Below are 72,089 nucleotides of genomic sequence, written 5' to 3'. Positions count from 1 at the left end.
TTATATACTGTATGCTGCATGTTATATACTGTATACTGCCATGCTCTCTTTTCCCAGTATATTAGGTCACAAGCTACCCTCCCAATAAGCCACAGACACAGTGGTGGCTGCTGCATGTTATATGCTGTATGCTGCATGTTATATACTGTATACTGCCATGCTCTCTTCTCCCAGTATATTAGGTCACAAGCTACCCTCCCAATAAACCACAGACACAGTGCTGGCTGCTGCATGTTATATACTGTATGCTGCATGTTATATACTGTATACTGCCATGCTCTCTTCTCCCAGTATATTAGGTCACAAGCTGCACTCCCAATAAGCCACAGACACACTAGTGCTGGCTGCTGCATGTTATATACTGTATGCAGCATGTTATATGCTGTATGCTGCATGTTATATACTGTATGCAGCATGTTATATGCTGTATGCTGCATGTTATATACTGTATGCAGCATGTTATATGCTGTATGCTGCATGTTATATACTGTATGCAGCATGTTATATGCTGTATGCTGCATGTTATATACTGTATGCTGCCATGCTCTCTTCTCCCAGTATATTAGGTCACAAGCTGCACTCCCAATAAGCCACAGACACAGTGATGGCTGCAGCATGTTATATACTGTATGCTGTATGTTATATACTGTATACTGCATGTTATATACTGTATACTGCCATGCTCTATTATCCCAGTATATTAGGTCACAAGCTGCACTCCCAATAAGCTACAGACACAGTGATGGCTGCAGCATGTTATATACTGTATGCTGTATGTTATATACTGTATACTGCATGTTATATACTGTATACTGCCATGCTCTCTTCTCCCAGTATATTAGGTCACAAGCTGCACTCCCAATAAGCCACAGACACAGTGCTGGCTGCTGCATGTTATATACTGTATGCTGCATGTTATATACTGTATACTGCCATGCTCTCTTCTCCCAGTATATTAGGTCACAAGCTGCACTCCCAATAAGCCACAGACACAGTGCTGGCTGCTGCATGTTATATACTGTATGCTGCATGTTATATACTGTATACTGCCATGCTCTCTTCTCCCAGTATATTAGGTCACAAGCTACCCTCCCAATAAGCCACAGACACAGTGATGGCTGCAGCATGTTATATACTGTATGCTGTATGTTATATACTGTATACTGCATGTTATATACTGTATACTGCCATGCTCTCTTCTCCCAGTATATTAGGTCACAAGCTGCACTCCCACAAAGCCACAGACACAGTGCTGGCTGCTGCATGTTATATGCTGTATGCTGCATGTTATATACTGTATACTGCCATGCTCTCTTCTCCCAGTATATTAGGTCACAAGCTACCCTCCCAATAAGCCACAGACACAGTGATGGCTGCAGCATGTTATATACTGTATGCTGTATGTTATATACTGTATACTGCATGTTATATACTGTATACTGCCATGCTCTATTCTCCCAGTATATTAGGTCACAAGCTGCACTCCCAATAAGCTACAGCATACTTGCCTACTTTCGGAAACTGGTTTCAGGGAGATTCCATACCTCACAAGTTGTACATGGTTAAAACCAGGACCTGCCACGCCAGAGGCGTGGCTAATCCGGGATGGGGGTGTGACTACAAAGAAGGTGGGTGTGGTCTCCAGTAAAGTGGGCATGGCGAAGTGCAGTGACACCCATTTTCTTCATTTTTTTCTCTGGTGGCTGGCCACTAGCAGGCTTTGCTGGCCTGGGTGGCTCTTGTGCGGACTACGGGCAGCGGTGCTTGGCAGGCCTCTTAGGCATGATTGTGCCAGGCTCCGCTGTGCTGTCCAGATTTTTAGATGGGGATTGATTATTCTGGGGTTATAGGGAGGGCTATGCGGGGCATTGGGGGACTGGTGGCTAAAAGGTGAGCCTCCTGCCAGCTACCAGCCTACACATACACACACACGCACACAAATACACAGGACAGTGTTCTCCTATACACAAACATACAATGCCAGTGTACTCACACACACTAACAGGGATCAGTACCTAACTATACACACACACACACACGGGTCACTACCAGCCTACACACACACACACACACACACACACACAGGGGTCACTATCAGCCTACACACACAACCACACAGGGGCACTGCCAGCCTACACACACACATATACACACACACACACACACACACACACACACACAGGGGTCACTGCCAGCCTACACACACACACACAGGGGTCACTACCAGCACACACACATACACACATACACACAGGGGCCACTACCAGCCTACACACACACACACACATTGGCCACTACCAGCCTACACACACACACACACACACACAGGGGTCACTACCAGCCTACACACACACAAACACACGGGTCACTACCAGCCTACACACACACACACACACACACACACGGGTCACTACCAGCCCACACACACACACACACACACACACACACACACACACACACACACACACACAGGGGTCACTACCAGCCTACACACACACAGGAGTCACTACCAGCCTACACACACACACACACACACACACACACACATATAGGGGTCACTGCCAGCCTACACACACACACAGGGGTCACTGCCAGCCTACACACACACAGGGGTCACTAGCAGCACACACACACACACACACACAGGGGTCACTGCCAGCCTACATACATACACACACACACACACACAGGGGCCACTACCAGCCTACACAGACACTCACAGGGGCCACTACCAGCCTACACACACACGGGTCACTGCCAGCTCTTATAGTTACACCGAGGTCACCTACACACATATTGGTGTCAGTGGCAAGCTACAGTACAAACAAACACACACACAGTACCAGCCAGCTTGGAGGTAGAAATACTGTCACCATGCACTAACCTGAGTACGGAGCACTCAGCACTGCACTCCTGCTCCTCCCCCAGCCTGTCCTCTGAGCTGCTTCCTGTTCTAGCTCCCGGTCACTCCCCCTGTCACTGTCTTCAGCCTGCAGCTTCCACAATGCGGGGGTGAGGTGAAGACTCCGCAGCTGCTACTGTAAAGTCTCCCTGGAGGCTCTGTCTGCTGGGCGCGCGGCAGCACTGCTTACTATGCACGCTAGTGCCAAGCTCCGCCCCCCCATTTGAAACTGGACTTTGAAATTCCGGGGGATCGGGAGGGCTTTGCGGGGGACCGGGGGACTGGGGGCTAAGGCGGGAGGCTCCCGCAAAATGCGGGAGCATCGGCAAGTATGCTACAGACACAGTGATGGCTGCAGCATGTTATATACTGTATGCTGTATGTTATATACTGTATACTGCATGTTATATACTGTATACTGCCATGCTCTCTTCTCCCAGTATATTAGGTCACAAGCTGCACTCCCAATAAGCCACAGACACAGTGCTGGCTGCTGCATGTTATATACTGTATGCTGCATGTTATATACTGTATACTGCCATGCTCTCTTCTCCCAGTATATTAGGTCACAAGCTACCCTCCCAATAAGCCACAGACACAGTGATGGCTGCTGCATGTTATATACTGTATGCTGTATGTTATATACTGTATGCTGCATGTTATACACTGTATACTGCCATGCTCTCTTCTCCCAGTATATTAGGTCACAAGCTACCCTCCCAATAAACCACAGACACAGTGCTGGCTGCTGCATGTTATATACTGTATGCTGCATGTTATATACTGTATACTGCCATGCTCTCTTCTCCCAGTATATTAGGTCACAAGCTGCACTCCCAATAAGCCACAGACACAGTGATGGCTGCAGCATGTTATATACTGTATGCAGCATGTTATATGCTGTATGCTGCATGTTATATACTGTATACTGCCATGCTCTCTTCTCCCAGTATATTAGGTCACAAGCTACCCTCCCGATAAGCCACAGACACAGTGATGGCTGCTGCATGTTATATGCTGTATGCTGCATGTTATATACTGTATACTGCCATGCTCTATTCTCCCAGTATATTAGGTCACAAGCTGCACTCCCACAAAGCCACAGACACAGTGATGGCTGCAGCATGTTATATGCTGTATGCTGCATGTTATATACTGTATACTGCCATGCTCTCTTCTCCCAGTATATTAGGTCACAAGCTGCACTCCCAATAAGCCACAGACACAGTGCTGGCTGCTGCATGTTATATACTGTATGCTGCATGTTATATACTGTATACTGCCATGCTCTCTTCTCCCAGTATATTAGGTCACAAGCTGCACTCCCAATAAGCCACAGACACACTAGTGCTGGCTGCTGCATGTTATATACTGTATGCAGCATGTTATATGCTGTATGCTGCATGTTATATACTGTATGCAGCATGTTATATGCTGTATGCTGCATGTTATATACTGTATGCAGCATGTTATATGCTGTATGCTGCATGTTATATACTGTATGCAGCATGTTATATGCTGTATGCTGCATGTTATATACTGTATGCTGCCATGCTCTCTTCTCCCAGTATATTAGGTCACAAGCTGCACTCCCAATAAGCCACAGACACAGTGATGGCTGCAGCATGTTATATACTGTATGCTGTATGTTATATACTGTATACTGCATGTTATATACTGTATACTGCCATGCTCTATTATCCCAGTATATTAGGTCACAAGCTGCACTCCCAATAAGCTACAGACACAGTGATGGCTGCAGCATGTTATATACTGTATGCTGTATGTTATATACTGTATACTGCATGTTATATACTGTATACTGCCATGCTCTCTTCTCCCAGTATATTAGGTCACAAGCTGCACTCCCAATAAGCCACAGACACAGTGCTGGCTGCTGCATGTTATATACTGTATGCTGCATGTTATATACTGTATACTGCCATGCTCTCTTCTCCCAGTATATTAGGTCACAAGCTGCACTCCCAATAAGCCACAGACACAGTGCTGGCTGCTGCATGTTATATACTGTATGCTGCATGTTATATACTGTATACTGCCATGCTCTCTTCTCCCAGTATATTAGGTCACAAGCTACCCTCCCAATAAGCCACAGACACAGTGATGGCTGCAGCATGTTATATACTGTATGCTGTATGTTATATACTGTATACTGCATGTTATATACTGTATACTGCCATGCTCTATTCTCCCAGTATATTAGGTCACAAGCTGCACTCCCAATAAGCTACAGACACAGGCCCTTATTCTGGTTGGTGCGGTCAGAGCCGCACACGGGGCTCCGACCGCACAAACCAAGGGCCGCCCACCCGACGGATCGCCACTGCCGTCCGTACACGGACGGCTGGCGATCCGCATCAAAATGGTGGAGGCGTACGCCTCCACCATGGTGGGAGCTGCCCCCTGCCTTCGATGGTCGTCGACCATCGAAGGCAGGGCCGCACGCCGCGGCAGCCCCGCAAGCTGAGACCACACGGACAATCGTCCGTGTGGTAGCTTGTATGGGGGCTGAAAGCTGACATCCGGCGACGTCAGCTTTCCGCCCCCATGTCATGGTAATGAGGGCGTCATGCCCTCATTACCATGCATACGCCCCGCGTTTGCATGGGAACGCCCATGAAACGCGGGGCGTACACATAGGGAAATGAGGGGATGAAGCCCCTCACGCCCCTATACGCCCCCTTTGCGGCGGACGAAATCCGTCTGCGGCGAAGGGGGCTGCACATGCGCAGAATGACCTCTGCGCATGTGCAGTGGCAAAACATCGGCGGTACGGCCGCACGCGGGCCGTACCGTGCCGATTAGAATAAGGGCCACAGTGATGGCTGCAGCATGTTATATACTGTATGCTGTATGTTATATACTGTATACTGCATGTTATATACTGTATACTGCCATGCTCTCTTCTCCCAGTATATTAGGTCACAAGCTGCACTCCCAATAAGCCACAGACACAGTGCTGGCTGCTGCATGTTATATACTGTATGCAGCATGTTATATACTGTATGCTGCATGTTATATACTGTATACTGCCATGCTCTCTTCTCCCAGTATATTAGGTCACAAGCTGCACTCCCACAAAGCCACAGACACAGTGATGGCTGCAGCATGTTATATGCTGTATGCTGCATGTTATATACTGTATACTGCCATGCTCTCTTCTCCCAGTATATTAGGTCACAAGCTGCACTCCCAATAAGCCACAGACACAGTGCTGGCTGCTGCATGTTATATACTGTATGCAGCATGTTATATACTGTATGCTGCATGTTATATACTGTATACTGCCATGCTCTCTTCTCCCAGTATATTAGGTCACAAGCTGCACTCCCAATAAGCCACAGACACAGTGCTGGCTGCTGCATGTTATATACTGTATGCTGTATGTTATATACTGTATACTGCATGTTATATACTGTATACTGCCATGCTCTCTTCTCCCAGTATATTAGGTCACAAGCTGCACTCCCAATAAGCCACAGACACAGTGATGGCTGCAGCATGTTATATACTGTATGCAGCATGTTATATGCTGTAGGCTGCATGTTATATACTGTATACTGCCATGCTCTCTTCTCCCAGTATATTAGGTCACAAGCTGCACTCCCACAAAGCCACAGACACAGTGATGGCTGCAGCATGTTATATGCTGTATGCTGCATGTTATATACTGTATACTGCATACTTGCCTACTTTTGAAAACCAGTTTCAGGGAGATTCCTATATCATACCTCCCAACTTTCCCGACGCAGCCCCCCCCCCAACCCCCCACACGGGAAAGAGCGGAGCTACAGGTCATGTGGGCATGGCCTCTATAATCAGGACAGTTCGGAGGTATGCTATAGTACTAAAAGCAGCAAAAAGAAAAAAATAGTGTAAGTATTGTACTGCATCCATACATAGCTCGCATAAAACACTGGGCGTTCCTCTGTTCCAGCCCCCTGCCCACCCCCTTCCCTCCCCTGAGAGTGCGAACACCTCGGCGAGAGTGATACTGGATGTGAATCAGCCCCAAAGTGCATTATACACTGCCACCCCATATTACACACAGAGACATATTACATTATACACAGCCCCCATATTACATTATACACAGCCCCCCATATTACACTATACACAGTCCCCCATATTACACTATACACCACCCCCCATATTACATTATACACAGCCGCCATATTACATTATACACAGCCCCCATATTACATTATACACAGCCCCCCATATTACACTATACACAGTCCCCCATATTACACTATACACCACCACCCATATTACATTATACACCAACCCCTCATATTACATTATGCACAGCCCCCATATTACATTATACACCCCCCCCATATTACACACAGCCATATTACATTATACACAGCCCCCCACACACACATTGCAGTTACTCCCCCATATGACATTATATACAACTCCCTGATACTATAGTACATTATATACATTCACCCCATAATACATTATAAACAGCCTCCCCTATATTACATTATAAACACCCCCCCCCCCCCACACACACACACACACACACACAGTTTCTCTCCCACACAGCACTCACCTAGCTGTGTTGATCCTTGTAGGGGAGTGCAGGGACCCTGTGTGTGGTGGGAGCAGGCAGTGTGGTGAGGGGAAAGCATTGGGCAGCCGGTGACATGAGGAGCAGGCAGGGCTGAGGCACGGAGTGTGGGGGGCGGAGCCAACTCCGGAAGCTCTGGCTGCTGCTTATGCTGACACTCCTGCAGTCACAGTGCTCTTCCCGACTTCCTGGCAGCAGCAGCTCGGCCACCCATATCCCCGCGGTGGCCGGCAGTGATGTTTCCGCACAAGCCCCGCCCCCTACGTTTCCGGATGCGCACATGCGCAGTCCGGATTTTATTGAGAGACCCAAAAACCGGGAGGTGCCGGTATGTTTGCGGGGCAGCGGGAGGGTAATGCAAATAGCGGGAGCCTCCCGCTAAATGCGGGAGGGTAGGCATGTATGGTATACTGCCATGCTCTCTTCTCCCAGTATATTAGGTCACAAGCTGCACTCCCAATAAGCCACAGACACAGTGCTGGCTGCTGCATGTTATATACTGTATGCTGCATGTTATATACTGTATACTGCCATGCTCTCTTCTCCCAGTATATTAGGTCACAAGCTACCCTCCCAATAAGCCACAGACACAGTGATGGCTGCAGCATGTTATATACTGTATGCTGTATGTTATATACTGTATACTGCATGTTATATACTGTATACTGCCATGCTCTATTCTCCCAGTATATTAGGTCACAAGCTGCACTCCCAATAAGCTACAGACACAGTGATGGCTGCAGCATGTTATATACTGTATGCTGTATGTTATATACTGTATACTGCATGTTATATACTGTATACTGCCATGCTCTCTTCTCCCAGTATATTAGGTCACAAGCTGCACTCCCAATAAGCCACAGACACAGTGCTGGATGCTGCATGTTATATACTGTAGCTCTGTTTACTCCACAAAACTAAGATGTATGAAACTCATTATAAATAAAGTGGAGCAGTTGCCCCTAGCAACCAATCAGCCTATGTCACATCCCAGACTGTGCAAGATAAATTACAGGAGCAGACCTGATACCCCTCAAATTCTACACCCCATCTCTCTCTCTAAGGTCAGTTACATTGGGGCAAAGGGGACATGTTTTCCTTCTAATTACTGTATTTGAAAAGCAGAAAAAAAAAAATAGAATTTGGGTATTTTACTTGCATATTATGGGAGTAAAAATAGTAACCACAATGGGATTAATAGTGCAGAGCAGAACAGGTCACTATAAGGGTGCTGTATATCCTTTTGCATTTCTAAAATAGAAAATAATCTGATTTATTAAACCTGTCTGATCATTCTAACAAGGCTGTAACTGCTGCCATGAGCTGGTATTATAAATGCCTGCTCTGTGTGTAATAATCTAGTCTAGTTCATACACTTCCATGTGCTCCTCTCCGTCTCTAAACCAGTGATGGAATAATGAACCAAATGAACTAGACAAACTAATCTTCTGAACTTATCCTTTGGTTGAACTAGTCACCAACATGAACTAGATTTTCCAACAACAACAGACAGTGCACTCAGCTACAGTAAGGCTGGTCTGGAGACTGGAGCTGCTGTACTTCTGCCAGGGAGCTGAAATATTTCTGCAAGAGGAAGTACTTCCTGAAAGGACCTGCCTATATACCCCTCTCCTAAGCTCACGCCCCTAAGTTCTCCCATGGGCTAACCACAAAACTGAAACTAACTTAGTCAACTAGCAGTCATTAACTCTTTCCTGCCAACCCAAAAAATGTAAGCCTCTTAAGTACGCTCTGGCTTAGGCAGCCCTCGCTTAATCTAATTGGGGTCATTCAGGTGAGGTGGCAAGGGGATTCATTGCGCTCCCCCCGCTGTGCAGTCGGGATTCCGACGTCTGAGTAATGACTGTCGGAATCCCGACTGTTGGTCAATTATACCACACCCGTAGCAGGTATGGTGCTGGATGCTGCAGTAGTGATTTCACCTGTGTCCTAGGAAACAGCATCGGATCTCGCTCTTACCATTGGGCGGCTTACAGCACACAAGCTGCCTGTCACAGTGGCCAGGAAATCGCTATCCTATGATGGAGATCATTCACTCATCCCACCCACTAAAAGGTGGGGACACTCCTCTATTTTCACAAACGGAGGCTGTCATTGCCTCCTCCCCACCCCCCAAACAGCGGCAGACTGTTAATCACTGACAGTCTGCTGCGTTCCTGCTTCCGACACCGCATGACCTATTTGCACATGCGCAGGACAGATCCTGCACATGTACGGACCGAACATCAATACTTTGCTCATGATATCGCAGGCGCACCCTGAATGACCCCCCTAGTTTGCACCTAAGGTACATTCTGGGTAAAAGTGTAATGTACAGTTAGAGTATATTACCACTAGCTTGTTGGCAGAGTATATAGCGGTGCTTGTGGTGTTGTTATACTACACACGTTTTTGTAAGCTTAACCAGGAATGTAGGTTTATTAATAGTAATGAGCACATAACATGCACCAAAGGGTTAACTTGCAGATATGCAGAATAACAGATATATCTAACAGGCAGGTGTACACAGGTGTATGGTACAGGTGTATGGTGCAGGTACTTATTGGTGTCCTGTAGCTTGCAGCAGATGAAAGAGGTAATGGAGGTATCTTTTGCAGTAGGCTTGAAGAAGTCTGCACAGCAGGCAGACTTGTAGCTGGAGTCTGTCAGTGCTGCGGCGCTACATAGCAACTCTGTGGTGGTGATTGACAGCTCCACTACAGTATATCCCAGGGCTGGGCAACACCGGCCCTCCAGATATTAATGAACTACACATCCCAGGATGCTTTGCATTAGTTTTGCTATGTGGTCATGCTGAAACTGATTCAAGGCATGCTGGGATGTGTAGTTCATCAACATCTGGAGGGCCGGTGTTGCCCAGCCCTGGTATATCCCCTCCAGCAGGTTGGTAAGCCAGGGCTCAGGAGGCACTGTTGCACAAAGGTGCCATCCTGTCAGCACATTGGGCACACAGTGCTGGCTTCTCCTCACACAGGACAGCGCGGGACACTACTGGAAGGCACGCTGTCAGCTTCTGTAAAGGCGCGCTGATGGACACACTCTCAGCAGGCGCGCTGTCTAGGAAACGGAAGGGCGCACTGTCAATAAGGGTGCAGCGCACAGGGAAATGCTGGGGACCGCCCACTGCTGAATGGGGAGCGCAAGAGACCAGCTTCAAGTACTGCCACGGAGACAGGTTGCTGTGCGCACCTTGCCAACATAGCTCAATGTCTTCTCCTTCCAGCATTCCACTCCAGCATTATTTAAAACGAGTTAAAAAGCCTGTCAAAATGACGCCTTCTGCAATGTTCTTTAACTTTAAGCTGTGACAGTTTTAACTTTCATTTTGAGCTGTGATTGTGTTTTTAGCCCACACACTCTCCTCCCCACCCCCAGTCCCTATCTGCTCTGACCTCCAATCTCTGGGCGAGATGTACTAAGCCTTGAAAGTGATAAAATGAAGAGTGATAACCCACCAACCAATCAGCTCGTACCTGTCATTTTTCAAACACAGCTTGTGATGTGGCAGTTAGGAGCTGATTGGCTGGTGGTTTATCACTCTCCATTTTATCACTTTTCAAGTTTAGTACATCTTGCCCTATGTCTTCACAGTTCCCTCTCTCCATATCCAGCAATATAACACAGATCAGTGTCTCAGCAAACATTGCTTTCACTTTCTGTTATGACATCTTTTAGCACACAAAGAAGTAATTTGGTCCGTTTAGTGGCCTCTGGTCAATGGCGGTACTTCACCTTATAAAAGGTGAGAAGTAGTTAGCCTTTTATATACTCAGATAACAGTGAGTGTGGGTCCCATGCATGTTGAAGGTGCCATGACACTAGTTTCAGACCTCTGGGCCTGTGTTGAAAGCTGGCATATTTGCTAAAGTTTGATGATGCCACAGAATGTTTCTCAGGAGCATGGGTCTGAGCAAAAACGTGAACCACCACTCAGCGATGTGTGTGCAAAACACTGGAGTGGAACTTATAATAAAACAATGCAAGATCTTCCAAAGTCACATGACAAACGCTCTTCTACAGAACTTGACTTGCATTCCAATGAGATGATCGATCTTGCAGATGGCAGGAGAATTACCACGGAAAGGTATGGGCACCTGCCACCGCCTGCTCATGTCCTCCAAATGTGAACAATCCTGCTCTACAGATAGAACCAGAGCTCTATATTCCTACTCAAAAGTTAGACTCTGGTCTTTAAGGTGCATGGTGGCTGAAACTCTCACCATTAAATCCCAATTCGGCAATTGCATGATCCTGGGAGAAAGTTGATAGAGCATAAGCAGGTGAATACCTAAAGTAACAGCTGATGTCATGCACACATGTTTGATGGATTCTTGCATGTATCATGAGCAGTGGCGGCTCCTACCTCTGTAGAGGAGGGGGCTGCTGTGATGCGGGGCCCCCCTCCGATGCCGCCGTGCTCTTGGTCCCCGCAACTGGTGCTCCCAACCGCCGGTCTTGATCCATGCTGCGGTGTTAGCGCATGCGCAGTAGCTTCTTCGGTACTGCGCTGGCCCCCAGCCTCTATGAGCTGCATTTACAGCAACCCAAAGAGGCAAATTCAGGGTCCTGGGTCCGGCACATGTATCGGCACATGTATCGTGTGTATCGTCCTCGTACTGTGCATGGGCAGAACCTGGCTTTTATGGGCTGCTGCTCAGCAGAGCATATAGAGGTGTCCCAATGGTCTCATGACTAATGGTGTAACAATAGCTTGGAGGCGCTAGGTAAGTTTGGGCACTGCGAGGTCTACGTAAGCTATTGCTGGGGGATTAATGGGGCCATCACTGAATCTGTCACCCTCCCCTCCACACCGCTGCTGCCTAGTCCATTGCTGCCCACCGGGATCAGTAGATCCTCCTGTCAGCAGTCCCGGCGCTCCTTCTGTTAGATTGTCACTTGCAAAATGGCCGCCCTCTCACAGAAGATGGTTATTAAGGATTAAGGCAGCAACCTCCTCTTGCATTCTAAATAACAGTCTGCTTTAAGGCGCACAAATTTTATTTGCGGGCGGGGGAGGGCAAATCGTAGGTATGCCACTGCTCTGGATACTCTGAGCCTGCGGTAAAAATAATTAGATGGTAAGCCGCTTATGAATGGTTTTTAACACATATATATATATATATATATATATATATATATATATATAGTGAGCCGGTCTGAATGAGGCCCTTCATATGCATCCATGTTTTGCAAGAAACCTGTCATTGACAATTTAATAAACATGGAGGAATAAGCAGCTCTGTGGCTCATTCTGCAGAGTGCGGCTAGTACCCGCAGACCGCTGTCTTTTACACACTTCTTCCATATTAAGTTTATTTTATGCTTTTGACAAAGCTATGATATGTGCACTGAGAAATTAATGAATCGTAACAGTAAATTACACTGCTGCCATCCGTCTTCAGCTGCCAGTGTCCTGTTTCACTCACATAAATTAAAGTGACGGGTCTTCAGCTATGTGGCAGATTATGCCAGCGGAGGAGGGATAGGAGGCATTGCTCTGTCACATAGCTGGGAGATCGCTGGGTCTCCCCCCACACAGATCCATGTGTTGACTCCCACACTGGCATGGCTGAGTCAGGTGACAGAAGTGGCCAGTGATGGCATGCAGAGTGGCTGTAAGGCACAGAAACAGTAAATGGCTGACTGGTGAGAAAGCTGGCATAGACAAGCAGGGATGTAGGTAGGGTGGCTCCTGTGGAGTATTAGCGCCAGGAACCGAGGAGGAGAGAGGGCATGTTGCGTCTGAGTGAGGAAGGAGCAAGGACAGGTGGAGGGGGGGGGACGCGCCACAGGGGAGTAGAGTCTCTGTCTAAATAAAGAGCCCCTGCACCCCTCCAAAAGTGTCAGCTGCCTTGCAGGAGACAGACCCTAGAGGTCCCCTTGCACCTTTAGCATCTTTCAGGGCAACACCATGTGCCGAAGTACAGATTCCATGAGCGCTGGTGTGCTGTGCACCTGCAGCCCCCTGGCAAAGAACATGAAACCCAGCCTGGCAATGAGCAGGAAACCCCTGGCAATAAACATGAAACCCGTGGCAAGGAGCAAGTAACCCCTGGCAAAGAGCATGTAACTCCTAGGAGCGAGCATGTAGGTAAGCAGCACTTCAGGTGGAATTATGAGTGTAGGCAGCACTTCAGGGGGCATTATGTGTAGTATTGGCACTAGTGAGGGTATTATCTGTGTAAATGACACTACTGGGGGCATTTCGTGTGGAAGCGGCACTAGTGAGGGCATTATATATGTAAGCAGCACTAGTGGGGGCATTATGTGTAATATTGGCACAAGTGAGGGTATTCATATATATATATCTGTGGAAATGACACTAGTGAGGGCGTTATGTGTGTAAGTGGCATTAGTGGGGTCAGTATTTGTGAAAGCGGCAATTGTGGGGACATTATGTGTGGAGGCAGCACTAGTGGGGGGCATTATGTGTGGAACCAGGACTAGTGGGGGCATTATGTATGAATACAACACTAATGAGAGCATTATGTGTGTAAAGTAGCACTGTGAGGGCATTATGTGTGTAAGTGGCACTTGTGTGGGCATTATGTGTGGAAGCTGCACTAGTTGGGGCATTATGTGCGTATGTGACACGAGTGAGGGCATTATGTGTGTAAGTGGCGCTACAGGGGGCATTAAGTGAGATAGCAGCACTAGTGGAGGCATTATTTGTGGAAGCAGCCTTAATGGGGCCATTATGTAACCTAATAGTACCGTGTACATAGAAATTAATGTACTAAAGGTGCCCATACACGTGCCAATTCCGGCGGTGCGATGTGTGCTTTGAGATGCGCGCTCCCGCGGCATCTCATCGCACAGTACAAAAATTATGTGCTGCACATACTTTTTGTACTGTCTTTTTGTAATGCGATGCGATGCTATTTTAGCACAAAACGCATGCCGGAATCGGCATGTGTATCGGCACCTTTAGTCTATAGTATTTTTTGACTGATTTTGTGATGGGCCCCTGGCACCTGGTGGCCCATAGACATTGCCAGTCTAGACATCCTGTAGTTACACCACTGGCCTTGAATTACAATTACGTGAACACGCCTTTACCATACTTGCAATTTTACAGTCACTTCCCTCTCCTGTTGGAAGTATAAAGGCAGAGTTATATGTATTCTGTTATGCTATATATTTGTTTTGCGTGAGCAGTATTGGATGTGTGATTTAGGCAAATTAACCCCTAAGCGGGTTATCCAATCATCTGCGCAAATTTACCAAGGACCAAGGATAATTGATTAGCTGGGGGTATTCAATTAGCCCCCAATGCTGGTATTTTTCATGGATTATGCATAATTTACAACAACAGTCCCGTTTTCTGTAATAGCACATTGGTCTGGAAATGAGATGCGGTCAGGATGCCAACGCTCAAAATATTGACACCGCCATACCAACTGTCGTAAGAAGACTGAAACTTCGAACAGGATCAATATGCTGACATGCTGGAATGCCAACAGCCGGCATCCCGATCGGTAAGAATGCGGGACTCGATAGTTTGCGGTCAGATGTATCAAGTTTCAAAAGGTGATAAAGTGGAGAGCAGGGTTCCTGGTCTCCTCGGCAGCTCACTACCTCCCTCCAGTGGCTGGCGCCCCTGGCAAATGCCTAAAGCTTCCTAGTGGTGGCGCCGGTCCTGTTGGAGAGTGATAAACAACCAGTCAATCATCTCCTCCCTGTAACTTTTCAAACTCAGCCTGTAACATGGCAGGTAGGAGCTGGTTGGCTGGTGCTTTATCACTCTCCATTTTATCACTTTTTGAAGCTTGATACATCTGGCCCTTAGTGGGAGACTTAGGGTTAGGCTAGAAACATAGAAACATAGAATTTGACGGCAGATAAGAACCATTTGGCCAATCTAGTCTGCCCCTTTTTTACCCTTCAGGTAAACTCAACCCTTTTTAATCCTTATTTCTTTGTAAGGATATTCATATGCCTATCCCAAGCATGTTTAAATTGTTCTACTGTCTTAGCCTCTACCACCTCTGATGGGAGGCTATTCCACTTATCCACTACCCTTTCTGTGAAGTAATTCTTTCTAACATTTCCCCTGAACCTACCTCCCTCCAGTTTCAGTGCATGTCCTCGTGTTTTATTACTTGTTTTCCTTTGAAGAAAATTTCCCACCTGTACTATGTTAAAACCCTTGATATATTTGAAGATTTCTATCATGTCCCCCCTTTCCCTTCTCTGCTCCAAACTATACATGTTAAGATCTTTTAGTCTATCCAGGTAAGTTTTGTGATGTAGGCCATGCACCATTTTAGTTGCCCTTCTTTGTACACTCTCCAATGTATTTATATCCTTCTGAAGATATGGCCTCCAGAACTGGACACAGTATTCCAGATGAGGTCGTACCAATGACCTATAAAGTGGCATTATTACGTCTTTTTTTCTGCTACTGATTCCTCTCCCTATGCAACCAAGCATCTGACTAGCCTTCCTCATTGCTTTGTTACATTGCCTCCCTGCCTTTAAGTCACTTGAAATAGTGACTCCTAGATCTCTTTCCTCCTCAGTAGTTTCCATTATAGTACCCTTGATACTATATTGAGCCTTTGGGTTTTTGAGTCCCAAGTGCATAATTTTGCATTTTTTAGCATTAAACTGTAGTTGCCATTCTCTTGACCAATTCTCAAGTTTACTTAGATCATCAGTCATTTGATTTACCCCTCCTGGTGTGTCTACTCTGTTGCATATCTTTGTATCATCTGCAAAAAGGCATACTTTCCCTTCAATACCATTTGCAATGTCACTAACAAAGATATTAAAGAGCACTGGTCCAAGTACAGATCCCTGGGGTACTCCACTGGTAACATGTCCCTCCATAGAATGCACTCCATTTACGACAACTGTCTGTTTCCTATCCTGCAACCAGGTTCTTATCCATTTAATTGTTTTATAATCCAATCCCACACTTTCAAGTTTATTTAGCAGCCTGCGATGTGGGACAGTGTCAAATGCCTTACTAAAGTCTAGATATGCCACATCTACAGCCCCCCCTTCATCTAGTATTTTGGTCACGGAGTCAAAAAAGTCAATGAGACTTGTTTGGCATGATCTCCCTGCAGTAAAACCATGCTGTTTTGGATCCTGTAAGTTGTTTAATTTAAGATATTCCACTATTCTTTCTTTTAATAGTGTTTCCATTATTTTCCCTACTACTGATGTAAGGCTTACTGGTCTGTAGTTACTTGCTTCTTCTTTGCTTCCGCTTTTGTGCAGTGGAACTACATTTGCTTTTCTCCAGTCCTCTGGAACTGCACCTGTATCTAGTGACTGATTGAATAAATCTGTTAATGGTGCTACCAACACATCTTTTAGTTCTTTTAGTATCCTTGGATGCACTCCGTCTGGCCCCATTGATTTATCCACTTTCAGTCTTGAAAGTTCTGTTAGGACTTTCTCCCTAGTAAATGTACCTCCATCTACCTTATTTTTATGAATGTCCTTGCAACTTAACTGTGGTCCCTTCCCTTCTCCTTCTATAGTGAATACAGAGCAAAAGTAATTATTTAGATGATCTGCAATTGCCTTGTCTCCCTCCACCAAATTCTCAGTGTCTGTCCGCAGTCTTATTATTCCTCCATTTGATTTTCTCCTTTCATTTATATACTTAAAAAAAGTTTTGTTTCCTTTATCTACCGACTGAGCCATTTTCTCCTCAGCTTGTGCCTTGGCACGCCTGATCACTTTCTTAGCCTCTTTGCGTCTGGCAAGATACACTTCTTTGTCATTATTATTTTGAGTCTGCTTGTATGTCCTAAAGGCCATCTTTTTTGCTTTTACACTAGTTGATACCTCTTTTGTAAACCACACTGGCTTCCTTTTCCTGGTACTTTTCTTAACCCTTTTGATACAAAGGTCCGTTGCCTTTAGTATTGCACTTTTTAATTTTCTCCACCTCTCCTGCACTCCTTTCAAGTTCGTCCAATCCGCTAATGAGTCGCTTAAACATCTCCCCATTTTTGCAAAGTCAGCCTTCCTAAAATCCAACACCTTAGTTTTTGTGTGACTGGAGTTGGACCCTGCCTTGATACTAAACCATACTGCTTGATGATCACTGGATCCCAGGTTCTCACCCACATATATGTCTGATATCCTGTCACCATTTGTGAGTATTAAATCTAATATTGAGTCTTTGCGAGTAGGCTCCCTCACCAATTGCTTGAGAGAGGCTCCCTGTAGGGAATTTAGAAATTTGCCACTTGTAGATGATCTTGCAAAAGACTCCTCCCAATTCACATCAGGTAGATTAAAGTCTCCCATGATTATGACTTCCCCCTTTAAAGCCATTTTAGTGACATCAAGCAATAGGCTCCTGTCCAAATCCTGCCCCTGGCCTGGTGGCCTATAGATGACCCCAGTACGAATAATGTCCTTCTCCCCCATTTCTATGGTCACCCAAAGGGCCTCAGTTTTTTCTTCAATGTTTTGTATTAAAGTAGCATTTATGCTTTTCTTTACATACATTGCTACCCCTCCTCCGATTCTTCCCATTCTGTCCTTCCTAAATAAATTGTATCCTGGTATAGCTACGTCCCAGCCATGGTTCTCATTCCACCATGTCTCTGTGATAGCCACAATGTCTAGGTCATCCCTTGTCATTATTGCGATTAGATCAGGAATTTTGTCTCCTAGGCTTCTAGCGTTTGCACATATAGTTTTAAAAATTTTGCCTGTGCCTCTGTTATTCCTAGCCATGTTCATACAGTACAAAATCAAAATCTAAAGTTGAAATTACCTGTTTGATGATGTTGTTCAATGTCTGTTTTTATTTTTTTTACTGTTCAGAAAAGCTGCAGGTCACTAATTCTAAGAATATAGTGAGTCTGTTCAGGTCAGGCTACACCTGAACACTAATGGCCAAATGGTCAAAGGAGATAATTTGCACTGTGAAGGAGATAATTTGCACTGTGTTTGAGTAGACATCAGGCAGAATGCAACACTAAACTATACTTCACTGAACAACTTCACCAAACAAGTAATAACAATTACAAACAATTCATTAAATCAGAACTTTTCAAATCATACAAGAGTTTGCATAACACAGAAATAAAGAGAGCATATTGGAGATGAATTACATACTCTTGAGGTATCAATGCAGTCCATGTGTGTTTTTGTTGAATTGTAGTAGTTTGCCTTCAGTTTTCCTTCGGTGTAACGCAGGTATAACGCTCGTAGTTATGACTCTGTTTTCCCACTTTAAAACGGTCCACTTCAATACAGGGCCACAGCTAAACTATGGCCACAGCCTATCCGGCCACAGCCGTATGCAATGAGAACTAATATACTCTAACAATGCCTTCTTCCCAATTTCCAATAATTGGAAGAATCTACACCCTCAGTCCCCACCCCCTGCTATACAGAGCAATAAAAGTGGCTTACAAAAACAGTTCTGGCATTCCAGGATACTATATCTCTTTTAGAATAAAAAATACATGCCTCACTACACACAGGCAAGGTACTGTTGTTATTTACACAGATCAGATATTTGGTTGAATTTACCTATAAGACAATCCCACACACAAGGGATGCAATGTTCTGCAGTGAAGACACTTGCTTGCAAATGTACCCAATAGAGTTCAAAAGCATGTGGATGTTACAGCAGAGAGAGATAGTCTGCACGTATGCCTGTGACAAAGTTGAATTTACCTATAAGACAATCCCACACACAAGGGATGCAATGTTCTGCAGTGAAGACACTTGCTTGCAAATGTACCCAATAGAGTTCAAAAGCATGTGGATGTTACAGCAGAGAGAGATAGTCTGCACGTATGCCTGTGACAAAGTTGAATTTACCTATAAGACAATCCCACACACAAGGGATGCAATGTTCTGCAGTGAAGACACTTGCTTGCAAATGTACCCAATAGAGTTCAAAAGCATGTGGATGTTACAGCAGAGAGAGATAGTCTGCACGTATGCCTGTGACAAAGTTGAATTTACCTGTTGGAGACAAGGATAGAGGAGGGGTCAGATGAATCAACGCAGGTATAACGCTCGTAGTTATGACTCTGTTTTCCCACTTTAAAACGGTCCACTTCAATACAGGGCCACAGCTAAACTATGGCCACAGCCTATCCGGCCACAGCCGTATGCAATGAGAACTAATATACTCTAACCAATGCTACAGTGGGGATGTTAGAGTTAGGCTACGGGGAGGGTAGGTTAGTCACTTAAAAGGTGAGAGTTAGGTTTAGGTGGCGAGATGCAGGTGTTAGGTTTAGGCATTAGCATTGGGGCAAGGGTCAGACTGAGGAGGGGCGGAGGGTTGGGATTGACTGCTGGAAGGTAAAGTTGGGGTTGCAGGAAGAGGGTAATTATACTTACCACTTTGGATTCCCGGCATCGGCATTTTGACCGCTGGTCATCCATACAGTATGTATCCCTTGGATATTTATCCTGGATCCCAGATGTTATCGCCCAAAAACAGAAAATTTTTGGGCAGATAAAAAAGGCTACTATTGGATAACTTGATAATGATCATCTGTCAAAAAAAGTAGCACATGTTGGGGCTAATTCAGCATGGATTATTAATTAGAGAACTGCGAGCAGGAAGCCACAGCCCAGACAGAAACAAAAACCAACAATTTTTTAAATTGCCAATGCATTGCAAATAGCAATGTTATCGCAGATCCATTCGCAAAAACCGAACCATGATCATCGAACCGTTTTTTCCATCTTCCCGATTCCAGCAGTCTAGTCCTTCCATTAATCTGCTCAATAATCAAGAATTATTTAATACCTCCCTTAAAATCTACATTATGCAATGGCTGCCAAAGTAAGGCTCCCGGGTTACTCTGTATATAGACAAATATGTGCGCTCTGATCTAATAAATGTACTGCCAGGCTCTTGTGTGAGAACGGAATTATCTTCTAACTACACAATCTTGCTGCCACAGTCTATAAAGAGTCATTTTACTCTGTAGCAAATGCAAGTCACATTTTTGTATAATTTGTTCACCCTAAAACTTTATAGGTCTCTAGTCTGTAGACTACCATCTGTGGAGAGCCCATGGCACATTCTGTGACCTCAGAGGTGTAATGAACTGAATGATAATGAAGCTTTTTTATAGACTGCAGAGGTAGCAATCAAGGATAAGCAGCGCAGGAAGTTACTGCCACCGTAATGTGTTAAGGAACAATAAGGTCTCCCAGACTGCAACTGTCAGAAACTTCAGTTCAAAGTTACTCAGTGTGAAGAATTAATTAGGGATTCACAGTCTAAACACTGCAAAATTTCTAAAACATATATTTATTTATTTATATCTATCTATCTATCTATCTATCTATCTATCTATCTATCTATCTATCTATCTATTATGAGCCTCATTCTGTGGCTCACAGGTTAGCGTAACAGTATGAGCACATTACAATACTGATCTATTTCTATGTGATAAGATGCATGTATCTTGAGAAACTGTAAATATGTCAAATTAAAGATCACAGAGGGCACCTTGTGTTAGGGATCGTCATCGACCATCGATGATTTGAAAGTGGGTGTCTAATACTTTTGTCATTGATGGGTGAGGTGTCCCGAAATTGGAGGTATGAAGCAAAGAATTGCGGTGTTCCTATGTCATACTGGCAGTATGTTATTACTAATTTCGATTCTGGGGCATTTTGAGGTAGACCCTGTTGTAGTAATGGTTGTAAGGTGTCCCCATGGCTGTCCTACATATTTGCAGAAAGAATTGATTATTATGCCAAAAACAATTGTGTGTCAATATGAATTCAATGTTTGCCATGATAAAGTTGACCTGATCATTTGTTAATGTTGTATTGTAGATGAAGATAGGAAATGACGTGGCCTTATTTTGGTTCACTCCTTCTTGCAAATTCCTTCTTAGATGGACAGAACCATGTGCACTGCAGGTGGGGCAGATGTAACTTGTGCAGAGAGAGTTAGATTTGGGTGGGGTTTTTCTTCAAAGTGAGATCTATATTGCAGTGTACAAATAATGCAGTCAGTATTTACCCTGCACAGAAACAAAATAACTCACCCAAATCTAATTCTCTCTGCACATGTTACATCTGCCCCACCTGCAGTGCACAGTTTTGTCCATCTAAGAAGGAAATTGCCAGAAAGAGTGAATCAGAATAAGGCCCTAGGTTTTGTAAAAAGTAGTCAATGTATTTTGATAAATGAGATGATAACGAATTTATTCCAGATATTATAGGTCGGCCAGGTGGTTGTGTCAAGTGTTTATAGATTTTTGGAAGAAAATAAATCATCAGTATTTGGGGATTTTTTTGCTAGATGAAATCATATTCTTTTTTGTTGATAATGCCCAGTTCTAGGCTTTCTTCCAGATGTTCCAACAGTTCTTTGTTGAACCTTTCTGTTGGGTCTTCTCTTAATAATTCATATGTGTCTTTATCTTGAAGTAGGTGGTTTGCTTCTTGTTCATACAGTTCTTTCGTCATGATGACGACCCTGCCTCCTTTGTCCGCTGGTTTTATGACAACAGTTTTGTCAGTTCTGAGTTCTTTTAAGGCTTTCTTTTCTAAAAAAAGAAGCTCATTTTCATCTTCTGAATCTTCAGTGTCGATGTTGTCTTTTATTTGGGTGTGGGATATCCATTCATTTTCTTCTGTTATTCTGTTCTTCTTCTAAGGCCACATGGTCTCCTCTTATAAAAGAGTATTTTATAATTTTTTCATTGTATAAAAAGTTTGTTGGTTGTATGGTGGATACTTTCTTTGTGGGTTATGTGTTGTTTTTTATATCAATGGTTGTTTGTTGTATCTGGCATATGGTCTGTTTTCTTTGAAGGAAGGGTTTTGCTGTCTTGTGTTTGTTCTTTTGTTTGTTGGTTGTCCGGTATTATTTATTGATGTTTTAAACAGGCACCAAACAAAGTTGGGGCTGGCTCTGCTAGGTCCACAACGTCTTATAAACTCATGAAAGGATTCGATTCAACTGAACCAGCCAATTGCTCCACGGAACACACGCTGTCAGCGCTGCCCGCATCCCGTAGACAGCATGCGAGGGGATGTGTCTAAGAACACATCCCCTCGCATGCGGCTGAAGGAGGAAGAAATAATTTGATGGTCGCCTTCAGGTGACGTAAGCTGCCCGCTCCGAGCAGGGAATGCCACGCCTGCGTTCCCAGGGAAACGTCCAGCGTTTTCTTGGGGATTCCCATATTATGCTGTGCGTTTCCCTGTTGCCGCCCCCTGGCCCCCTCCCCTACCCGTGTGAATGCATCAGCGAGTGTGATATTCACGGAAGGCATTCACACAGGGGTCTGCACATTTGCAGACCCCCCACTATGGGAACGGAGACAAATTCGGCCTTGAGTAAGGCTCTTTTTCTTTCCTAAAAGAAGAGGTGCATAAAATGTCCCTATGGGAAGAACACATCATTAAAATGAATGTTCCTTTTTAGCAAAATTTTCGGTACTTATGTAGTATCTGGGCGTCCGATTTTGTGATTGTATGCCTTACCTTAAGGCATACAATCAGATGCGATGCGATGCGATTCGATGCGATTTTGCATAGGATTCAATGTTAAGAAGGTCCTATTCATTTCCCCACTATCCAAGTGGGCATAGAGTTGATTTTATATAGCGTGGCGAGCGCAGCGAGCCACCGAGCCCGAAGCGTGACGAGCGAAGCGAGCCCCGCGAGGGGACGCATATTTCTTAAAAAGTATTCTGTGTCCCCTCGCGGGGCTCACTACGCTCGCCACGCTTCGGGCTCGGTGGCTCGCTACGCTCGCCACAGGTTTATATCCAACTCCATGCCCACTTGGATAGTGGGGAAAGGAAAAGGACCCCTTTTTCCCATTGAATTCTATGTTAAAATGGACTCAGACCATTTTAACATTGAATCCTATGGAAAAATCTTGACTATCGCATCGCATACGATTTGGTCGCATTCGATGCGATGCGATGCGATCCGATTTCTAAATCGGACGCCCAGATACTACATAAGTACCAAATTTTCTTTTTACTAAGAAATAATAAATAGCTCCATATTCCACCAATCTAGTGACAGGTGTATACTGACATACAGAATTTAGCTGTGTAGCTCATACTCAGAAAGCATTAATAGCCCCAAGAGTCAATTCACTCTAGTCTCTTACTTCCTAAACATCTGCATTTTCTTAGCAAGCTGTGCAGAGGGTGGACACATTAAGCATTCAGCTAACAGCCTCTACTGTGGGAAGAGCTGCTTATGTCCTGTATAAAATTCACACTGCCAAATCCTCCAAGCAAACTATCTGGCTGTAACAGAGATTTGCAGATATAAACTCTAAAGGCCCATACACACAGGGACATTTTCTAAGCGATCTGTCCAGATAGCTTAGATTAAACAAGGGCTGCATAGGCATGAGTGAGCCTGTGAATTTTGTGATTTGTTAATAAAGTTTTGTTACTAGGTAAATTACCCAAGAGCCTTTGGTAGTTGTTGTTTGGTGGATTAGCCAATTAGGTAGCTTAGGAGTGGTAGTTTTGTCAGGGGTATATAAGGGCAGTCATATGATGCTACTTCCTCTTTGAGTCCTGGAATCCCACTCTCCATTTCCCTTGCTCTTTCAATTACACCAAATTGGCTCTTCAAAATATTTAATTAAAATCAATGGTAAGGCGCTCTCGACCAGCGGTCATTTTGAGGTACAGGTGGTCGCTGTGCAATATTGCCCCCCTTTGACAGGATGGCTGATCAGTTGTGCCTCTGCGGGGGGACGTTGGTCACTTCCTGGAAGTCTCCTTGCCATGCCATAGAAGGGGCGGTGAGATCATACCTTTAGATAGGTGGGGCATTCATCGCCCATGTTATAAGTTGGGGCGTTTTAGTCACCGACATCATTAACACCCATTGACCGGAGCTGGTCTCCAAGCGCTCTTCCTAGCCATCCCTTTACAAATAAGGTCATACCATTTAATAAATGCCCGTGACCTTTTAACTTATGCAGTGGTTGTTCTTGTCTTTATTTTTAGTGATAAGATGTGTCCGTGTGATTTATTTCTAGGTGTAATATAGAGTTAAGCTAGTGTTAAAGGTCAATCGCTATAATTCAATAGGCGCCTTAGAAAGCAAGCACAGATCCCTCCATGTGTACAGGCCATGCTACTGTACAGGCAACATCTCCTCTCTTCATTTTTACAAGTTTTTACTAAAGTGAGAGATATTGCCCATAGCAACAAATCAAATTGTACTTATCAGTTGTCGGGCACCTTCTAGAGGATAATAGCTAGAATATGGGTGGTTGCTATGGGCAACATCTCTCACTTCTAAACTTTCACCTTAGTCAATTTACCCTTATTGTTTGTAAGTCAGCTCTCCTGGACAAAGCCCTTCTTTCTGGTGATTAGCCCACTACCCCTGCCACCTTTGCTATTTCACTCTTTTCTCCTTGCCCCATTCAGAGACTTGGATACTGTATGCCTTCTCTTCATTGGGTAGAGGCTCATTAAGTGCTGCATTCCCTTCCCTTGGACTCACTTCCGCTTACCTGTGTAAGATGAAGTGAGAGATCCCACACTCTGCCCTTGGCCCCATCTACATAGTCTAGTTTATAGCTCTGTGTTGTTCCTTAGATGTCATCCTACATTTACTGTACCTATTGTCACAGTATGGGAGCAGGGGTCCGCTCCCATACTTACCTGTCCCGATTCTCTGGTCCCTCTGCTGTTTCAGCGGGCGGCTGTGAGTCCTTGGCGGGTAGCAGGTGGCTGATGTGTCTCCCCTCGGCTGGCTCTGGGTATGGGTGCCCCCATCTTGCCTGAGCCCATGCAGGGAGCTCAACTCCCTGCTCTCTTATGACCTCTGGTGGTCAATGGAGCTAATTGCAGCCCTGCAGAAGGTATAAAACTCCTGGACCAGGAGCTTCCTGTTGCTGGAACAACTTCCCAGAACCCTTTGTGTGTCTTCACAGCAGGTTCACGTCAGTCTTGCTCCTTGGGTTTCTGCCCCGTTTTCAGCAACCGGTTCTGAGCCTCAGGTTACGCCAAGTGGGCCGTCTTCAGTTTTGCAGAGAAGTGCTTCCTTTTGTATCCATTGTTATGCCAAGTGGGCCATTTTCAATTTTGCCAAGAAGTGCTAGCTTTGTTGCCGTTATTCCACCCAGTGGGTCATCTTCACTTTACAACTCCACGTGAACTGCTCTACTCACCAGTTGGGCCCCTACAGTTTCTCTTTATATGACAATTGTGCTGTTCAAGTGTGCTATACAGCCAAAGCCACAGCAGTTTCTGTTGCCCGGAATCCCTAAGGTACTTCCGTCGAAGGGCTGCGACCTGCCGGGCATACACCGCAAAGACCAAACCCCCTTGCGGGGGTCCCTGGCTAAGACCGCTGCTCGGTTAGACTCCGATTGGAAGTTGAGCCAACACCTTTAGGGTTCCATCATAGGCAAATCTAAGGGGTGGTCCGGGGCTCCTATTGGCTTATGAGCTACACAGCTAATAGAGAGCTCCTATTGGCTTGTGGTGCAACTCCCTCTCTCCCCTTGGCAAATAGCAATTTCACTCCCCCTTTGCAATGAGCATTTAACTCCCTCTTGGCAACAAGCATGTATTCCCCCTTGGTATCGAGCATGAAGCCTCCTTGGCTTCGAGCATGAAGCCCCCGGCATCAAGCAAGAACCCCCTAGCAAAGAGCACATAGGTAAGCGGTGTCAAATATGTAATGGGCATTACGGTTTGTTATATACTGTAGTATGTAATGGGCATCATGATGTGTGGCACAATGTGTAATGGGCATTATGGTGTGTGGCCTTATGTGTAATTGGCATTATGGCGTGTGGCTTTATGCATAATGGTTATTATGGAGTTTTATGGAGTTTGCTGCAATGTGTAATGGGCATTATGGTGTGTGGTCTAAAGTGTAATACCATGCCCCTTTTTGTGATGCCACACCTCCTTCCCATGAGGCCATGCCCCCTTTTTGCTGAGTGGCTTTGCAGTGCAAAGGTCCGCCCTGCTTATGTATTTGGATCTGGGACCACTCATTACCATAATTCTAGATTCGCCTATGGGTTCCATCTATGAGTAGGCAATACATTCGCCCAGCTACATTTATACCAGTCAACCCACCAGTACCTGATCAGTCACCCAGAGCGGATCCACAAGCCCAGTCTGTGACAGGTATATTTCAATTTCCACTGTTACCTTGTACAGTATATTCCCTCTGTGTATTTTGCATATAGCACCAAATGTGAATTTGTGAATCTCTGTCCAGGGCCCAATTAAGGTCTGTGGGGGCCTTGGACAATAAACTTGTGGGGGACCCTATCAATAAAAATAATAATAAATAATAATAATAAAATATATATATATATATATATATATTTATATATATATATTTATTGAAGATGTCGGCAGACGAAACGCGTTGGCCAAACCTCCTACTTACCTCTTGCAATTAAGTTAAACCATTTTTAATTATCTATTAATCAAAAACATGTCCAGTCACATTGAGTTACAGCAACAGCATTTACATGATGTGACAGGCCATGCAGTTCCCTTCTTACAGTGCTGCAGGAAGAGTGTAGAGGCCGATGGAAGCCGAGCATGGGCAGCAGCACTCACTTGGCCATCTTATCTCCTGGCCATGCTGTGTATATATATGTGTGTGTGTGTGTGTGCATAAGCTGACTGCTGCAACTGTGGTAGTTGCTGCTCGCAGCCTATGCAGCAGCAGCGCAGCACTAGTAAGTGTCAGTGGCCTGGCCGATTCTTCATGTGGGGTCCCCTAATGTATGGAGGCCCAGGAAAGGCCCCCCTGTATCACCCCTCCTTTAATCCGGCTCTGTCTCTGTCCTATACTTGGATGGATGGAACTAAAGATTTGTCTTTCTTCAAATTGGACTGTAACTGGGCATCAACAATGTGAGCACATGGGACTGCCCTGACTTGTGGGCTTGTCATCGGAGTGACATGAGTGTATAATGGGAATAACATGGGCGTGTCATGGGTGTGCATCTAAAGTTCTGTTCTTTCTGTGGAAAGGGAAGCCTGTGGATGTATTGGACCTACAGTAGTATAGGACCGGTGCCAGTACTGGTTCTACTGATGGCAGTTATGCGGCAGGAACAAAATCAGTGTGCGCCTTGGGTTTCTGCTTACAAACACATGGAACCCCACAGTAGCTGTTCTGCTCAGTTTCACACACGCATAAAGTAATGTATCAGCAATGGCAGACACTCTGGAGGAGACTCATAATTAGCCCCACTATGTGGTGACTTACACATAATAATAATAATAATAATAATAATAATAATAATAATAATAATAATAACTAGCTCACGTGCCCCTGGCAAAGGTTGCTGGAGTTAAGTTTTGGAGTTAAGTCTATCAACCTTTGTTTGCCTACTGATAGCAAGGGAGAGTAGTCTAAGGCACCAACTCACCATTAAACTCTAAAAAAGGTCATTTGAACATTTTGGTGCCCAATATGCAGGTCACTGTCTCTAGTCCTGACTACAGTCGGGGTCTTCTACACTTTAGGTCTTGTATAAAAGGTACTGTATGGGTGCTATTCAGACCTGAATGAGGTGCAATTTTGTAGGGCGGATGATTTTCAACCGAATGCCATTCATTGGAGGATAGGGAGAGAGAGGGAATGTGGGTAGGGATAGAGACTAGATAGGGAGAGTGCGTAGGGACTAGAGAGAGAGATGAGGTAGGGGTGAGAGAGATAATAAATACTGTAGGAATAGATAGGAAGAGAGAGAGAGAGAAAGACAGCTGCCTCCCAAATTTAGTAATATGCAAATCAGGACCCCTGCGTGTGCCGCAGATGTGCGCCCAAAATTTGGGGGCATGGCCTAGCAGCCAAGGGACGTGACCTATAAATAGCATCCCTCCTGCAAGGCCATGCTCCCCTTTTTACCGCTGTGAGGGCATAGCTAGCAGCTCTGAGCTGCTGGCAATGCCCCCATGTCTCCGGCAATAGACGCTGTGCACATGCCTATCAGAGCAGCATCTGGCAGGGGGATTAACAACTGCCACCCACCGCGGGACACTGGCGGTCCTGGGTGGAACACGCAGGAGCATCCAAAAAACCCGGACACACACACAGGGGAAGTATGTAGGGGAGAGAGAGAGAGAGACCAGATAGGGAGAAAGGGGTTGATAGAAGGGAAGGTAGAAGGGAAAACCCATTTAAGAATGAGTTTAACACTTTAGCACGCATTTCTGAGGCTAAAAGGGGTTAGTACTGCAATACTATATTTACCTGGTGGGTAGCACCATCTTTGTGCGACGTTACCCAACAGAAGCCTATAGCCTTCTTTTCACATTATACCAGAGAGGAATGCAATCGGATCCCTCGCAGCAATCCCACCCCTATGGTAGCACACATGGGCAGAAGAGCTCCCAGACCCTAAACCATACTCTCCGGGAGAGTATGGCCAGCTCAGTGAGGCAGAGGGCAGGGCTTACTCCGGGAGTGGAAAGGGGCTGGTGAGGGCGGAGCCACGGACGGGCTCACCTGTTTGGGGGCGTGCCTAGAGTGATCGCAACATTTTAGCCATGCCCCTCGCCATGCAATGCTAGTATTTCAGGCATTTCACTGCGGGGGCGGGGCTAAAATGACACGGTTGCATCATTTGACCCACGGACTCCCCCGCCGAGGGACAGCTCTCATTCTTCAATGAATGAAGACAATGTTGCAAATTTCCGTCTTATGTACAAGTGCCAAATCTTCTTTTGAAATCTAATAACTGATATCCCATGACTTCTCTTTTTTCAAACTTCCCTCAGCAAACCCTCTGCACAGCGTGAATAATTATACAAAGTGTGCCGGTGACAGTTTGACCAATGTTGTACGGAGAGAATACAGTGCGTGTCGCACTTCTTGTTCTTCGCCATGATTATAATAGCCACACGCAGGCAAACTGAACACATCAGGCTCTAATTGCCTGATAAAGAGCCCCAAAGGCGCTTTAGTCCCCCTATTTATAGTTCATCCAGCTCACCTTTGTCTTCTAGTCATAAATCAGGTGCCGTGAAATTTATATTGTTCAGACTTTGCAAGTAACTAAGGATCCATAAACCTGGATATTGTTCTTGGCATATAATCATATTATTTCCCTTGAAAATCACACATTTTCCCCTCGTTACATGTTGGTGTCTACTCTTTTAATATAGCGATAAAAATATATGCGGTGTTTCGTAACATATACGCGAATGAGGATGCTCCAGGGACTTCTGCAGACAGAAGGGGGAGTTATTTTTAGAGAACAAAGGAAAGAATTAGTTTCTTATTGAGGTTACTGTACAGGTTTCTGTGTTACATATTCTACTGGGTACCCTAGGTTCTAATAACTGGTACACAGCAACCCTAGGGCTACGTAGAAGAACTACATTAGCCTAACTCTCAGCGCGCTGAGCATAAAGTGAAACAAAACTTACATGATATTATTGTATAATAGTTTTAAGAAAGAGGAATCTGAAAAACAGATATAAAGTTAGGATTCAGGGCCTTACATAAAGATGAGCATGGCTTCTTACATATGCCCTTTGCGTCTGTTTCATCTGTGAGACGTTCCGGTCTTCTGAGACTTGTTTGTGTCCTTTCTCGTTACTGTGCATTTTCTATGTGTTTATTTCCGTCCATGACCCTGTACTGTGAGTATGAACCACTAGCTATGACTAATAATGCTGGCCTCTCAAAGATCCAATAGTTCTTCGCAAGGGCGCAACTACCATAGGTGCTGGGGGTGCAGCTGCTAGGGGCCCAGAGCTGAGAGGGGCCCACTTTGCCTGTCAAAGTATCATGTGCTATATACATTTTTCAGCATTAGTTGATGAATAGGGGCCCTTACAAATTTTTTGTAAGGGCCCCTATTCGTATCTAGTTATGCCACTATTTAGCCATCTATACAATCTCTTTATCTCATGTCTTGTTTCAAATCAAATCAAATCAAATCCTCATTCTTTCATTTGGGGAACATAGGGAGTCATTCAGGCCGGATCGCTGCAGTGCGATTTAGCTGCACCCTGTGAGTAGATAGCCTCTGCCAAGTCTGGGTTTTTCCATACAGGTGCATACATACAGCAGCTTACTAATCACCAGGGGCGGAGCTACTGCTTCAGGGCCCCTATTCCCACAGAGGGCCGGACAGAGCCGGCCCTAGCCTAAATGACACCCTAGGCAAGATTTTGGCTGGTGCCCCCTAGCACCACCACTAGTTTCGCCTCTGACCCTGCTCCCCTTTCCCAGCACAATCAACCCTCATCATAGCAGTCATAATTTTGGTGCTCCTACCTGCAATATTTTAAATAGAAACAGCGCACACGTTCGGTGTGCAGCCCAGACAGGGTGTGTTCTTGCTGGGAAGGGGCATGGCCACACAATAGTACCCCCAATTCAAATTATGCCACACAATAGTGCAACTTTATTCACATTATATCATGCGATGGTGTCCCTTATTCATGTTACATCACACAGTAGTACCACTTTACCTTATGTACCCTACTCCTCACATTATTCACATTATCCCCTTAGAAAAAAATCCTGAGAAAATATTGTATTTTAAGCACCTCCATGGCCACACTCCAACCCGGCACAAAGCAGTGTGTGCTAGGCAGAGGAGAAGAGCTGCAGCTGCTGCTTTCAATTAAGGGGAGGGGGCCGGGGCCCCCACTGGATCTTTCATCAGACTTTGGCCTGGGTAATTTGTACCCCCTACCCCTTTATCTCAGCACCCCTGATAATACCACACAGTAATGCCCCATACACATGACACACATTATTAATGTCCTTATAACCATAATGCCCCTTACACATTATGCCAACCTTTATTAATGCCTTTCATACACATAATGACACACATAATGCCCCTTACACATATCTTGCATATTATTAATGCCTTTATACACATGACACACATAATGCCCATTACACATATTTTGCACATTATTAATGCCCTTATACACATGACACACATAATGCCCCTTACACATATGTTGCACATTATTAATGCCCTTATACACATGACACACATAATGCCCCTTACACATATGTTGCACATTATTAATGCCCTTATACACATGACACACATAATGCATGTTACACATGTCGCACATTATTAATGCATTTATACATGACACACATAATGCCCCTTACACATATGCCGAACACTATTGCACAACCAACCCACCCGCCGAAAGCACTCGCACAGCCGCTAACACTGTGACCTCTGCCTCTGCTTGGATATAGATTTCCTCATACATCTTGACTCAATAGGCCATGCAGCTCCTGGCCAGTTCTGCTAACGTTGGGTGCCTTTTTTGCTGAAAATTCATATTATTTGCATTGTTATGTGACCAGGACACACAAGGAGCTTCCGATGATTAAAATGATATGCGGCATGCCTATATTCTGTATGCCACTGCGGCTGTACCTGCATACGGAATGCTATGTTACAGTGATTTCCATGAATACACTATTTCATATGCAGATACAGCCTCACTCACACACAGAATATAGGCATGCTGCATATCATTTTAATCAGCAGAAGCTGCTGGTGCCCCTAGGCATTACAGATGCCCTAGGCAATTGCCTAGTTTGCCTATGCCTAAGGCCGGCTCTGGGGCCGGAAACCAACTTTATGTTTAACAAGTGAATTTTTCAACTGAATATGACACTGTCACTAGACAGACAAACATTAGGTTGATAAGCATCAGGTCGACACTACAAGGTCAACATGCCTCAAGGTCGACGTGGGGTTAGGTCGACAGGGTCATTAGGTCGACAGAGTCATTAGGTCGATATGGGGAAGATTGACAGTCAAAAAGGTCGACATGGTGGTTTTTCACTTTTTCTTTTGAGCCGACATGTGCTGACAGGTGGTATTTCATGCCCTACCATCAACTAGGGCGTGGTGGGAGAATAAAATAGTGTGCAGAGCGTAGCAAGCCATGCAAGGGGATGCGGTTCTACGTGTCCATGTCGACTGTGTCGAAATTCGGGACAAAAAAAGTGAAAAACCCCATGTCAACCTTTTGACTGTCAACCTTCCCCATGTCGACATAATGACATTGTCAACCTAATGACCCGGTCGACCTAACCCCATGTCGACCTTCAGTCATGTCGACCTTGAGGCATGTCGACCTAATGCTTGTCTGTCCAATGATCCCATTCCTTTTCAACATTATCAATGAAGTTTTTAAATGTGTGTTATTAAAATAAAAGGGTATTTTAGTGATAGAATCACTCACCTCACTGTATTATAACACCAAAAATCACCTCATTGGGAGTAGCAGTCTACCTCTGTGATTTGCGCTCTGTAAATAGCATGAAATTTGTATCTGTTTTACACTTCCCGGCAGCCTGCAGAACATCTCTCTGTTCTCTGTGGGAACACATGGTGGAGACTGAGAGGGCCCATCCTAGGAGGAAGCCTGGCAGCAATGACAGGTGAGAAGACATCTAGTAAGGTCATTTTCCTGGCTTTGAGCAAGGCCCTTCGGATCATGTTGGATTTTGCCCAATTATTCCAGCTTCAGTGACCAAAATTGTAGGTGTGCCACTTCTTATCACATGTACTGTACACACACACGATGGATACATCAAGAAGATCTTCCCATTAGAGCTGAAGATTAACAACTCCTATCTTTAAGATTGTCTTGAATTCCACTATTCCAGAATCGCTGTGATACTTTGCTGATGATGTTGTTTTTTTCCCCCAAGATTTCAGATGACTCATTTGTTTGGTTTCACTTCAGAATGTTGAGCAGACTTTTGCAACCTTAACGAGTAGATTAGTTTCTTCCATTGAAACAAAAGGCAGCCTCAAAAGATTATTGTATTCTAATAGACGAATCAAAAAAGAAAAAATGACAGAGCGCTGTTCTAAATTATTCTTTTTCTCAAAAAAGCTGCTGTTTTTACTAAGGGAGTACTCCCCCCCCCCCCCCCCCCCCCTTATTTTAAACACAACAGAACAAGAAAGAAAAACAGCGCTGATTCGGAAATATATTTTAAAATATTTTACTTTTATATCAAATTATTTCTTTTTTTATAATCATGAATACAATATTTAAAATTTAAAATTTCTTCCTAAAATGTATATATTTAAGAACTACACATATACATTTCCCAATGATTATTGTTTTTAGTATTTGGTTAGTAAGCAGACAGCACGTTAGTACTCTTTAGATATAACTGTTAGTATGTCCATAAATTGAAGAAATGAATAAACAGTCCTTCTTAGCTCTCTCACAGCTACTTATACAGTTTTGAATGTGATTAATGAACCAATCATCAGTCGAGGTGGACAGTCAATGGGTTAGTGCACTGATATAGATCACACTTGCCAATCTAGGTATATGCTGCAATGTCTGGTTCTGTCCAAACCACGGTGTCCCGGCTGCTGGCTCCCAGTGATATACTTCCAGCCAAAGATTTTTTGCAGCCCTTCAGGGTTCTTCCATGGGCCGATTTAAGTGCAGCAGAGATCTGGCAGGTGAATTGGAAAGGGGCGGGGGGTTCCTTTTACGCGTTTCTCCACCTTGTAGATCGGCGGCTTCCTCAGAAAGGTACCCGATATGGAGTGAACGGCTTAGGCGAGTTTCACACTCGCTGAGCCCCGGCCATCGGGACGTGGACGAATTTGGCCCTGTAAGGAATGGGTCTGAGTTGGCCCCAGTATTACATATAGGCCCTGATTCTGGTTGACTTGGTAATCTGCGACGCACGCAGCTTACCGAGTCCCAGAGTGCCCATCTCACCGCCACACCAAAAAAATGACTGCCCCCCCACCGCCGCTGCCCTATCCCCTCGCAACTATGCAAGGGGATGTGTTTTAAATAATTTATCCCCTCACATGTCCCGTAGCAGGAGAAATCATTCATTGGTCGGTGACCATCAAGTGATTTCTCCCGGGCTCGCACATATAAGTCAGTGGAGACTGACCTATATTACCGGGCTCCTGACAGAAGACAGGGTGGGAGGCTGACATCATGTGACGTCAGCTGTCCGCCCCCTGCACTCCACATCACGGCCAGATTTACATGGGAACGTCCAACGCCCATGTAACGCCCACGTCCGCCCACGTCCCGCCACGCCGACGGTTCAGGTGGGCGAGGTGCTCGCACAGAAGCCCTGCACATGTGCTTTATGGACTATGCGCATGCGCAGGGCACAAACCGATGTAATTAGAATGAGGGCCATAGTGTTTTAGCTTCTAATAATTTATTGATTTTACTGTCAATTATTTCTAGAGTGGGGTCAGATATAATGTTCCTGGGGATGACGCCTACCCCTGCGCATGTGACAAATCTACATTCAGCTATAGGGGCATAGTCTTGATCTTATGTTCATTGATGCTGCACCACGTTACAGCCATCTCCTATATATTTGGCTACATCTGTCACTCAAAGTGGGTGTCTGTGTCTATAACGCTCTGTTCCTGGACTTTCCTCTTAATGTGTGATTGCCTTCATCTGTGCTGAACACCTTTCTGAGAAATTAACCTGTTTAAAACAGGTGATGGCAATCATTCATTAAGGGGAAGTCTAGAAACAGAGCATTGTGTCCCTCCTGGAGAGGGTCATGTTGGGAGGTATGTGACAGAGAACCAGCCCAGTGAGCCCACAGACAGTGCCAGACACCCACTGCCTTCCCATGTTGCCCAGCACTGCTACTCCACAACCACCAGGTGAGCGCCCCCCTCCCGCGATTTGCGGCAAAACCTCCCCCCCCTCCCGCGATTCGCGGCAAAAACACCCGCTCCCCCGCGACCCCCCCTACCGCGATTCGCAGCAAAAACACCCCCGCGACCCCCCCTCCCACGATTCGCTGCAAAAAGAACCCCCCCCACGACCCCTCCCGCAATTCGCGGCATAACCACCACCCCGTGACCCCCCCCTCCCGCGAATCGCGGCAAACCCTCCCCCGTGACCCCCCCCCGATTTGTGGAAAAAACACCCCCCCCCCCGCGACCTCCCTCCCGCGATTCGCGGCAAAAAGAACCCCCCTGCGACCCCCCCTTGCACGATTGGCGGCACCCCCCCTGCGACCCCCCCCCCCGCAATTCGCAGCAGCCCCAGGATTAAATGGCACATGCAAAACACTGACATGGCTATGGTCGACAATGAAAAAGGTTGACATGAGTTTTTGAAGATTTATTTTTAATTTTTTTAATTTTTTCATATTCATTGTCATGTGTCGACATGGACACCAATGAAGTGGCACACTTATGTCAACATTTACATGTGTTGACCTTTCTGTGTTGATTTTTTCTTGTGGCGATTCGCGTCACACCCCCCCGCAACCCCCCCTCCCGCGATTCGCGGCACCCCCCGTGACCCCCCACCTGCCGCAATTCGCGGCAACCCCCCACCGGAACCCCTGTGAACCCCGCCCTCCCACGATTCGCGGCACCCACCCCCGCGACCCCCCCTCCCGCAATTCGCGGCACCCCCCCGTGATTCGCGGCAGCTCCAGAATTAAATTGCACATGGAAAACACTGACATGGCTATGGTCGACAATGAAAAAGGTTGACATGAGTTTTTGAAGTTTTTTTGTAATTTTTTGAATATTTTCATATTCATTCTCATGTGTCGACATGGACACCAATGAAGTGCCACACTTATGTCAACATTTACATGTGTTGACCTTTCTGTGTTGATTTTTTTCTTGTGGCGATTCGCGTCACACCCCCCGCAACCCCCCCTCCCGCAATTCGCGGCAACCCCCCACCGGAACCCCCATGAACCCCGCTCTCCCGCGATTCGCGGCACCCACCCCCCGCAACCCCCCCCCCTCCCGCAAATCGCGGCACCCCCCGCGATTCGTGGCAGCCCCAGGATTAAATGGCACATGCAAAACACTGGCACGGCTATGGTCGACAATGAAAAAGGTTGACATGAGTTTTTGAAGATTTATTTCATTTTTTGAATGTTTTCATATTCATTGTCATGTGTCAACATGGACACCAATGAAGTGGCACACTTATGTCAACATTTACATGTGTTGACCTTTCTGTCTTGATTTTTTCTTGTGGCGATTCGCGTCACACCCCCCCCCCCCCGCAACCCCCACTCCCGCGAATCACGGCACACACACACCCCCCCGCGATTCTCGGCACCCCACCCCGTGACCCCCCCTCCCGTGATTCACGGCACACCCCCCCGCGACCCCCCCTACCATGATTCGCCGCAACCCCCGCCCCCGTAACCCCCCTCCCGCGATTTGCGGCAACCCACCCCGCGACCCTCCTCCCGCGATTCTCTGCAATCCCTCCCCTCCCGCGATTCGCAGCATCCACCCCCCCACAACCCCCCCTCCTGCAATTCGCGGCACCCCCCGCGACCCCCCCTCCTGCAATTCGCGGCACCCTCCGCGACCCCCCCTCCCGCGATTCGCGGACACCTAAGTTGCAATACAGGGCATCTTTCATACAATTCTAACCATATTTCTCATATACAAACGTTCACAAATTAAGGGGGCGCAGCCCCTTACGACGGTGTGAAGAGCGCCCGTAGGGCGCGATGAATCACCTAGTAGTAATAATATTTATATTATCTAGCACATAGTTGCCTATTAGCGGGAGTCTCTCGGTTTTTGCCACGGAAATACCCAGGATCCCCCCGGGTATTCAGCCTGCAAGCTGAAAAGTTGGACTGCGCAAGTCATGAATCGCTGGGTCCTACAAGCACGATGTCATGACCTAATATGTAAATGAAAGCCCCACGGGGCTCTGTGAGTAGCGCTGGACGCAGCGTACAGCAGCTACTCATTACACAGTGGCCTGAAGTGTGGAGAGCAGGAGCAGCGCCAGCGGGAGAAGTAGCACAAGCAGCGGTGAGCGTATTCTGCTGAAATGATGTTTTTTAGATCCGCCTCTGACTCCGCCCTTTTTTAATCACAGTGGTCAGCCCCGCCCCTACCTCCTGGTGCTGGCTGCCCTCTCCCGGAGAGGGCAGCCCAAAAGTCGGCAACCCTGATCTAGCACTATCATTTAGCTTTTATGTTGTTTTTTGTTCACTTTTTCATTGCAATGAAAATGGACCTTAATCTAAACCCCACTGCATGTTCTGTAGATGGGAAAGGGGTCATTTTTACTTATAAATATCATTTATTGTTCTAAATAACTTCTTTCATGAACAGCAAGTAACACACGCAGAGCTAATCAGGCACGGTCTTCAGTTTTTACCAGTACTTTCAAAATTATAGAAAATTTCATTTTTTTTTTACTGAATAGTAACCCAACATTAATAACCTTGTCCGACCTTGAGGACTAATGGCGTTCTAAAAGGCCCTCTTGATCTTTCTGCTGCCATCAAACATCCATTTTCACAGTCAGTATTTCTACTAAAATGAACCATGACTTTAAAGAGCTTTTGTCCTTCCACAGATGCACATGCTGTACAGCGGTTTATGTTTTTTCCAATAAAAAGGGAAAAAAAAGACAAAACATCTATAAGTGTGCACATGTTCGGTTTACTGGGATTATTTGCCAGGAATAATAATACACTTTAAAGCACCATAGCCTCTTATAAAGTTTAAGCAATAACATTTTATAATGTCAAACTTATTGTTGAGAAGAGATATGAGCTGAAAATACAGAGCAAATAAATGTCTTGTGCATTTGATCAACAGGATGAAAAACATACTAGAAAAAAATTCATCATGGAGAATTGTGTGATGCGCAGGACAAACTCCACTGCAGAAAATGCATTCATTAACTTCTACACTTGTGTAGCAACTTCACTGTGTACAGCGCAGGGGCTAAACCTGCTATCCGGACAATGTATTTATGGGCAGGATGACTGGTAGCCATCAGCACTGGTTTTTGCCTGTTGTCCTGGCCAGGCAGCTTCTAGTGGCGGGGTCCGGCCAGCTGATGGTTGCAGGGGGCGGGCAGCTTGTAGTGGCGGGCGGCTGCTGAATATTTTGAAATGACTGGCCTGACTTTGATTGGCTGAGAGAATTCCACCCCACCGCCCGACGCACCCTTTTGCCCACCACTATGAGCTGCCTGCCCCGCATTACCACCAGCTGGCTGTACGCCGCTGCCCGCCCCTGCCACCACAGCAGTTTCCCAGGATTACATGCAATAAATCACATGCGATTTATTGCATGTAAAAATGGCACATCATGTGCAAAGTCGCATGTGAAACCTCCCAGAGGGCTCTCAAGGGCATATTTAGGACAAATCGACCTAGTGTATGGGGGCCTTTAGTGAAGCGTAGAAGGCAGGATGCTCTGGGCAGCACTGAGGCAGCACTACTGGTTGCAGGCTGCTGCTCCAGTCATGTTACCTGCCAGATGCAGGGACCATAAATTTTGCTGATTTAAAATAATTCTTCTGAAAAATCAGGGTTTTTTGTTGTTGTTGTTCTTTTTCAATTAGCGATTTAATAGCACTAAGGGATTGCTACTATTTTTACAACTGATTTATCAATTGGAAGACAATTCTAAAAATCCCTGATTGAAAATAACTGCCACAGTTTCCGTATCACTCAGCAGGTCACATGTTCCAGGTCATCCAGCAGGTGGAGAGTTCACCAACTGTCACATTTTCCAGAGCACAATGGTGATGCATTGAATATGGCAGGTGGAAGTTTTCTCACACACTGTAGCTCTGAAGCGAAGCAACCAATAACAACACTAATATTTTTCTGCAAATTCACAGACCTTACATTTGGTATACGATGTGCCCTGCTCAGACAACGGCATCATAAAAAAACTCAATCATAGAAGTCGTCCTTCTGCTTGCAATATACAGATCAGGCAATATCATTACTGAACAGGGCTGACTTTTAATCATATACATTTACCATTAGGATTCGGTATGGAATCCCGGCGGCCGGAATCCCGGCGTTCAAAATCCCGACGCCGGAATCCCCACTGCCGAAATCCCGAGAAGGGGGGGACGTGGATCGCTCCCCCGGAGCGGGCCCGGTGCCTCGCTCGGCACGCTAATTTATTCTCCCTCTATGGGTGTCGTGGACACCCATGGAGGCAGAACGTTTCAGGATTTCGGCGGTCGGGATTTCGGCGTCGGTATTTTGAACGCCGGGATTCCAACCGCCGGGAAATTGACCGCATCCCCACCATTATACTGTATGCAGTTGTTGTGCATGGTGATCCTGAATGATCGTCTTGATTCTGATGGTAATCAGAAAAATCAGGATGATTCTAGTTTTTCGAAGCAAAATGTCCCAGTATTTTATGTGACTCATTAAATCAGTATTGAACTAAAATCTCTTGTTGTTTTTTTTTTTGTAATCTCTTTGCAAATTTAAATTAGCATCTGAATATAATATCTTAATTCCTCCCAAGAGTCTCCAGGGACACCAACCACAATATTCTTCATTGCAAGTTCTTGATCTGCAATGTTATGTGTGATGCTTATTACTTTCAGATGACACTAAATATTTTCATGGCTAAACTTTTATAATTAGATTTTTGTTTATTTTGTGTGTAACTTTTGGGAAATGTAGAAAAAAAACCACTTCCAAACAAAAAGAAATGACATATTTTACAGAGGAATTGTAACTAGATTTTCTGCTTAGCTGATAGATCGAGAAATAATTTCTTCTACCCCTGGGAGAAAGGAGAAGAAATCTCTGGCAGAGTGAATACAAGGAACTATTCCTAGTTGTTTTCAGGCAGGATTGTAAGCTCCATCTTATTCCAATGTGCTGGTGTTTTGTAATAAATAGGATCCCTATGGACCAAACAGGAAAGGACAGCATTACACATGAACAGAGTCGCCGAGAGGGGGGTGCTGTGGGTACAGCTCTCCGGGGCCCCGGCCTCAGGAAGGGCCCGGCAGCTCATTTTGGTATGTGGGTGGGGGGCGTTCGGTGGGGCGGCGGGGTGGTGCTGACCTGTTCGCTAGGCTGCAAGTATAAGTAGCCTACAGAATAGGTCTGAATCAGGGCCACAGTTGGCCCCAAAATTTGTGACAGTAGATAGAAGGTCTCTTTGGTGCAGGTAAGCTGAGAAAGACAAACACAAACTTGATTGTATGTGGGGCCTCATTCAGGTCCAGACACTAGTATGGCGCATGCTATAAAGTACTTTGTATATGCCATCCACACTGCATATATATGCAGTATGGGTCTGGGACGTTGGTCGCAATATGACATTAGACTGTCAGACTTCCCTCGCTGTCCACATATGAATCAGGCCCATTGCATATAGTTAAGAACAACGTAAGGTCTGAATAGACATGGAGTGAGTGACATACCAGGCTGGGTGTGTTCCTTGGGCAGCATGTGACTCGGAGAGCCAATAAGGAATTTAGGAATGGCTCTGTTAGCTGGGATATTGGGGCAGGAAAGGGAGGACTCTTCCTCTCTTTCCTGATAAAGTTTTCCCTCCCTCCCCTTTTAAGTGGCTAGAGGGTGGTGGTTAATCGTGTTAGCTGATGGGCGAGAATGAACGGCAAATTGATAGATTTTAAGTCTTCATTAAGTTATGTTTGTAGCGTATCTGGTGTGTTTTCAGTCCGCTCGCCTTTCATTGACTTAGGTCTTCGATAGATCACCCGCTCGGGGACAGCGAACCCACCCAGCTGGCTGGGTAGTCAATGCAGTAGGTGGAGCCGATACCAATTATTAAATTAGGCTGGATTAAGTATGCTAGTTTTTGGGTGGAGCTTAGTTAAGATACGTTCTTTCTGGGTCACCATTAATTAATCAATCAAATAAATTAGCTTAAATTATTCAAATAAATTCAGCTAACAATTTTTGCCAAACCTATGTCTCCGAGTCGTTATTTCAGGTTTAGTGTGATAAGATAATTAAGCTGTTATGTTTTACATGCTAGAGGTCACACATCTGCTGTTAGGATATTTAACATTTTTAGTTCCGGATGTATAATGAAACTTACCTGTTTGGGTTATTTTTATCTGATTGGACAACATACATCAGCTTATCCTAGTTACTGTGGACAGACTGTAACCATACAGATGTGACTTATCATATAACATTCAGTAACACTTGGGGCCAAGCTTCAAAAGTGATAAAATGGAGAGTGGGGTGATAAAAAAAACAGGTAATCACTTTAGTGGAAGCTGTAGACTGACGCAGATGGGACTGCCCACTGCCACAGAGTCCGTCATTCAGCGCCACTAAATCCGGCTGCCCTAATCTTACCTCTATATGCGCCACATCACTGTTGTCATCCATGTCAGATTAGTGACTCCATGGAGCTTTGCAGTCCAACCTTACTCCCATTGATGGTGGTCTGATGGTTGGAGTTCCTCCTTATCTGTTGACTGGGTGCCGATATTCCAAGTTTTACCTGAGACTGCTGGGTGGCTGTGGGTTATTTTCCACAGCTGTTATTTTTCGCAGAAGAGTGTGACTCCTGGGCAGAGCCCAATTTAGTCCTCATGGGGACCATAACACCAGCAAAAGTTTGTAAGGGCTCCTATTTACCAACTGATGGTGATAAATGGGGTGTGGTATAGGGGTCAGACAGTCGGGATCCCGACAGTCATTATCCCGACGTCGGGATCCTGACTGGCTGGACCCAGACAGCATGGTGAGCACAACTAAGCTGCGAGCCACCTATTCTATTCTCCCTCTATGGGGGTCGTGGACCCCCACGAGGGAAAATAGTGGGTGGCCATCGGGAATCTGGCTGTCGGTGTTTTGACATTCGGGATCCCAACGTCAGGTGAATGCCTGTCGGGATCCTGACTGTCGGGACCCTGACTGGCACCCGATAAATGTATGTAAAATATATTACTTAGACAGTAAAGATGGGCCCCCTTCAGCTGCACTCCTTGCACCTTCGGTAGTTACGCCCTTGCATAACACTATATTTTTGCTCCATATTCACGCCCTTTACATTATATTGTCATTTTTCCTTCTTATAGTAAAACCCTTTACACATGCCACACACTGTAATACCCCTTACACATTATGTTGCACATTGTAATGACCCTTATTTATTATACCACAAACCATAATGCCCATTACACATTATACCACACAAAGTAATGCCCCTTAAACATTATGACACCCACTGTAATGCCTCTTATACATTATACCACACACCGTAATGCCCATTACACATTATGCCACACACCATAATGCCCTTTACACATTTTGCCACACACTGTAGTGCCCATTACACATTATGCCACACACTGTAATGTCCCCTACACAATATGTCTCACACACACTGAAGAAATCCCCTGCCACCTGACATGCTCCACTTCCAATACAGTGATATCTTTTGATAACTGCCACTCACCCAGCACAGTGATGCATCTTACATTTTGTACCTCTCAACCCTTGATCCAGTGAAGGCTGTCTGAGTATCAATTTCTTTGTTTTTGATTTTTCACATTGTTGTTATAGTTAAGTTGCTGGAATTAACCCAGTCTATTATGTGAGGATACAATGTATGGACCAATCTCTTATGTTAAAACATATACATTGTAGCGACTGACTATACTATACTTGTGGTGAGGATGCATTATAGCAATTAAGAGCAATTTTTACTCAATCAGTGCTTAAGTGAGGGACATATTCTACTGCTGTATGTTACCGATAATAAGCAGGTGTAAGATATATCTTTCCTATTTGGGACTGTCACCTTTTCTATCTCATGCTGCTTTCCCACTGCCTACACGGGTAAAGACCCGTTTTTTTTAAACGGGTCTTTAAACGGGTAAGAGCCATAAAGACTCTTTCCCACTGCAGCTTTTAAACGGTAAATTACCGTTTAAAAGCTGTTTTTGTCACATTCACACTTACCCGTTTAAAAACCCGTTTAAGCAGTGTAAAGATAGGGGGGGGGGGAGAATTTAAAAAAAAAAAAACGGCGTGGGGTCCCCCCCACTGCCGAAACCAGCACCAGGCTGAAGGAGCCGGGGCTGGTAATAAAAAATCAGGAAACCCGACAAATAGGGGTTCCCTGATTTTTTACAACCAGCCCCAGGCTCCAGGTCCGGGGCTGGTTCCCAAAATACGGGGGACAAAATGACTAGGGGTCCCCCGTATTTTAAGAACCAGCCCCAGGCACAACCAGCCAGCAGGGTAATGCCACAGCCGGGGGACACTTATGATATAAGTTCCCGCGGCCAAAGCATTAACCCTACCGACCAGTCAGCCTGGCCAGGGGCCCTGGGGGAGTGGGGACCCCCCCAATAAAGGGGTCCCCCCCCTCCAGGACTTACCTGACCAGGCTGAAGCCTGGTGCTGTCCCCGGTGACCCTGGAGCGGTGGTCACCGGGCTGATGGTATTGTGTAAAAAATAGAATAAAAACCATTGTCTTTTACTGGTGAACTATGAGTCCCAGCAAGCCTCCCCCGCAAGCTGGGACTTGGAGAACCACAAGTCCCAGCCTGCGGGGCATTAAAGGGCCCGCTGGGTCTTGTAGTTCCACAGTAAAAGAAAGAGTTAAATAAACACACTGACACACGTGAAAAATAAAAGTTTAATACATACATAACACATACATACTGATACTTACCTATCTTGAGCCCGTAGGTAGCCCTGGTCCTGATGTCCTGGTCCGTGTCGGCGTCTGTATCCAGTCGGCATCCCTGTCGGCGACGGCGTCGGCGGTCCGGAGTCCGAAGAAATCCATTTGGGAAGCTGTGGAAGGAAATCCTACTCACCTGTCCCAGCGCGACGTAGTCCAGGTAAGGTCTTTGCAAAAAAAACAAACCGACACCCGAACCAAGCGAACAGGCAGAGAGCCACACGGTGTGTTTACATCGTGCGGCTCCGCCCCCGAATGCCGCTATTGGCCGCCTTGCGGCCTAGCGGCCAATCAGGAGCCGCTAGGCCGCAAGGCGGCCAATAGCGGCATTCGGGAGGCGGAGCCGCACGATGTAAACAAACACACGTGCGTCTCCGTCAGTCCGGTCTGGTTCGGGTGTCGGTTTGTTTTTTTTGCAAAGACCTTACCTGGACTACGTCGCGCTGGGACAGGTGAGTAGGATTTCCTTCCACAGCTTCCCAAATGGATTTCTTCGGACTCCGGACCGCCGACGCCGTCGCCGACAGGGATGCCGACTGGATACAGACGCCGACACGGACCAGGACATCAGGACCAGGGCTACCTACGGGCTCAAGATAGGTAAGTATCAGTATGTATGTGTTATGTATGTATTAAACTTTTATTTTTCACGTGTGTCAGTGTGTTTATTTAACTCTTTCTTTTACTGTGGAACTACAAGACCCAGCGGGCCCTTTAATGCCCCGCAGGCTGGGACTTGTGGTTCTCCAAGTCCCAGCTTGCGGGGGAGGCTTGCTGGGACTCATAGTTCACCAGTAAAAGACAATGGTTTTTATTCTATTTTTTACACAATACCATCAGCCCGGTGACCACCGCTCCAGGGTCACCGGGGACAGCACCAGGCTTCAGCCTGGTCAGGTAAGTCCTGGAGGGGGGGGACCCCTTTATTGGGGGGGTCCCCACTCCCCCAGGGCCCCTGGCCAGGCTGACTGGTCGGTAGGGTTAATGCTTTGGCCGCGGGAACTTATATCATAAGTGTCCCCCGGCTGTGGCATTACCCTGCTGGCTGGTTGTGCCTGGGGCTGGTTCTTAAAATACGGGGGACCCCTAGTCATTTTGTCCCCCGTATTTTGGGAACCAGCCCCGGACCTGGAGCCTGGGGCTGGTTGTAAAAAATCAGGGAACCCCTATTTGTCGGGTTTCCTGATTTTTTATTACCAGCCCCGGCTCCTTCAGCCTGGTGCTGGTTTCGGCAGTGGGGGGGGACCCCATGCCGGTTTTTTTTTTAACGGGTAAAGGGCTACCCCTTTCCCACTGCCGAAAAAACGGCTATTACACGGTAAAAACACTGCTTTTTACACGGGTAACAAAAACCGGTATTTGTTACCCGTGTAAAGCAACCTGGAGCTTTCCCACTGCAGCTCTAGCCGTTTAAAAAGGCTAAAAAAACGGCATTTACACGTGTAAAGCCTGCAGTGGGAAAGGGGTATCAGGGACTCTCATTGGTCCCGGTACCAGGGTGATCCTCTGCACTGGTTAAACTATCAGGGGTGAAACTGGATCCGGTTTCCAACAGCAGATCCCTATTTCCTTCCTTCCACTGATCCGACCACAGGTCTCCACTATAATCATCCCCTCATCTGGTCCGTCCACTGTCTTTGAGACACACGGCCAGAAAGTAGGAAAGATTGGAGACTAAGGGAAATCAGCTAAAAATCCTTTATCTATCGATACTTATCTTTGCATTAATCCTCAAGAATTAAAACACCAGTAGATTTAGGTATTTACCTTCACATACCACAGAACCATATGCTGTGGTAATCCCCCTGTGACAAAGCACCTGATAAACAGATATTTCGCCGTTTTAACTTTTAAACTCACTACAATCAATTATTGATTGCACAATTTCTTTAATTTCACTTATACCAATTTTAGTATTGTCACTCCATTAAAATATCAGCCAGGCCAATTGATGCCTCATGGGAGAATATCCCTATATTGAGATCATGAAGTGATCACGGCTGATACATTCACATTAATTTGTGATTCTGTGATAAACAATACTAGTAAAATCGTTATACACTTACTTACACTAACACTGCATATATATAAAAAAACAAAAAATTATTTTCTGTAATAGTTTCTCCCCAACGAATATGGTATAGGGTCAAGTCAGTAAAAAATATATACAATCATATATTAATTTTTTAAGTCGTGCCCCGACAAAAAGAGTCACCCTTTTTCTTCTTCTTAGTGATACATAGCAATTGTGACTCATGGGAGCACCACCAACGAGGAAATTCTTAGGGACATCAGGTCCTATGATATACAAAATGTTGGTTTTGAATACTGTAATGTGAAATATCCTGCTGAGAGTCTGTGCTAGTCCTCCCTATCTCCTTCTGACCTCTCAACCCTTGCCAGAAGGAGAATGTCGGCCACCTTGACACACAGCCTAATCCCCCCTCTGCTCTCCGCATTGCATGCCACCCAGTCAGCAGAACAGCACAGGATTGACAGACGCAATAAGCCATTTCTTTACTTATTTGTCGTGCCAGAGCTTTCTCACAATCTATGTCCTGGCAACCCAATATTGCAATATTAACATATTCCTGCAATATTTTATAATATCGCAATGCAGGCAAATTTATCTCATGAGAACCACATCTGAAATGCGAATTGTGAGAATTTGGCCCCAGAAACTTTTCGTTTTTCCCAGACTTTAGGGTCACTTGTCAATTTATTAGGAAACAGGTCAAAGCATAGAACAACACTATCTCATACTGTATGTCCTTATCATATGCTTTTTGTGAGAATACCTCCCACTTACAAGCACTCTTCTAATACCATTGTTCATTATTCCTTAATATGACAAACGTCATTTATGTCAATTACACAATTTGTTAGCCCATTATTGCGTAGTTTCTAGAAAAACTTTTGATAGCTTGAAATAACGTACACTTGCTTGTTTACAATATATGCAAATGATTTGCGGTTGCTAGCTTGTAAAGCTCCAAGGAATTGTAATGCCGAAAATAAAAGTGCATAAAAGTATGAACAAGCCACTTATAAATGAAAAAACGGAATAAAAGTGATTACCGTAAAACGTTTATAAATGAGATCATACTGTAGTTTTAAAATGTTTTTATAATGCATACAGTACATTTGAAAAAAAAGTATTTTTCTCTAAAATTCAAGTTGTTGCAAAATAGTTTAGATTATGTATACCCTTTTAACATCGCACAAATAACCTCGGTCCGACCCGGGTCTCTTTGCAGTGTGAAAGTGCCAAAAGGGAAAACATGATCCAGGAACCCAGCATTCCGACCTGAGTTAATAGAAGACCCTGGTTGGAATTTACACTATAGTGAGGAGGCAGCGTCAGCTCCAAGTGCTGACGCCTCCTCTGCCCCACAATGATGCGGCGCGGCTCCGCCCCACCCCTGTGTGATGCTAGCAACCTGGAAGGTCCCGGGTGGCTCAAGGGGAATTGTCTGCTATTTCTCCAGGGAAGAAGTCTATCTATTGGGGAAGAGGGGAGAAACATATGAAGTGGGAGGTGAGAAGAGAACAGAGCTGGTCCCAGAGGAGGAACCAGCCCACATTAACTAGCCGTACACTGTAGGGGCTGGAGCTGGGTGCAGGGGGAGGAGGGATCAGGAAGCGGGCAGAAAAGGGCTGTGGGGGGGGAGGTGTTGTAGCCAGAAAAGGGATTATGTGGTTTATTCTGATTGACACGCAAAGCTGCAAAATTCACAGCTTTGCGTGTCATAAATACGCCGCCTGCACGAATGGCCGCCCCCCCGCCCGCCGAGGACAAAACCATTGAATGATTTTGCAGACGCTCGCAGATGGAAGACACCTCTCTGGTGTCTTCAATCTGCGGGTGCCCTGTACGGGAAGCAGGTGGGCAGCTGACATCCGCTGACGTCCGCTGCCCACCTCGCGCACCTGCGTCACTGGCCCATTTACATGGGAATGGCCAGGGTTTTTATGGGAATGCCCATGAAACACTGGGCGTTCCCACACTGAACATTTCCAACACATTTCAGACAATGTACTCCAGAATTGCAACGCTACGTTACCAATCCGGAACCCATGCTCGGCGTGACTCAGATGTACACTCCACTGCTGTACATCCATTGGTTACAGTATAGATAATAGACTGTGGGCGGTATTCAATGAGAATACCTGCGAGGTGCAGCGAATCCTTTTTAGGATTCGCTGCACATTCGCCACGTTCCGGATCCGGCGGGCTCCGGTATTCAACGTGTCAGGGGCTCGCTGCCCCTGACTGGCGAATATGAGCTCCTGCAGCGATTGCCGCAGGGAGCCTGAGGACGGTGCCAGGCAGAGAGATGGAAGTCTCTCTGCCTGCCCCAGAACTTTGTGGGGGGTAGGTGGGCTCCCCGGGTGCCAGGCAGCACAGGCTGCCCCCCGGGGGTGCCAGCAGGGGACCTATATTTACTATACCCGATCGTAACGATCGGGTGCAGTGAATATATGAATATGTAATGAGCGGCTCGGCTCCGGCGCCCCCTGCTGGCTGCTGTGTAAAAAAAAATTTAAAAAATAAAATATTTTTTTTTAAATTAAATATATATTCATGTGCTTACAGCACATGAATAAAAATAGCATGCCCCTCCTCAGAATAAAATTCCTGATTTTTTGACACCAAATGTAAAAAACAAAACACTTTATTTTAAAAGTTCACATTCCACTTCACCATAAAAAGATAGCGATTGCTACTCGGTGAATCATGGTGAAAAAAACCTTGAAATGTATTCGCCATGTGGTCATTGAATAGGGTGATTCACCGTTTTAGTCAGAAATTCGCCAAACAGCACAAATTCGCCATAAAAAAATGTCGAATCAGGCTCATTGAATACCGCCCAATGTCTAGGTCAATAGTCACTAGGTCGAATATTAATGGTCGACAGTGAATAGATCAACACCTAAGAATGGTCGACATACACTAGGTCGACACTGGCAGGTCGACACAAGTTTCAGGTCGACATGGACATGCTCAGCAGGAATAAGGTCGACATAAGTTGGCATGGACACCGTATAAGTGTACCGCGTTCCCTCGCATGGCTTACTGCACTCACCATGCTTCGGGCACTGTGCCTCGCTGCTCTCGTCATACTGTTATATTCTCACTCTATGCCCACTTGGATAGTAAAGTAGGAACCTTTAAAAAAAAAATGGGAAAAACTCATGTTGACCTGTTAATGTCAACCTAGGGTATTTTGACCATTCTTAGGTACCAACCTAGTCACTGTCGACCTTTAGTGGTTGATCTACTGTTGACCTTGACATTGTGGACCCAGGAACTGTATACCACATCCATTATCGGCAGTGTCTGCAACTCAGAATCAGGCCCAAAGACATCAAACTGCAAAGGTTTTGTCAGCTATCATAAACTGGAAGTTAATGCAGAGGCTGTGGATTAAATCATGGATATCATTCCCATTTGATCCACCTACATGGATTTTGCAAGTTGAAAAGGAGGACAGGAGTGAAAAAGAGAGTAGTAAGTAAATAGACCTAAGCTACTTCAAGCAGGGTGTCATCAAATGGATGTGGTATGGCGGTCCGACAGGGGGGATGCCAACAGTCAGTATACCGACATCGGAATCCCGACTGCCGGTGATCTGACAGAGGGACAAGCACAAAGAAGCCCATTTCGGGATCACTGCACTCGCCACAGGTTCTATTCTTCCTCTATGGGGGTCGTGGACCCCCACAAGGGAGAATAGCCCCTGTGAGTCTGGATCCCCCCTGTCGGAGAACCGGCAGTCGGGATTCAAACGTTGGATCTCTACTGTCGAGCAGTCATCTGGAACCCGTCATCAAATAGTGGTGTACACATAAACACTTTATCCAGGGCGGCCATGCCGTCCGTCCGCACTGGTTACAGCTGCTGACAAGTAACACCAGCATCTGTGATAAGGGACTATTTTACATTAATGTTTTAATTTTGAAAACATTAAAATCATTCAACAAGAGTTGTCCACACCCCAGTAACCAACCTTTAAACCACTCATTATTAGACTATTTTATTTTAAGCTATTTTTCAGCTCTTTGTCTCTTTTTTATACTTTTTTCTACTGTGCCAATTTTCTTTTTTGATAGTTTTCTGGTTGACCTTGCTGCAGTTTGTACTATAGGCCTGATCCGCTCAGTAAAAACTTATTGAAACATGAAGCTATTCAGGTTAGCAGAACGAAGTGTAGCTATACATTACCATATGTACATTAGGACTATTTTACTTATATAATGTCATCCACAATGTTCCATTAATAATGTAAATTGAAACACTTGTCACCCAGCGTCATTTGGAAATAACGGTTCTCTGATTATGCGTTAATAAAAAGAGCCTTTCTATCCTATAACTATGGGGAAATTCTGCAACATTTACCTATTCTAAACCTAAATACAAAGTTACTATAAACTCAATCTAAATGACAATAAACTACAATACAATGAAAAATATATAAATAAGAAAAAACTATAATACATTTATTAATGCCAACATATTATTTTGGAGCAGAAACTATTCTCTGAATGTGTTTCTTACTTTTGTCAACCCTGCAATTTTGGGGCAGCTGTAATCTTTGCTCAGGTCCGAACTCACCCCCAATCCTGATGGTGGGGGTTAGGGCCGCCATCAGCGGGGTGCTATGGGACAACTGTTCTGGGCCCCGCCGCTCTGACAGAGGGTAGGGCCTGGTCAACTCTGTCCCCGTAGCCCGCATGGCCGCCAGCACCTCCCATCACTACACAGCCGAACCCGCAGTGCGTGTTGCATCAGCATGTGCCCGCCCTTCCATCCGCCCTCCTATGCTGCTAATGTTAAAAGGTACAGTAAATTATTATAATACACCAGGGATGGGGTGGGGGGGGGGGGATATCTCTATGTTGTCAGTTCCAGGCACCACAATTTCTGATAGCAGTCCTGGTGGGGGTTTGCGTATGCGTGATTATGCACATGTGCAAACCCTCGGACCAAACGCCTTCTGCGAGTTTCACACTTGTCGGGGCATTCGCAACAGGTTGCGCAGGAAGGAGGCGGGGATGGGGTGGAGGCAGGGGACCTCCCAGCAAAAACAGTGGGCGCGCCCATGAAAATGCTGGGCGTACCCCTGAGAATGCAGGCGTGCTCATGCATCCTTGGGGTTGGCAGCTGATGTCACATGACATCAGCGCGTGCCCCCAATTTGGCGGATAATGGACATCTAAAAAGTAAGTGAAAGCTGGAAAAAATCATTCGATGGTGAGCTAACATCAAATGATTTCCCCTACGTACGTCCGCATGCGAGTGGATGTGTAAGCAATAGCATACAAATCCGCTCGCATTGCTCGCAGCCTAGCGAGCAGGTCTGAATTAGGCCCTTAGGGCTGGACTGTCAGACTAAACCTATTCTAAGATTCATGGGAGATGCAGCGAACCTTCTGAAGAGTACAAATCAGATTGTGGCTGTCATTTATAAAATGTATGTTACAAATATTAGCTAGAATCGGATATGGGCAACTGCCTGACCTGCTCTTTAGAAGATTTCATCTGACAGCAGATTAGGTATATAATATATTATTTATTTATCAACAGTTACTTATATAGTGCAGCATATTCCATTGCGCTTTACAATAGGAGACAGTGATACAACAAACTGGGTATTTACAGACAGTCACAGGTATGAGGGCCCTGCTCGCAAGCTTACAATATATGCACAGGCCTCCCTTATCCAACCAGGTTCCACAACCACTACACACTTGTAGCCTTGCCAGTGAAACCTACTTTCTCATCTTGTATTTTCATTAGGGTTACCACCTATTCATTTTCAAATTCTCAGACAGCAGATATAACAGAAGGGTGGGTAAAGGGTCATGGTAAAAAAAAACCTGCAGTACATTTAAAACCATTTTAGGTCTCAAATTTCAAGCCCCCATATGACTGTATATACCATTCCAATCCACATTCCCCTCTACATGCCATCGGACCTACCACATGCCCCTTGTTTGTTATCAAACCCCTCCGCAGGGCCTCTTATTTCCAACTCCATTTGTAAAAAATAATAATAATAATAATCCATGCATCCCCAGCAAAACACCTAAATAAAATTAAATAAAGAAATAACAGTTTAGGGCAGTGGTTCCCAACTGTGTGCCGTGGCTCCCTGGGGTGCCTCAAGACACTTGCGGGGGTGCCACGAGTTGGTGGTCTAGGACTAATTCAATTTATTTATGATGAGTTATTTATGGACAAAACCAGTGCTGGTGGCTGCCAATCATAAAATATGTGTACAATCAGAAGCAAATCCTGCCCCTTACCACATAACTGACCCTAAGTAGCACATGTAAACACAATCTACTTAAGTTTATATTTTTTGGGGGGGCGCCTAGGGGTGCTGTGGAAAAATTCTGATACTCTAGGGTGCCGTGATTCGAAAAAGACTGGGAACCCCTGGTTTAGGGTATGATTGAACAGCAAGCAGTCTCATTAACTAAGCAATGTGTTCCTTCAAATTTCCCTAGTGCAGGTAAATCCAAATTTTTTTCTAAGACTTGTTGGGGGGGGGGGGGGGGGGGTAAATATTTACACGCAATATATTGCAGTATTTGCAGAAGACGAGAATAGTGTTTTTGTTAACATGCATAAGAAATGTTATAGTTTATTTATTTTTCATGAAAATAGTTTTACTTTTCAACCGAGGAGCCGCGTCTGGAGTGCTGACATTATTATCTGAAAGTTCAAGCTTGGTCTACCGTATGATGTTGCACAGTGGCTCACCGACATTGGGAAGTTAGAGCAGTCTTCGTGTTTGCTTGTTCTATGATCATTATGATGTCTTAATGGTTTATTTATCTAAGTACATCCAGTGTGTTAGCAACAGACAGGGAGCAAATCTTTAAACTGTATGTTACTTGGAACAGCCAATGGGGTTTTCTCCTGTCCACTGTCTTCTAGAAAGAAACAGAGCATTGATTTATTTTGCAGTTATTTCTACAATGTGGATCTGTTAACTGCCAAGTTGCTTAACAAACAATACAAGTTGTCAAATTAGTTGGTAAATTAAAATAAAGTGGAAAGGTATCTCAGCAGAGGCAGAACTCTGGGAGGCAATGGAGTCATTTCCCGCAGGGCATATTCTGTTACGCTTTACAATAGGAGACAGTGATACAACAAACTGGGTATTTACAGACAGTCACAGGTAGGAGGGCCCTGCTCGCAAGCTTACAATATATGCACAGCCTTCCCTTATCCAACCAGGTTCCACAACCACTACACACTTGTAGCCTAGCCAGTGAAACCTACTTTCTTGTTTTCCTTTGTATCTCCTCTTCCAGGTGACAGTATCCCTATGGCAATAGTGTATTTTCACTATTCACTGTCATAGTAAACAAAAACAAAAATTGCAGTACATTTAAAACCATTTTATGTCTCAAATTTCAAGCCCCCATATGACTCTGTATACCATTCCAATCCACATTCCCCTCTACATGCCATCGGACCTACAACATGCCCCTTGTTTGTTATCAAACCCCTCCACAGGGTCTCTTATTTCCCACTCCATTTGTAAATAAAAAATAATAATAATAATCCATGCATCCCCAGCAAAACACCTAAATAAAAGTAAATAAATAACAGTTTAGGGTATGATTGGACAGCATGCAGTCTCATGTAATCTAAGCAATGTGGGGGAAACTTACTAAAGGAAATTTGTAAAAAAAATAGGTGTATTTGTATCCAGAAATACACTTATTTTTGACATTTACTATCCCGAAAATATGGCAATTCGTATTCGTATTAATAGCACATCAATACGACTACGAATTGCCGTATTTTTGGGATAGTAAATATCAAAAATAAGTGTATTTCTGGATACAAATACACCTATTTTTTTTTACAAATTACCTTTAGTAAATTTCCCCTGTGTTCCTTTAAACTTCCCCAATGCAGGTGAAAATTTTTTTCTAGGACTTGTTGGGGGGATAAGGATTTACACGCAATATGATATTACAGTATTTGCAGAAGACGAGAATAGTGTTTTTGTTAACATGCATAAGAAATGTTATAGTTTATTTATTTTTCATGAAATAAATGAAAATAGTTTTACTTTTCTACTGAGGAGCCGCGTCTGGATTGCTGACATTATTATCTTAAAGTTCAAGCTTGGTCTACCGTATGATGTTGCACAGTGGCTCACCGACATTGGAATGTTAGAGCAGTCTTCGTGTTTGCTTGTTCTATGATCATTATGATGTCTTAATGGTTTATTTATCTAAGTACATCCAGTGTGTTAGCAACAGACAGGGAGCAAATCTTTAAACTGTATGTTACTTGGAACAGCCAATGGGGTTTTCTCCTGTCCACTGTCTCCTAGAAAGAGACAGAACATTGATTTATTTTGCAGTTATTTCTACAATGTGGATCTGTTAACTGCCAAGAAGCAATGCTGCTTAACAAATAATACAAGTTGTCAAATTAATTGGTAAATTAAAATAAAGTGGAAAGGTATCTCAGCAGAGGCAGAATTCTGGGAGGCAATGGAGTCATCTCCTGCAGGGCTCCAGCTCCCAAAGGGGCACCTCTCCTCCCCTGCGAGTTTAATTAAAACAGTTAATTGAAAGCCGTTGATATCGCTTCTGTGGCTGAGTTCTGAAATAAATATGTGTTCTGTCTTTCTAGATAGATAGATAGATAGATAGATAGATAGATAGATAGATAGAAGGAGGGGCAACTATATATATCTTGACTCCGGGTCACTTGGATAAACTTACGCCATTGGATCTCAGCTTACCATCCCCACTGCCACTGCGAACCCCCCGATGGCGGAGGTTTGTGAATGGGCAAATATACACATGTGCAAACCCTAGGACCAAATGCCTTCGGCAAGTTTCACATTTGCTGGTGCATTCACAACAGGTTGGACAGGAAGGAGGCGGGGATGAGCCGGATGCAGGGGACCTCCCAGCATTTTGTGGGACTGCCCACAAAAACTGTGGGCTTGCCCATGGAAATGCTGGGTGTACCCCTGCGAACATAGCTGTACTCATGCATTCTTGGGGTGGGCGGGTGGCATCACATGACATCAGCACCCACCCCCAATTTGGCGGATAATATACATCTAAAAAGTACAGACTTATTTTTCAGAGCGAAGGCTGGAAAAAAATCATTTGATGGTGAACTAACATCAAATGATTTTTCCTACGTGCGTCCCCCATGCGATCGGTTGTGTAAGGGTACACATCGGCTCGCATTGCTTGCAGCCCAGTGAGCAGGTCTGAATTAGACCCTTAGTGCTGGACTGTCAGACTATCACTAAACCTATTCTAGGATTCATGGGAGATGCAGCGAACCTTCTAAAGCATGGGTCCTCAAACTGCGGCCCTCCAGATGTGGTGAAACTACAATTCCCAGCATGCCTTGCCACAGTTTTAACACTCCCTTATAGGAAAACTGTGGCAAGGCATGCTGGGATTTGTAGTTTCACCACATCTGGAGGGCCGCAGTTTGAGGACCCATGTTCTAAAGAGTACAAATCAGATTGTGGCTGTCATTTATCAAATGTATGTTACAAATATTAGCTAGAATCGGATATGGGCAACTGCCTGACCTGCTCTTTAGAAAATTTCATCTGACAGCATAATAGGTATATAATATTTATTTATTTACAGTTTCTTATATAGCGCAGCATATTCTGTTACGCTTTACAATAGGAGACAGTGATACAACAAACTGGGTATTTACAGACAGTCACAGGTAGGAGGGCCCTGCTCGCAAGCTTACAATATATGCACAGCCTTCCCTTATCCAACCAGGTTCCACAACCCCTACACACTTCTAGCCTAGCCAGTGAAACCTACTTTCTCGTCTTCCTTTGTATCTCCTCTTCCAGGTGACAGTATCCCTATGGCAATAGTGTATTTTCATTAGGTGAAGGGTCATAGTAAACAAAAACAAAACCTGCAGTACATTTAAAACCATTTTATGTCTCAAATTTCAAGCCCCCATATGACTCTGTATGCCATTCCAATCCACATTCCCCTCTACATGCCATCGGACCTACAGCATGCCCCTTATTTGTTATCAAACCCCTCCACAGGGTCTCTTATTTCCCACTCCATTTGTAAAAAAAATAATAATAATCCATGCATCCCCAGCAAAACACCTAAATAAAAGTAAATAAATAAATAAATAACAGTTTAGGGTATGATTGGATAGCATGCAGTCTCATGTAATCTAAGCAATGTGGGGGAAACTTACTAAAGGAAATTTGTAAAAAAATAGGTGTATTTGTATCCAGAAATACACTTATTTTTGACATTTAAATACGAATACGAATGCCGTATTTTTGGGATAGTAAATGTAAAAAATAAGTGTATTTCTGGATACAAATGCACCTGTATTTTTTTACAAATTACCTTTAGTAAATTTCCCCCTGTGTTCCTTTAAACTTCCCCAATGCAGGTGAAAATTCTTTTCTAGGACTTGTTGGGGGGATAAATATTTACACGCAATATGATATTACAGTATTTGCAGAAGACGAGAATAGTGTTTTTGTTAACATGCATAAGAAATGTTATAGTTTATTTATTTTTAAATAAATGAAAATAGTTTTACTTTTCAACTTAGGAGCCGCGTCTGGAGTGCTGACATTCTTATCTTAAAGTTCAAGCTTGGTCTACCATATGATGTTGCACAGTGGCTCACCGACATTGGGAAGTTAGAGCAGTCTTTGTGCTTGCTTGTTCTATGATGTCTTAATGGTTTATTTATCCAGTGTGTTAGCAACAGACAGGGAGCAAATCTTTGAACTGTATGTTCCATGTAACAGCCAATGGGGTTTCTTCTGTCCACTGTCTCAGTGACGTGCGGTGAGGTTAGAGGTTGGTGAGGCATTAGCTTGGTGGAGTCAACGCCAACCGGCTCTGTGGGGAGCGCTGGGTCTGGGTTGCTTATGCGCTGACAGGCAGGTGTGGGAGCTGCCACCTTCATAAGCAGCAGAGACCCTCAGAGCAGCTCTTGCCTGTCAAGGCAGAAGCAACCAGGACCCAGCGCTCCCCACAGGGCCTGTTGGTGCTGGCTCCACGAAGCCGCAACCTATGCTGCTGAGCGGCTCATACAAACGCTGATGGTCATTTGAAATATGGCACAGGGTAGTGAGCCAATTGGAGCTGATGGTCCGGCAGAGGTCCGCTAACTGCGGCTTCCGGTCCGTGAGCTCTGATAGGCTGGTGGGCAGGAGCCATTTTTCAAATGTCTGTCGGTGCTGGCTTGAGCCCCTCAGCAGCATAGGAGCTGAGAGTACACCACACAGAGCTCTAGGCTGCAGCCTGCCTGTTCATCCTATTGGTATATCAGGCCCTGGTCCCCTCACTGTAGTTTAATTATTATATATCAGCCCCCTCCCTGTAGTATACTCAACAGCCCCCACCTTTTAGTTGTATTAATATTAACAGCCCCCTCACCCATACTATTATTAATAATAACAGACCCCATGTCCTCTAATTAAAATGTCTGCCCCCCCCCTATTAATATAAACAGCCCCCTCCCCCATAGTATTATTAATACCAATAGCCCCCATGTCTGCACCCACCCCCCCCCCCCCTTATATATAGCATACTTACAGGCTATACTTACAGGATACATAGACCCTGCTGAACCACGCAGCTGGCGGAGCAGGGAGGATGCAGCATGGGACCACAGAGCTCGGACTCGTCTCCTAGCATCAGCAGGCACCAGCAGTAGTGTGAAGACACACAGGGCTCCCTTCCTCTGACATGTAACCGCACAGCAATCCGCGGCAGCAGCTCCAGATCCCCGTGCGCACCCACTTCAGCATCTGCGACAATCAGCCTCTGGAGATCTGGAGCTGCTGCCGCGGATTGCTGAAGTGGGTGCGCACGGGGATCTGGAGCTGCTGCCACGGATTGCTGTCCTGAGAGCCGCCCGATCCCCGCTGTTATATATCAGAGGAAGGGAGCCCTGTGTGCTGGCGCCTGCTGATGCTGATGCATACCCCACCCTGTCAACGGGCTTGGTGCTGCGGATCGGATCCACAACAGAGATCCGATCCGTCACACCTCCTCTGCCCGCACAGCAGTCCGTCCGCCGCCGCGTTTCCCCCTGCAGGCCCCCGCACCCACGCTGCCGCACTTTAAGTAAAAAAAAAAAATGAAATGACAACATACGGTGAGGAGCAAGCAGCTTGAACTGGTGCCCGGCCGACAGGAGCAAATAGCAGACCACCGCCTGTAGAAACGGCACATGTAGAGGTGCCTCAGTGACAGCCAGGGACGTGCTTTCTGCCTATATGAAAGCACGCCCTTGTCACTGAGGCAGATGTGATTGCCCAATCACATCTGCCTCAGCGACAGGGGCGTACTTTCATATACGCAGAAAGCACGTCCCTGTCACTGAGGCACCTCTACAGGTGCCGTATCTACAGCTTTTTTGAATGGGCTTTTACAGCCCGGTGATCAGACCCGCCCGCTGCCCGCCTCCTGTTTCAGGACCCTTAACATTGTCGGCGGGAGGCACCGCTCTTGGTGCCTCCTAAGTCAGTAAAAAAATAAAAGGGGTTGAAAATGTTAATAATAAAAAAAATACACTTATGACATAATAAATGAATAAAAAGTTTTTGCTTTGTATTATTTGATTATTTTGCTCATTAATGACAGGGGAGGCACTGCCTCCCCTGCCTCCCCTGACTGCACGTCCCTGCACTGTCTACTAGAAAGAGACAGAACATTGATTTATTTTGCAGTTATTTCTACAATGTGGATCTGTTAACTGCCAAGCAATGCTGCTTAACAAACAATACAAGTTGTCAAATTAGTTGGTAAATTAAAATAAAGTGGAAAGGTATCTCAGCAGAGGCAGAACTCTGGGAGGCAATGGAGTCATTTCCCGCAGGGCTCCAGCTCCCAAAGGGGCACCTCTCCTCCCCTGCGAGTTTAATTAAAACAGTTAATTGAAAGCCGTTGATATCGCTTCTGTGGCTGAGTTCTGAAATAAATATGTGTTCTGTCTGTCTCTCTTTCTAGATCGATAGATAGATAGATAGATAGATAGAAGGGGAGGGCAACTATATATATATATATATAAACATATAGCAGGCGGCGGCACTCGTGTGATATTTGAATATCACACTGCGTCTTTGCTTCTTTTTTATCCGAGTTTATGGAGTGCCAACAACCACCTCCCGTCTACATTTTATATATATATATATATATATATATATATATATATATATATATATATATGTATATATATATATATATATCACAGAAACACTGGTGCGCAAGTCCTTTCTTCTTATGAGGAACTAACAAGTCCCAATGAAAACGTAAATGCAATTATCTTGAACCGGCAGCTCCCGCAATCACCCTCACAGAGCACCTGGATGCACAGGTCACAATTTCTAGAAAAACACAAAAGCGGAGCGCTCCATTGTGCAAGTATTGTTTTAATGTTTAAAAGTAGTAATAAAAATCCAATGTAAGTAGTAATAAAATCCAATGTAAAATACAGGTGGATCACGTACCACAGACGGCGGTTTCACCACTGCTGATGTATAGCGCATAGATGAGCCTCAGGCGGCACGTAGGAGAGGTTACACTCTTTCAGAGGGCTCTGAGGAAGTCTGTGTGACGAAACGCGTTGAGGCGTGGCCTGGCATTGATCTTTCCTGAAAGAGTGTAACCGCTCTGACCGTGCCGCCTGAGGATCATCTATGCTATATACATCAGCGGTGTGTGAAACCGCCGTCTGTGGTACGTGATCCACCTGTATTTTACATTGGATTTTATTACTACTTTTAAACATTAAAACAATACTTGCACTATAGAGCGCTCTGCTTTTGTGTTTTTCTAGATTATATATATATATATAATACAATATCTCTAAAATTGCGCTTCTATAACCTTATGGTCGCTAGTTAGACACTTAGATTCCCTACCAGCAGGAACCAACACATTTTTACAACTAACAGTAGTGTCCTCAGCGCCCTATATATAATATGTAATGTCCATTTTTAAAAATATAATTTATAATAAATGAAGAAAGAAAACGCTTGTAGCTCCTGATTTTCTGGAATGACTCTCCTTTTATTTTGATCAACACCCAACGCGTTTTGTTCCGGTTAGGAACTTCATCAGGTTTTTTTTTGATCTATGAAATAACATAAATCAATATAAACATTGACATTACATACATTAACAAATATTGACAATTTACATACATAGAATAATCTTTAAAGTACATAAAAATAAATCTGTTAAAAAATAATAATATATGTGGATAATTATATATATAAAATATATTGAATAAATATCAATTTCATATTAAATATGTAAAAAAAACTTGAACAGAGTTTGATGGAGGGAATGTAACTCTTCAGGTTTGAGAACACTTATTAAGGGGATGTGAATATGTATTCCTAGGTTTACATACCTTGAGGATATTAGTGTCTCCTATCACAAGAGATATATCAATGTTGTTGTTCGATAGTAAAAGGAGAGACTCCTTAAAGAGACAGAATTTTTGTCTATAATAGAGTTTTTGCCACACGAGTGGTCTTGAATAGGTCCTCTAGTGCAAAAGGAGATAATTGATCTTAATTCTAATAAATTCGTTAGGGCAATGTTAATTAATTATTCATGTAATTTGATGGTAACATACCTATAAATCAGGCATGGGTTAAGACTTTCACGTCAAATAATCCAATTTGTACCCGTACACAGTCAGGATAAAATTCCTAAGAGAGAACATTTGCCGGTAATTGTGTATTTTGGCGGCGCCCGATTTGTGCATCGTACGATGATCGTATCGCATCGCATGCCATGTACCCGATGGCATGCGATGCGACGCGATTTTTACACCCTATACGATGAAAAATCGTATAAGCACCCTAAAGGGTGCTTTTGAGCACCCTAATGGGTGCTTACAATGTTAAATGCACCCCCACGCCACCCCCCCCACTGTAAACGTGAACCCGAAGCGTGGCGAGCGCAGCGAGCCTGCGAGGGGCAGCGGTACACGTCCTACGACCTTTTCATACCCCCACTATCCACGTCGGCGTGGAGTTGAGAATAGATTAGTGTGGCGAGCGCAGCGAGCCACCGAGCCCGAAGCGTGGCGAGCGCAGCGAGCCCCGCGTGGGGACGCGGATACCTTCACAGGTAAACGCGTCCCTTCGCGGGCTTCACAGGTATACGCGTCCCCTCGCGGGGCTCGCTGCGCTCGCCACGCTTCGGGCTCGGTGGCTCGCTGCGCTCGCCACACTAATCTATTCTCAACTCCACGCCGACGTGGATAGTGGGGGTATGAAAAGGTCGTAGGACGCGTACCGCCGCCCCTCGCGGCCTCGCTGCGCTCGCCACGCTTCGGGTTCACGTTTATAGTGGGGGGGTGGAGTGGGGGTGCATTTAACATTGTAAGCACCCATTAGGGTGCTTAACATTGTATAAGCACCCATTAGGGTGCTTATACAATGTTTAATCGCATCGCATCGTATGGCATTGTATGCCATGTACAATGGCATACAATTTGAAAATTGTATGCCATCGTACACTAACCACCGAAATTGCGTCGCATCGCATACCATCGCATGCGTTATGGTATGCGATGCGATGGGCGCCGCCAAAATACACAAGTACCCATTTGCCAATAGTTACAATCATTATTACCATAATTGAGGTCATCTTAAAAAACCTTTTCAAAAAGACCTTTTCAAAAATAGGTACTCACCACCACTATGTGTGTATGTGTTAGCTCCTTGGAGTCCAGTCAGCAAGTGAAGTCCTGCTGTGCTGGGTGGCCACATATATAGGGCTTATGTGATGACACCACTTCCTGTGTCAATAATTATTTTATATGCTTCTTAAAGTGTTAATAATTGTTAAATACCCAGTGACACATAGTAAAATGATGTAGAATATACGTGTTTTCTAAACATTACCTTGGGATGGTATAATATGTGATATTTGAGACAATTGCCCCATAATGCATTGCGTTAATTTTTACGTTTTTAGCAGAAACGAGGGGGTATTTACACATTTATTTATATATATATATATATATATATATATATATATATATATATATCTTGCCTCAGGGTCACTTGAATGAACGTACACCACTGGATATCAGCTTACCATCCCCACTGCCACTGGCAAGCAAAGGACACAGGAGAGGGTGGAAAAGACAGTCAATGATCAGGCTTTGAAAAGGCAAAGTCAACATGGGCAGTGGTCCTGGGGAAGTGGGGACCCCCCCCAAAGAAGGGGTCCCCCTCCCTCCAGAACTTAGCTGCCCATGTAGAACCCCGGGGCTGTCCTTGATGCCCCTGGGTGTTTGTTTTCCGGTCAGAGGGATGAATGCTTTGGCCCCCCCCGGCTTGAATGCTTTGGCCCCCCCGACTTGTATAAAAAGTCTCCCCCCTGGCTGTGGCATTACCCTGCTGGCTGGTTGGGCCCGGTGCTGGTTCTTGAAATACGGGGGACCCCTAGTCATTTTGTCCCCCTGTATTTTGGGAACCAGCCCCGGCCTGTGAGCCTGGTGCTGGTTTTGTAAAATCAAGGGAACCCCAACTTGTTTTGTCCCTGTGATTTTATGAAAGCAGGACCAGCTCTTTGAGCCTGGGGCTGGTTATGATAAAGAGTGGGGACCCCACGCCGTTTTTTTTTTTTTTTACATAAAATTGCAAGTTTAAAAATGCACACATTTCCAAGTCTAAAAATCTCACTAAATCGCACCATATTGCACTTTTTTTGCCACAAATTCGCATCTTATTACATATGCGAAATTGCAGCGAAATTTGCGTTTTTCAAAGGTGCGATTTGGTGCGATTTTTAAACATGTCCAAAAATCGCCACCTATTACATTTCGCCCTATGGGTTGATTCGGTTTAACTCGTAAAATCAAACTCATTCTTTCCTGGACAAAACCATGGGCCTTATTCTAGTTCACTCTTTCTGACAAAATCCTTCTTAAATGGACAAAACCATGTGCACTGCAGGGGGGCAGATGTAACCTGTGCAGAGATAGTTAGATTTGGGTGAGTTATTTTGTTTCTGTGCAGGGTAAATACTGGCTGCTTTATTTTTACACTGCAATATAGATATCAGCTTGAAGTACAAACCCCACCCAAATCTAACTATCTCTGTACATGTTACATTTCAAATCAAATTTATTTGTCACATACAAAGTCATACATAGTACAATATGTAGTGAAATGCTTATACAACTGTCCTACATTATGTTAGGGTAGTTAGGGTATTTGCCCCACCTGCCGTGCACATGGTTTTGTCCATTAAAGAATGAGTTTGCTTTTTCAAATGAACCAGAATCAGGCCCTATGAACAGACCAATTACTTAACCAGTTGGGTTAATTTATTGAAAGATACAGATAGAGCGCCTCTCGCTTTTACAGGGGATGGCAGAAGATTCGCCATCCACCATCCCCTGCCAGCCGCCGTAAGGTGATGCGCTCTCACGAGATTCGCGCACGTCGCCTTATAACGGGGCTCCCCCCGGGTCCCCGCCGCCTCGCCGCCCACCCCCCCTAACCCTGTCAGTCTCCCTGAAGCGGAGATGGACAGGGTTCCCATCCCCCCCGCCGACGGGAAACTGAGACGCGCGTGCGTGTGAGATGTGTGTCAGATGGGGCGCCTCTCCGCCAGATTCTGGCGCAGCGCCAGCAAAAATGAGAGGCGCTCCATCTGTAGCATGTACACAGTGGCGGAACTTGTGGGTGGTGAGCTCAGGTGCAAAATTATAATTTGGGCCCCCCTTCTCCACCTCAACCTAGTTGGTGACAGGGAGAGCCAGGTGGAGGCAGAGTGGGGACAGGGCAGCAGTGGGCCCCTTAGTCCTCAGAGGCCCCAGTGCACCGCACCAATGGTAGTTCTGCCTCTGCATGCAAAGTTGTACTCACTGTTACGTGTACACTGGAGAGGTAGAGCAACTTAAGTATAGTGGAGTTTTTCATATGTCTAACCAGCCAGGGAGTATATAACTGAGTAGCAGGGTTGGGATGCTGGAACAGCTTCCAATGCAGGTATTTACCAGGTCTCTCAAAGCAGCTTCTGTCTCTCACCATATCACACTACAGTGTCAAGGTGGTTCCTGCACATGCTCAGTAGCAATCTCAGTGGCCATCTTGGGATAGGGCACGAAGTCTCCCTGGAGAACAGGAGGACTGAAGTCAGCGCAGAGCATCTCCTCAAAGTTAACTGGTTGCCCATGACTTGTCTAACCAGTTATAAACAGCTCCTTTAATACATGGCAAAATTCTAAGAGAATCTGTTTCTATTCCTATGAGACGTCCCTTTGCTCAGTAAACACAGATAACACATCTTTTTGATAATCTTTATTTGAGTTTTTAATACATAGACGGATTTCATTTGCATAACAACCAGTGTGACATTTACAGAGTATCTGGTGGCATATGGTGAGACTGACATGAATTTAATCTCAGACATTGCAAATACACAATAAATGATGTTCTCTCACCGTGTTCATCAAGTGGATCAGGAATAAAAAATATTAATATTTTAATCAGTTTGTCTCATACCCTGAGAGAGAACAAGCTGTGTGCTGTAAGGCAGCGATGTTCAGCATAACTCTGGATCTAATTATGGATTAACGATAACAATATGATAACTTTGACATTATAAAAACATAACAATGACATGGTCTAAACCAGGGGTCGGGAACTTTTTTTTAACCTTTTACCCCAAAATATATTTAGATTTTCCGACGTTACCCCTTTGATTTGAAAAGAAGGAAATCATCTAATTGTAATACACACTGTACCCCCAGAAATTTATGATATATCCTGCTATTACCGTATACAGCCTGATATTGATGATGACCATGTATGGCTGTGTGTGTGGTACATAATTTGTATACACACACGGAATATATACATGGTCATCATCATCATCATCAATGGCTGCCAGGCTGTGTGTGTGGTATGGCCATTGATAATGTGGCGTCCAGGCAGCTATTAGTGTCCGAAGAGCAGTGGCGTAACTATGGTGTGTCAGCCCCAGCTGTGGCTTGGGGGAGCCAGCGGTCTCAGGGCGCACTGAAAAATACCTGCTGTCCTATATGATTACACAGTTTGCTGTCACTCAGTAGTAGTGGGCTGCGGTGGCTGTGTACTGCAGCTGCGTACCGTAGGTGACAGTATAGCTCATATTCCTTGCCGCCCCCTTCACAGTCTCCTTGCCTCCTCTGCGCCTGGGGGCGGCCGGTGTCATTACCCACCGGTAAGTATCCCTGGTGGGTCCTTGGAAGCTGAGGCTGGTGACAGAAGGCTACAGTATGTCAATGGATGGGATGTCCTCCCTGTTACACGCGCACGTCACTCCTGGGGAGCTGCACATGGTGGTGTGGTGGTGCACAGTGGCCCACAGGTAACCAGTCTGCCCCATTGTCATGTTTTACTAAAGAGGGGGGGGGGGGGGCACAAATTTTTTGGCAGGGGTTAGCTAAATTTATAGTTACTCAACTGCAGAAGAGAATAGATGACCAAGCGCAGATGTATATACTCTGAATCTGCTGCTGTCCTTTAATAAGGGAGTACTCCACCCTTTCGGAAAAAAAAAAGACAAAAAAAAAGAACAGCTCCAATCCAGAGATATGTGAAAAATTTATCTGGGAACGGATACCAGGAGTGTGTAAAGAAACCTTTATAGGCACAAAGGGCTTGGAAGACAGGTGAGTTTAAAGAGGCTGTTCACCTACTGAGATGCTGTACGGTGACAATATTATTTGACCTGTTCTCCATTGTCTTATCTCTACCCTGTGTGTGGTCATTATCTGTGGAGTTCATCCATCGGATGAGGAGAATATTACAAGTATATTCACATCTAAGACAGTGCAACAGAGTTTACCGATTTCTGTATATTACATGCTAATTTGACTACTTGCTACTGTGCATGCACAAAGAATTCATAAAACCCCCATCTGTCTAGATTAGAACAACGATGCCATTGCAGACAAAACTCCAGAAGTTTCAGAATTCGAAGGGCAAAGCTATGGGTGAACCTTAACAGTGACTGGGAGACAGGTTGAAGTGAATGCAAAAAAAGAAAAAAAGAATCTCACGGGCTTGTTATTGGAGAGTTGCAGGCGTTCCCAGACACATAGGGCCTAATTCGATATTATTGAAAAATTGTGCATGCGCAGGACCTGTACTGCGCATGTGGATAATGGGTCATGCGATCGCAGTACAGTTTAGCGAACACCTCTGCTTGATTGACAGGCAAATGCGTCAGGGGGAAGGAGAGGGAGTGGTCAGTCGGCGTTCAGGAAAATGCATTTTCCTGGTCCTCATCTACCCCCTGCAAGTCAGAGTAAGGTTACAATCTTCCTCTAGAATTGGGATCATATCACAGTTTTATCAATCGCAAATGCAGGTAGGAGGTGGTATGCAGGCAGGGGGTGGTATGCAGACAGGGGGTGGTATGCAGGTAGGGGGTGGTATGCAGGCAGGGGGTGGTATGCAGGCGGGTGGTATGCAGCCAAGAGGTGGTATGCAGGCAGGGGGTGGTATGCAGGAAGGGGGTGGTATGCAGGCAGGGGGTGGTATGCAGGTAGGGGGTTGTATGCAGGCAGGGGGAGGTGGTATGCAGGTTGGGGGTGGTATGCAGGTCGAGGGTTGTATGCAGGCAGGGGGTGATATGCAGGCAGGGGGTGGTATGCAGCCAGGAGGTGGTATGCAGGAAGGGGGTGGTATGCAGGCAGGGGGTGGTATGCAGCCAGGAGGTGGTATGCAGGTAGGGGGTGGTATGCAGTGCAGGCAGGAGGTGGTATGCAGGAAGGGGGAGGTATGCTGGAAGGGGGTGGTATGTAGGCAGGAGGTGATATGCAGGCAGGGGGTGGTATGCAGGCAGGTGGTGGTATGCAGGCAGGGGGTGGTATGCAGCCAAGAGGTGGTATGCAGGTAGGGGGTTGTATGCAGGCAGGGGGAGGCGGTATGCAGGTAGGAGGTGGTATGCAGGTAGGAGGTGGTATGCAGGCAGGAGGTGATATGCAGGCAGGAGGTGATATGCAGGCAGGAGGTGATATGCAGGCAGGAGGTGATATGCAGGCTGGGGGTGATATGCAGGCAGGAGGTGGTATGCAGGTAGGGGGTGGTATGCAGGCAGGAGGTGGTATGCAGCCAGGAGGTGGTATGCAGGAAGGGGGAGGTATGCTGGAAGGGGGTGGTATGTAGGCAGGAGGTGATATGCAGGCAGGGGGTGGTATGCAGGCAGGGGGTGGTATGCAGGCAGGGGGTGGTATGCAGCCAAGAGGTGGTATGCAGGTAGGGGGTTGTATGCAGGCAGGGGGAGGTGGTATGCAGGCAGGGGGTGGTATGCAGGAAGGGGGTGGTATGCAGGCAGGAGGTGATATGCAGGCAGGGGGTGGTATGCAGGCAGGGGGTGGTATGCAGGAAGGGGGTGGTATGCAGGCAGGGGTGGTATGCAGGCAGGGAGTGGTATGCAGGCAGGGGTTGGGATGCATGCAGGAGGTGATATGCAGGCAGGAGGTGATATGCAGGCTGGGGGTGATATGAATTCAGGGGCTGTTATGCAGGTAGGAGGTGGTATGCAGGTAGGAGGTGGTATGCAGGCAGGAGGTGATATGCAGGCAGGAGGTGATATGCAGGCTGGGGGTGATATGAATTCAGGGGCTGTTATGCAGGTAGGAGGTGGTATGCAGGTAGGAGGTGGTATGCAGGCAGGTGGTGGTATGCATAAATCATGTTCAGATGGAGGAATTACACCTGCCATATGGTGGAAACAATAGGGGAATATGGTGGATAGTGTAGAACCATTGGTGGTGTTACAGCATGCATGGGCACTAAACGTGGATTTCTCAGGACTTGCACACTCAGGTGCTTGCTAATATAAAGAAGGAAGGTTAAAACTAGCATTTGCATTTTACAATTTTGCTGTCTCCTGCAGCAGGTTCTAGAGTAGATGTAGCAACGTCCAGTGAGCGCTGATTTATTTAGGCACTATATACAACCAGCAGTGTCTACAGCAGTGGTAGCCAACACCATTCCTCCAGAGTAACCAACAGTTCACATTTTCCAGACAACCTAGCTGCTGCACAGGTGCACTCATTACTCACTAACACATTTTAAAAGATCCACATGTGGAGCTAATTACTTCACTTGTGATTCTGATAGGAGATCTGGAAAACATTAACTGTTGGTAGCTCTTGAGGACTGGAGTTGGCTACCCCAGGTCTACAGCCTGCTTCGTCTTTGCATTTGATGAGCACACTGTTATGCAACAGTCCACATTATTCCACACAGTGCCACCAGTCCAAATCATGCCACAGTGCCCTAAGTAATATATGAGTTTGCTGTTTGTTTCATCCCTGAAGAACAGCCATAGAACCTGAGTTATTTTTTTTTTTTAAATGTCACTACTGTATTTCATATTCTGTCTCTTTAAATGGTCAGTGATGTAAAGGCATTACAATGCGATACATGTGCTAGTCAGAAAAAGCTGTATATTAGACTGTTATTGTCTAACAGGATGCCATGCTTGGCATGCGATGCAGGAGTCTGCCAGCCTTGGAATAAACAGCCTGCATGCCAGTCAGACAGAAAAAAAATGCTTTGATCCCCAGGCGTAGCAGATTCTTAAAATATGTATACCGTTCCTTGCATAAGTCTGATTGCCAGCGCCTTCCATGTGATCCGGTATCAGCAGTAAGAAGATGGGGACATTTCTTCCTAGCGAGTACTGTAGAAAGGAATAAAATAAATGATTCCATTGCTTAAATTTGGCAGAGGCAGAAATAGATACACATATATACCCATTACCCAGGAATGTACACACATAGGCCCTTATTCTGGTTGGTGCGGATATTCCCGCATTCTTACGGAGCGGTCCGCACGCCACGGTGTTCTGCCGCGTGCGGCCATCGTCCGTAGAAACGCCCACGGGTCCTCCGCATTCGGACGGACTCACTCTTTAAGAACAGGGCGTGTTTACGGACGACATACAAACCATGCGTGTGCGGGAGAAACACTCCGATTCTGCACGGTATTACAGAGTATTACAGAGTATGCTCGGGAATATCGCATCCGAACGGGAGCCAAGCGGTGCTACCGCACGTAAGCGGAGTATTTACGCCAAACAACCCACTATTATATATCTTCTGCAATACATCCCATGACCCACTTATTCAATTACCTATCCTCATAACAAACTTCTTATTTGGAATTGGAATCAATTAGATGCCAATATATCCTTACAAGCATGCCTAACACATGCATTGCACACATTAACCCTTACAGCAATTGAAGTGCAATGGTTTCAATTAAAGCACTGACAAGCGTCCTATTAGTGAGTAATGAGTAAAGGAGTCGATTCTATTGGGTTCAGGTGTTAATGCTTGTAGTCATTAGGCGTACGTTCGCCTACCGCATGAACGAGTGGTGTCCGCAAAGCAATAGTACACTTGTGGACACCGCACATTTCTTCCCTTTTTGATCGCGTGCATTCGGAGTGGTATCCGAATGTACGCCCCCCAACATAAGTGTACTCCCCCGTGTCCGCCCATGTTTCCGCCCCGTTTTGCCCACTTTGAAACTACGCCCATGTGTCATTCCGCATGACGCCCATAATACGCCCATATTTCCCGACTGATTGCGGGGAACAGTTTTGGACGGGATTTGGCCGAACTGGTACGGAGTCAAGGCGTGGCACATGCGCGTTGCGTTCTCCACGCATGCGCAGACGCCGAAAAGACGCGATCCGAAAGTATGCGGTAAAGTCCGCGTCAATCAGAATAAGGGCCATAGCACTGGGCACAGCATCCATGCCCATCTAATATACCTAATAGTTGCACATACTGTACAAGTAATTTGCTCTTTTTCTTGCAAAAAGCATCATTTTACATACGCAATTTTTAGGCCATGCCCCCTGAAGGCTAGGCCACACCCCAATATTTCCGGAACCTTGGGGCCTAACCGGCACATTATAACATTTTGGAGATATGTTTTTACGTGCCCGTGTGCACCAAAAAATCACCGTCACCATGAAAATTGCTAACATTGCTAATTCAAGAAAAACACACATGTGAGCATCTCATTGATACTGGTTCCTGGTGCAGGATTTTAAGATTTTTTTTTTTTTTTTTAATAATGTAATAAGTTATAACCCTAACTTTTAAAAGAGCCAATTAATGCTGCCACCAGGAGGAGCCACAGAGCACCAGAGGTGCAGTAGACAGAAAATAGTAAACGGTTGTTGTTGCACATGCAGAGGGCCTTATTTTGGTTCATTCTTTCTAACAAAATCCTTCTTAGATGGACAAAACCATGTGCACTGCAGGGGGGGCAGATGTAACATGTGCAGAGAGAATTAGATTTGGGTGAGTAATTTTGTTTCTGTGCAGGGAAAATACTGACTGCTTTATTTTTACACTGCAATATAGATCTCACTTTGAAGTAAAACCCCACCCAAATCTAATTCTCTCTGCACAAGTAACACCTGCCCCACCTGCAGTGCACATGGTTTTGCCCATCTAAGAAGGATTTTGTCAGAAAGAATGAACCAAAATAAGGCCCAGAGTGTGGTGTGACAGATGCAGAGGAGCTGAGCTTGGAGAGTGCAGTGAGGCGGAGCAAGCTGAGCCTACTTAAGCAATGATTCTGTTCAAAGTGCCAGGGCCACTGACTACTCACTGAGAGAGTCCTAGAGAGTGCAGAACCAGAATAAGGGCCATTGTGTGTTTAGTATATAGTGTATTGCAGTAATTGAGAAACCATGTTATACATTAGCTATATCCAAAAAGGTGTTGACGCAGTTTAAAAAAAGCCTATTTTACCATTAGTCAGTATCAGTGCCTATTGCCTATTTACTACCATATTGCTAACAACTGTCAGATATTTGCCATATTTCTTTTGTGCCACAATAACTGTCATTTCTTTAGGGATTGTTATTTTCTCCTTCCTGACCTCCCTAGATCCACATTCTCTTATTTTCCTCTAGATTATTTTATTTTCCAAGGTTGTCTTGTTAACAGCGGTATCCTATAATGCGTGATAAAACATGTTTTTTATCATGCCATCTTATTTGGATCGCTCGATAAAAAGTGTAAGCTCTCCAGATAACAGTGAAACCTGTGTTTTTGTGTGCCGGAGCCCCATTTTCCCTGGAAAATGGGATTGAGTTTGGGAGTTATGCTTAGCCTGCCCCAATATGCCCAGTAATTTGATGCATGACTGGATTTTCAGGGCTAATTAGATAGTCCTAATCAAGCCTGTTACCCACGATTGGTGATTGATAATAGGATATATAAATATAAAATAAATGGCTCACATTCCATAAATGATTTAATGGTCTTTCCACTTCCACAGTTACATACCCTCCAACATGTGAGCAGTGGCGTAACTACTGTAAGGCAGCCCCAGCAGCCGCTTGGGGGAGCAAGAGGCAGCAGGGTCTGTGTTGGGCGCCAGCACCCGCTCGACGCACTGACATGCTGCTGCCTGAGCACCGGAGGGGAGTCAGCCATGACAGACAACAAATCTACCCACTGATTCAATTGACTGTACACAGAGCCAGCTATTGGCTACTGTGTACAGGGTGGCCGTGGGACGCGTCTGAGCAAGGGGAAGCAGAAGTGTCTGCTGGTCTCTCTGCCTCTCTTCTGTTTCAGCTTCTCCGCTGGGGAAAGACGCTGGAGAGGAGCCCATGGGGCGCCACAAACTTTTTGGCAGGGGGGGGGAGCAAAATTTATAGTTACGCCACTGCATGTGAGCATCAGAAATCGGTGCAAAAAAAAAAACCCTATCGGAGAGGGGCGTGGCTATGGGAACGGGGGCGTGCCCATACTTTCAATACCTGTGTGTGCAAGTATGAGTGGAAAATAATCACCTCCCCTGCCCAGCGCTGGTCCTCTCCTGCATGCATGATGTTCTCCAGAGTCTATCCCCAAGCAGGAGGAGGCGGACTGGCGGTGTCCCCCCTTGGTGCACCTCGGGAGTTGTAGTTTTGTTTGGCAACTCCTCCTCAAGCTCCCTGGGGAATTGCCTATGGCTGGAAACTACACCTCCCAGCGTACCCGCGGCCTCCTCATCTGAAACTGAGAGGTAATTCCGGCTTAAGGCTGAAAAAAACGGTACTGTACCGGGTA

At 45.4% G+C, this 72,089-nt stretch overlaps 1 long non-coding RNA gene across 4 annotated transcripts; it reads right to left on the bottom strand.

Moving 5' to 3' along the window:
• Nucleotides 1–52,562: 52,562 nt before the first annotated feature.
• On the bottom strand, nt 52,563–58,227 carry LOC146072296 (uncharacterized). 4 transcript variants are annotated; one of them, XR_014473040.1, is made up of 4 exons: nt 58,124–58,218; nt 55,796–55,839; nt 54,046–54,308; nt 52,563–52,891 (listed from the first exon to the last, which is right to left on the bottom strand). It is a non-coding gene; the product is annotated as an uncharacterized LOC146072296 (long non-coding RNA). The 4 variants fall into 4 exon arrangements; XR_014473039.1 differs by lacking the exon at nt 58,124–58,218 and adding an exon at nt 57,560–57,737; XR_014473041.1 differs by lacking the exon at nt 58,124–58,218 and adding an exon at nt 57,573–57,737.
• Between the last annotated feature and the right edge of the window lie 13,862 nt (nt 58,228–72,089).

This window comes from Crinia signifera, chromosome 4 (genome assembly GCF_055691185.1).
Source record: "Crinia signifera chromosome 4, ASM5569118v1, whole genome shotgun sequence".
In the NCBI taxonomy this organism is placed as follows: domain Eukaryota; kingdom Metazoa; phylum Chordata; class Amphibia; order Anura; family Myobatrachidae; genus Crinia; species Crinia signifera.
Note: the sequence above shows the minus strand (reverse complement) of the source record. Positions and strands in the feature narration are given on the sequence as shown.